The sequence below is a fragment of the Myotis yumanensis genome, unplaced genomic scaffold, assembly GCF_028538775.1.
Source record: "Myotis yumanensis isolate MYYU_CA2020_CCGP unplaced genomic scaffold, mMyoYum1.0.hap1 SCAF_2, whole genome shotgun sequence".
Classification (NCBI taxonomy): Eukaryota; Metazoa; Chordata; class Mammalia; order Chiroptera; family Vespertilionidae; genus Myotis; species Myotis yumanensis.
Window position 1 is genome coordinate 82,365,017 of NW_027223753.1, and position 72,089 is coordinate 82,437,105.

The 72,089-nt window shown below is 42.1% G+C and overlaps 1 protein-coding gene across 2 annotated transcripts; it reads right to left on the minus strand.

Annotated features, from left to right (window-relative positions):
- Positions 1-22,416: 22,416 nt before the first annotated feature.
- CD83 (CD83 molecule) lies at positions 22,417-46,709 on the minus strand. Of its 2 annotated transcripts, none has more exons than XM_070403430.1 (5): positions 46,619-46,709; positions 46,413-46,528; positions 32,981-33,185; positions 30,635-30,741; positions 22,417-23,544 (listed from the first exon to the last, which is right to left on the minus strand). In XM_070403430.1, the coding sequence occupies exons 1-5, from the start codon at positions 46,653-46,655 to the stop codon at positions 23,419-23,421; spliced, it is 591 nt and encodes a 196-aa protein (XP_070259531.1). In that variant the 5' UTR covers positions 46,656-46,709; the 3' UTR covers positions 22,417-23,418. The 2 variants fall into 2 exon arrangements, with proteins under 2 accessions (XP_070259531.1, XP_070259530.1); XM_070403429.1 differs by having other exon boundaries at positions 22,417-23,547; positions 46,619-46,707.
- Between the last annotated feature and the right edge of the window lie 25,380 nt (positions 46,710-72,089).

Consider the following 72,089-nt stretch of genomic DNA (forward strand, 5'->3'; position numbering starts at 1 on the left):
TTTTTCTCAGTGCACTAGCCCTAGGTTCTTTTCCTTTTCTTATAAGGACACCAATCCTATTGGATCAGGCAACCATCCTTATGACCTCATTTAACCTTAATCCTCTTCTTCAAGGCCCTATTTCCAAATATAGCTACATTGGGGGTTAGGGCTTCAACAAATGAATTTTGGGAGGGGCATCGTTCAGGCCATAGCATGAGTGGAGATATTTTCCCCTGCAAGTAGCAGACACTCAACTCGAGCTCAGCTCTCCTGTTGGGTTGTCCAAAGGAAGAAAGTATCCACGGTTCATTTAGGGGCTCAACAGGAACACAGGTTTAATAGCAACCATTGAAATTATGTCCAGTCTTCTGCATAGATACAAAGATAGTTTTCAAGTTTGAAAACTATTTTAAGATATGGTGGGTCTATTCTGTCCAAGTTCATTACTATTTGTGAGAAACACCACCAACACACTGTAAACCAGCTATATTATTGCAGGGTATATTCTCATCCCCACTGGAAATGACACTGACCTCACTTTCCTAGTTCATTTATCAAGAACACAATTAATGATGACTAGACATTTTCAAGGTCTCAAGTTAGAAACTTTCAAAGCCACCAAAATGTCTCTACTTTGCTTTATGAATCTCAGGACACTCACACTCACACTAGAAGACAATTTTGAAAATTCAGATGTTTAAGAAAATATAAGTAAGCAGTAAATAAATGAATGGTGGCATTCCTTAGAATCAGTTTGTACTTACCAACTACACAATTACTTACAGCAAAGATTCACACATCACTGGCCACCAGAAAAGGCTCTTGTTCCTGCTCCTTTTTACTGGTTAGTGTTGGAGTGAGCTTTTCTTTGTTTTTTGTTTTTGTCTCCCCATTTTCTTAAAGTATTACAACTTTCAGCAGTTTTCTCTCCTCTTCTCCTTTCTTTTTACAAGCTTTATGTCCCTTTCCTTTCATTTCGCCCCTCACCCAACAGCCCTTGCTTTTAGTTCTTGTTCCCCTGCATGTGATTCTTCCTCTTCTCCTTCATGTCTCCATCCACCTTTCCCAACTGATGCCTTGAGAGACAGACTCCTTCCAAATATCCTGGGTCAATGTTTTAAACTTGCCTTTAGGGAGTCACTTCTTTCCACATGTCGACACACTTCAGGTGAGAACCAACAGCACTGTGTATAGCCTCGGTCTGGGAGTCTCGATCAGAAAGCTCCTCCTAAACATGGAGCGGGAGCATTGGGTATTCTCTTTGAAGAAGGCAAAATTCTTTCATCTCAGAGCAGAGCCCAATTTTATGAGCACACTGAAGGTTAGATTGCAGCAGGTCAGATCTCAGCCACTAACTTTAATAACTATCTTGCCTCACAAGAGCTGTATGCTTGGGATAAATCATATTTTAAAAAAATAAACAAAGATGCAATCTAGTGTCCTTATTGCTCCATTTCGTGTTTCTGAACAGTGTGATTGCTTGTTATTGGCATTGGATCTCTGTGGCCCCCAGGTACCAGAACACTTTCTCGCTACAGAGGCAGAATTGCTGGAGTTCCACTGTAGAATTGAATTAACTCTGCTATTCATAAAAGCCAACAGCCTGACTCAGTCTCAAACCATTGTGCAGAACATAAGATGTGAACATGTGCAGCAAGGCTCAGGACTAGGTAGAGCTAAATAACTGGAAACATTAAAGTTTCTCCCAACAATGATTATTAAACTATTTTGATGAGAAGATTTTTAATTAATTCTGGAAATTAAAAATATTTACAAGTCCTAAAGCCACATGCCTTTGAGATTGGACAGACACAGTCCTCATAAGAGAAGCTCAATGAACCGAGGGGAATACTTGAGGATAGGGCCATCCACAGAGTGAGGACTTTTTAAAAAAAAGTAAATAATAATGATATGACTTTTTTTCTGCCATGCCTGTTCTTCATTTCACCCTCTGGCTGGCTCTTCTACTTTCACCCACTGAGCAGCTAACTTCCAGCTCCCAACATGGCTTGGTTTCTTGGCTACTATTTTGTGCTCTCCCTTCATCATGGCTACTGAGATAGATCATTTTGTTATGACCATTTTGCCCAACTTAGCCCTGGAACGTCCACACTAAGGCAGAGTCCTTCCAGTTCTTTCACAACATTGGCTCAGTTTCAGTGTCAGGAGAAAAACAGATATGACAGAGAATAAACCAACAGAAGTAAGGTAGGTACCTAGTCTGTCTCAGGAAAGAACAATGGAGAAAGGCTTTAAAACAATGTTTATAGCTACACAGTTCATATGCAAGTTCTCAGGGTATAAGTGATGAAGTTGAAGTCTAAGAATAGAAAATAAATGTGATCTCATGGGCTCAGATGAGAATTGGTGGCTAATGGGTAAAAAAGTTTAAGGGTAGTTGTAATTTTAAATGTGGGTGGATCAAAAAGCTCAAATAATGTCAGTAAAATAGAAATAAAATGTTTCACTCTTTTTTTCTTCTGTGTTCTCATTGAAGGATGATTGATACAGCCATAGAAAAGAGTTTACTTTCTATTAGTAAACCCAACGTAAAGAACTCCCATTCTCCAATTGTTTCAGAAACTGCCCTGGGCTCTCATTCCTTTGGTTTACTATGTTATATATCCCTGAACCAATCACAAAAGGTAGGTGTTAGAAGTGCTCCTGTTAGAAGTGGGAAGAATGGTTCCCCCAAAGGAAAGCCAGAGAGCTGCTGTTGAAGAAGTGGTCAGGAAGTGAGTAGTCAAGAACACAGATGACCACAACATTGGCCAGGAGCTCTTGACTGGATGTGGCAATAGAAGAGAAGTTGTAGTGTGTGTGTGTGTGTGTGTGTGTGTGTGTGTGTCCATCAGGTTTCTATAAAGGATTTTCCACAATCCACAAAGGCAGAGATTTTAAAAAATCTGTCTTATACACTACTGCATTACCATGATCTAGAACAGTGCCTGAAACATAATGAGTTCCCCCAAAATAGCTGATGAATAAATGAGTATGGAAATCCTTGCATATTAAAGGGGAAAATCAGTGGAGAGTGTGTGAATGGAGACTCTGGGCATATGCTCCAGACTGTCCTGCCAGATAGAGGATATTACCGATGTTTTTTTTAAGATCTTCCCCCTACTAGTGATGGATGGAAGTTCTCCAGATATGTGCTAAAGACTGAGTACACTAACTGCATGGTTTCTTTGACTTATCTTGCTAATAATTTTATTTTCAGAAGGTAGTAGAAGTTGTGTCCCTTAGAATTGCCTCTGACCAAAATGTGAGAATCATTTAAAATGACAGTGGAAAAGATAAGAGCCTGGAAAGAAAGTAACTACGGTATATCATCAAAGTTTTAAAGATATTGTAGATATTTTCTTCAGCTATGCACTTATAAAAATGCAAACATGGTAATTCAAAATTTCTTATAGACAAATAAACATATTTATCTGGAAAACTATGAATAAAAGGAGCAATGAATGGGGAATATTTATACCAAATATCAAAACATATCCTAAAACTAAAAAGTGTGATACTGCCTCAGAATAGACAATGAAACAAAACCGAGAGCCTAGAAATATTTTTTTAAAAACATGTATAGGTGACATCTTAAATGAGTGAGGAGAAAGTGGATTATTTGATCAGTAGTGTTGGATCAACACAGAAGCCATCTTTTAAAAATAATGTTGGATCCAACCTTATACCTGGATAAATTTCAAATGTAAACAAACAAAAAAAAAAGTAGTAAAAGAAAGCATAAGGGAATTAGTAACTTTATAATGGAAAATACTTATCCAATGGACATAAGAGTCAGAAGCTATCAAAGAAAAGATTGAATAAATTCTACCACGGGAAATTAAAATAAAAGTTCTTCATGCAAGAAATATTATAACCAAAGTCAAAATGACAAACAACAAATCAGGAAAAAACTTATTCCATCACAAACAAAGGCTTAATTTCCCTAATATGTATGTTTAAATTAATTTTTTAAAAGATCATCAACCATTTAAAAATGGACAAAAAATATAAACAGTTCATAGAAGAGTAAATGTAAAAAGGCTCTTAAAATATGAAATATGTTCACCATCACTCAATGAAAAAAACAAATTAAAACTTCAATGAGACACTATTTTCTTACCACTCAATTGGCAAAGATCCAAAAGTCCAATAATATATTGGGTTGGTGAGGCTTGAAGTAAAGGAAACACATTTATCATTTATCACTTGAAGGGGGATAAATTGAGGGTTATGAAGGTCAATATGGCAATATTTATTAAAATTACAAATATGCTTCCCCTTTGACCCAGCAATTCTATTTCAAGGCCTTTATTCTACAGTCATACCCACATATATGCAAAGTGATGTATGTACAAAATTATTTGTTGCAACATTGTAAAAGCAAAAGATTGAAAACTACATAAATGTCCATTAAAAAGGGACCCAGACAGGCAATATTATTCAACTGTAAAAAAGGAATGAACAATCTCCTACTGGTTGGTAAAAAAGAAAAGTATGAAACAATGTGCAAAAAGGTGGGAAAATATATACATTTATTTTTTAATGCATAAAAATCTCTGGATGGATACCCTCGATATTGACTCACTGAGAGCAGTTAATATTCAAGGGGAGAAGAATTAGACTCTATATTTTGATGGCAGGGGTGGCAAAGAATTTGAAAACATATCACATTAAGTTTTTTAAAATCACACTGTTTTTATTTTCCTAGAATTCTGAACCATATGAATGTATGCCCTACTCAAATATTAAGTAAATCAATCAATTTTAAAGACAATGAATATCTATGGGTTTCCAGGTTGTAGCAGTTTGCTTTTATTAACAGAAAAGAAAAATTCAACTATCTCCAGAATTTTTTGCAAATTAGGCTTGATTTTGGCCTTCCAAGAAGTAGTAGGAAAGATTCTTTCTAGTTTCTGGTGGGGATTCCAGCCAAACCAAAGAGAGAGCGACGAAAGAGAAGTTATGTTGCATCTGTGGTAGTTAGCAATGTGGTGTTGTTATGGCCTTCTTTATATTTCTTTGTAATTTTTAATATTTCCTCAATGAGCAGAGATTACTTTTATAACCAGAAAAAAATGTGTTATTTTAAAACTTATATGTCCTTTAATATTTACATATTAGTTACAATTCACATATTGCCAATTCCCCTGCCTTCTAATGAAGGCCAAGCCTTAGGAAACTGTTGCACCTGCTGATGGAGTGCTAACCTGAAGGCACCAGTTGGAAAATCTAAATGAGAACCGTAGTTGCCTCCATTAAAAAAAGGAAAGAAAGAAAGAAAACAAGAGTGGATGTGTAGAAATACAAGAGGAGGCAATGGCTGATGCAAGCATGACTGGAGAGGTAAATGTCGCTGGGGCAGAAAGGAGCCTTGACAAGATTGTCAAAAGTGGAACAATAAAGACTTTGGGTGGTAACATTAGATATATTCAATGCATTAGATATCTACACTCTTAAAAGAGAAACATGCAAATTAACCATCACTTTGTCACTCCACCACTCCACTACACCCACCAGCCAATCAGAGGGACTATGCAAATTAACCCAACAAACATGGTGGTTAATTTGCATACGCAGGCACAGAGTGAAGACTGAAGACGACTGAAGATGGGGGCAGCCAAAGAACTGGAGCAAGCAGGAGGCTTGGGTTGCTCCTGGCAACGGAGGAAGCCAAGCTTCCCGCCCACCCTGTTCTCCTCTCAAGGAGGGGCTGGGGGCCTGGGTCACTGGGGACAACCCAGGCTTCCAGTCCACCCTGGGCTCTGCTGGAGGAGCTGGAAAAAAAAAAAAAAAAGGAGGGTCTGAGAACAGCTGGAGTGGAGAAGCCAAGCCTCGCTGCTGTGGCCAGACCAAAGTCCTGGGTCCCGGGTGCCGGAGGAAAATCAGTGCCGGCAGCCAGGGGAAGGAAGGCTTATTGCGTGAATCTTTGTGCAACAGGCCACTAGTCTTTAAATAGAATTCTATGATGTTTGACCACATGGTGTGTCTCGATTTCTTTATGAAAACATCAGTAATTTTGTATATATACACAGTATTTTTCAGACCACCCCCCGCCCCAAAATGAATTTAGCTGAAGAGGAACCTGTGAAAACCCTCCAGCTGGAGAAGACAGGGCAGGAAATAGGAGGGTCTAGGCCAGAAGTGCAAGATGGTCAGTTGGCTGGAGCATGGGCAGGGAGGGGCAGGAGACGGGCTAGAAGGCAATAAACAGGATACAACATGGAGGCCCCTCTGCCTTGTAGGACCTGTGGACTTAATCTCATACATTATGTGAAACCACCGAAGATTTTTAACCGAGAATGTCTTAGATTTGTATCTTAGGCTGATTATGTGGCTGTGACTAGAGGGTAGATTGGAGCTGTCAAGACTAGAGACAGGGAGACAGATGAGTTTTATTTTACAACAAACCTCATACAGGTGATGGATGAGGATGGCAGATTAAGGACTGGTGGTCAGGCAAAAGAAACATACAGCTATGCAAACTCTTCAGAGAGCAGAATCAGCAAGACAGGGGTTGCGTCAGTGAGGTCAGGTGAGAGAAGGGTGTTGAGATGCTTCCTAGGCTTCTTAGCATGAATACTGTCGACAAAAAAAAAGACAAAAAATATTTAGAAAAGAGCAATTTTGCATGCTTGTTTTATTTTTGCTTTCTGAGTGTGTGTTTTGTGTGTGTGTGATAAGAAAACTATGAATTCAGTTTGAAGATGCAATATTCATGCATATATAAAACTTATAGGACAACCAGGTAAAGATGTTGAGCAGATGGTTGGATACCTGATCTACAGTATGGAGAACAATCTGGACTAGAGGCATAGAAATCACTAGGTTATAAGCAAATAAGGGAGATAAGAGATGTGTTTGCCTCTGAAATATCAGCCCAGTAAGGACAACGGATCAAGCATGAAGCCCTTAGAAAATGATGTCTGGAACTAAAGATGTGGCTCTATGGTTTATGGCTTCCATGACTGGTGGCTGATGACTATTTCAGTCAGGCTTCTTTAGTTTCAGGAGCAGAGACTCACTCATTTTTTTTCAATAAAAGTGGAGTTTATTAGAAAGGTCAGGTGAACAGGAACCAGACCTAGAGACCTCAGTAAGTGAGGGTCTCTGTCTCTCTCCACCCCTATTTGTCTCTACACACCCTCTTCATTGTCTTAGTACAGCCAAGATTTATCACCTTTTTTCTAGGATTAACTACCCCAAGATGCAGAAGGATTATAAATATTCTGAAACTGCAAACAAAATGTTACATATGTATATGTTCATTTGTACATTTCTCTAGGGAAGTGATGGAGAACCTTTTGAGCTTGGCATGTCAGCATTTTGAAAAACCCTAACTTAACTCTGGTGCCATGTCACATGTAGAAATTTTTTGATATTTGCAACCATAGTAAAACAAAGATTTACATTTTTGATATTTATTTTATATATTTAAATGCCATTTAACAAAGAAAAATCAACCAAAAAGATGAATTCGCGTGTCACCTCTGACACACGTGTCATAGGTTTGCCATCACTGCTCTAGGGAGAGAGTCCATAGTCTTCATAATTTTCTCAGAGTAATCTAAGATCTAAAAAACCTTTCAAGCTTCATCATCAACTCTCTCTCTCTTTAGAGGGAGGCAAATTTTGGCTTGCCTCAGCCCCAACTCAACCTTGTGAAATCCTTTTACATTCAGATCTATTGCAAATTATACAGTGTCTTTCATTTTTGCTAGTTCAGATTTAAAAATTAGAGAATATGATTGGTGCAGTTTTTTTGGGGGGGGGGCTGGAGGGGTTGTTGGTTGGTTGTTTGTTGTTGTTTTGTTGTTTTTTGGGGGGGTGGACCTGGCCAATGGTGATAGATAAGATTGCTGCTCTTGAGTCAGGATGAACTAGCACAAGCAATGATGACAGTATATAAAGCCAGGCTACCTATGTAGGCAGGAGGTTAGGTTAAGGAGTTTCCCTTAGAAAGGATGTAGTATAAACAGGATGTGAGGTAAGGGCATAGACTGGACAGCATGGCCATTAGCCATTAGGAGGAGTAGATTACATTGGGCATATTGGCTTGGATGATCAATAGCTGGGTGATTGAAATTACATAGAGATTGAGTTAATGGATTGATATTAAGCTGGAAAGAAAATGCTAATGGAATTCTGCAGAAATTGTTTCTCACTTTATCTTTTCAACATTTTTTGTCAATAAAAGCACATCGAACATGTTTGCATTTATCATAAAGCTGAGGAAAATATATAATATATTAGAAGACAGACCTCAGTCTCAAGAAGATCTTGGGAAATTGGAATAATAATCCAAATCAAAGATAATTAAACTTGGTGGGGGATGAATATAAAATATTTATTTGGAATTATTAAAATCAAGCACACAACTACAACATCAGGAAGAAGAGGCCTAGCTATATGTTCACATATAGCCTCAAATAATCTCTAACCAGTTTGAGCCACCAGCATAAGACAATTACAAAAAAGAAGAAAACCAACACCCTGTATTGAAAAAGGCTAAATGCCCAGATCCAAGTGTGATGGCCCATTCCTCATTGCTCAGACAGTATCTACATGTAGTACCCTCTTACTGGGGCTGTAAATGTATATTTTTAATTTTCATTAAGGTTTTACTCTTTTAGAGCAGTTTTAGTTTTGCAGCAAAATTGAGGAAAAGTACAGAGATTTCCCATAGACTCCTGCTCAACCCACACAGCCTCCCCTATTACCAAATCCCCCGCCAAAGTGGTACATTTGTTACTATCAATGAACCTACACTCTTATCAGTATCATCGTAGTCCACAGTCTACATTAGGGTTCACTCTAGGAATTGTTTATTCACTGGGTTTCTGGGCTACATTTTGAAAGGTACAGTAAGCACAACATATTCTGCCCCTTAGGGTGGCCTTCCGGGCTTTGATTTGAATTCCTTCCCAAGGTATCGTCTTTGATATTTCTCTCCTGTGCTCTATTCATTCTGGTCCATGAAAAAATGATCCCCTTCATCCCACAACTGGCCAATTCTAGCTCTGACCTCCAGTTACCTTGGTGAGCTTACTACATCCAGGACACAACTCTGATCTTTGTGATCATGCAGTGACGCCTCGGTCCACACTTTGAAATGGACTCCTAAAAATTCCAGTGAGCAAACATGAGGGTCGATTGTTCAGTCTTCATGGTCCTGACAACTGAAGAAACTGAGGCACAAAATCTCAAAGTAAGTGACCATCACATCACAATCAGGGGTCAGACCCTACACCCTTGACCCTAACAGTGTGTCTAGCCCCAATCTACCTTCTTCAGTTCCTCTCTGAGCTAACTAGTACAAAGTCCCTGAAATCAATTTTAGAATAACCTATTTTGTCTCCTTGGAATTCTTCCCTTTTTATTACTCAAGTTGCAGCCCCAGTCTGCTCTATTCACAAGACCTCAACCTCTCACACGCTACCCTTCCTGCTCTCCCTCCCTCTCCTCAACATACAGAGCCAACTCGAGAAGGAAGGTTTCTGTTTTCATTTTGGCACCAACCTCATCTGAGTCACTTCAAGATGCAGATAAGTTTTGGTTACAGTTTGGAAAGGACAGGGCTGGTGGCCCTGATGGTGTGGCTTACCAGACACACTTGTGACATAAATCTGCTCAACTTACACATCATCAGTGACATCAGTTTGCTTCCAAACTCAGCTGTGAATGTCCAAAGATCGGTACATTTCTTTCCACATGGGATGAAATTTAGCCACTTTGGAAATTGTGGCAAATTGCATATACGTGAGCCATGCAACAAATCAAACAAAACCAAGCAAATCCTCCAGTGTCACAGGCTTGTCAAGAAGGGAGAAAGGCTTGTCAGTCACAGGAGAAAGGACAGCAGTGTCCATTTGAACTTCCTTGTATAGACTGTGGAGTAGGAGACAGAAGTGAGGCCAAGTCATGGGGTAAGGGGTGGAGGGCAGTAAGATGGAGCTGGCAAAGCTATGGGAAACAGTGAGATTTGAAAAGACCAAGTGTAATATCCAACAGAGCCAAATGCTCATGCCAGGTAAGATTCTGGGTGGACCAGCCTTTCCCCTATAGCCGGGACACAGGGCAGGAGCACCTGGTCTGCAGCAGAGGTCCTGGCAAATCTCAGGCTCTCAGGGGCCTGTGGGACAAGAGGCTGGCCTCGTTGGGCAGACTGTATAAACTCTGCATAGTTGTTTTCCTCAAACCTACCAGCAAGGCCAAGTGTACATTTTCAGGCTAATGGCCTATTAGAATGCCAAACTAAACTTCATTTAGTATTTGAAAGATTTTTCCATTTTTGGCTCTAGTGAAAGACTTGGCAATTTCACCCAGAGTTCTTACACGAGGTAATAACAATTAACCAAAGGCAACTACATGCCTTAGGGTATCAGAGCCCCATAGAATGTGCAAATGAGTCCCAAGGCAAACCTCAGAGTCAGGCTCTGGGAACATCTACTCATTCCCTTCCCCAAAAATCATAGCTCTAAGGTCCTGTCCGCACTTGCCAGGAAAGTGCTGCCCGGTGACCGGCTGCTGCCAGCAGTGACCGCACATGGCTCCCCAAGTAGCAATTCAGGGTGATCGCCCATACGCCAAACAACAGTTACATACATTGAGTTGTAACGCATTTCAGATTCCTGTGGCTTGTGTGTACTTAAATAAAAATTATGGCCCACTCTTGGAAAGCATAATGAAAACTTGGTCTTTTTTAAGGGCTCTGAACTATTTAATTGCTCCAATAACATCTGTCCCTGAATCTAACACCATCACCCACCAAGTCACAGAGGGGACAAAGGTAATGCCCTTACTCCTTCAGCCAGAGGGTGACATAGCTGGTGCCTCTCTAGGTCCTTCAGCTTTTCCCCAGCATCAACCCCTAGTTGCTTCCCTTCACAAACTCTCTTATCCAACACATGGCCCACACTATCATTATCAGTCATTTAATCAAAAAGTCTACTAAAATGGGGAGTTCTAAAAAAACATGAATACATACTAATCAACCTTTTACTCTAACCTAAAAAGAAATATTAATGTGTGTGTTCATCCTTGAGTCAGCATGCATGCTTGCCTTCTGACCACAGTCAACTACGAAAATAAAAAGGGAAATCTTACACATTTCTCCAGACCTATGTTCCCTCACTAATCATGAGATAGCCTTGGCTTAGCAGTCGCCTGAGGAGTTAGCTCATTCAACTCCTTCAATGGAATTGAAAATGATGTGGCATTTTTATCATTTTACAGATAAGTACAATGAAGTCAGTCCAAGAACATTAGCAAATCTGGGAAAGCTGTATCTTAAGTGCCTCTGAAAAGAGGGGTATCAGTGATAAATAACGATCTGCTCTCTAGAACCCTAGAAAGATTCAGGAATTAGAGACCCCGGTGTCACTGAAGACCGGAGGGAGGCAAGAGACTGAGAACAGGAGAATTGATTGGAAACCATCAAGATCTCCAGGCTGCTCATCGGCTTGTCCAGACTGGCAATTGGTCTCCACCTACCACAAGATGCAGGGGTTTTATTTGGGGAGTGAGACCACCAGGTATGTTGGAGGGCAGGGGAGTGGCATGCCACTGACATCAGATGCTAAACCCTAAGACCCCATTACCACCTGGCCTCACCAGCTGCTCAGCTCTAAAAAGGGTGGCAATGAGGCATTTACCCTAACACATGAACCTGGAGTGTGACAGAGGGAAGGGTGGGTGCAAAGGCCCAGGGGTTGAGACAGTTCTGCAAGTGGTCAGGTGGGGAGGACAGTGAGCCATGAGCACAGTGAGATGGGAAGAATAAAAACTAGGGATCTTCACCCTCAGCTTCTAGACTAGAAGGGCTTGCAGAGGATTTGGAAAGGTATAGTGACACGATCACTTCAGCATTCTAACAAAATCCCTCTGGCGCCCTAACCGGTTTGGCTCAATGGATAGAGCATTGGCCCGAGGACTCAAGGGTCCCAGGTTCGATTCCGGTCAAGGGCATGTACCTTGGTTGCGGGCACATACCCAGTAGGGAGTGTGCAAGAGGCAGCTGATCGATGTTTCTCTCTCATCAATGTTTCTAACTCTCTATCCCTCTCCCTTCCTCTCTGTAAAAAATCAATAAAATATTTTTTTTAAATCCCTCTGGCAGCAGAGGGGGGTCAAATCGTTAAGGAGGTAAAATTGGAAGCATTTGGTTGGATATAGGTGATAATGTCAACTCTTCAAAGAACGCACACAGGAAGAAGAAGAGCAGATTTGAGGTCAGAAAGAATACACTGGAAACGTACAACTAAAAACCAGAGCCAGGCAGCCTCTCACTGACCTCTTATTTTAAATGGCTGGCCTCCAAGCTCACCATGTTGCCCTTTTAACCTTGCTGGTTAATAGACCCATGAAAGACTTGGGATATTGGATGTAAAGGACTATTATAAGTTGAGCAACGTGGTTGCTGTGATATTTTCAACCACTTTCCCATCTCTCGCCAGGAAATGTTGTTTAATTTCAGGTTCGATGGATTTGCCAGGAAACAGTCCAGTGTGTGCGGAGGTCAATTTTATAATTATGAAATAGTTCGCTCTTCCAGAAGCAACAGAAGCCATCAGGCCAAATTCCTAAAGTGCAGCTACTGAAATGGCACCCGCACAGCCCGCTGCTGTGAGCACACCAGGGACAATGACACGTGAGCAAGAAGTGCTTCTGGGCTCATAGCTGAGCCTGTGCAATCAGCCAGGCAGCTTAGGCAAGGAGACTGAGGCTGCTCTACAGACATCGTCAGCAAGGACTGGGCACCTACATTCAACGTGAGCATCTCCCAAGATCCTCACGGGGTCCTCCCATGGACTGTTTGCACCACCTGTAGGACATACAGAATTGACACTAACCAATTCTACTTAACGTCTGCTTGGTACTGAAGACAATGTTAGCTATGACCAAGAAAATGATAAAATCTGAATGCCATTCTGGCTTAAATAGTTGTCATCTAAAGAAATATTCAACAATTCATTTTCAGGCTGAAAAGAAATGCCAGGTAGACTCTTTAACCATTCTCCAAACAGCCCTGCCACTGATTCAGGCCATGCAGACAGGGGTTGAGGCCAGGAGGTGTCCATTTACCTGGTGTGCTAAACTTAAGGGAACACCAGAAAACTCAGGCATCAAAATAAATAATACTTTATGCGATATTTTAAAAGTAAATAATCTACCTTGAACAAATATAGAAAGTTTATTAGGAAGTGCCACATCAAGTCATGTTGGTGTCTGAGGCAAGAGGAAAAAACAGTCATGTCAATGGTGTCTTTAAAATGTTGATATTTTTCTCATTGTGGATTTTTTGCATTAATTTAGATTTTTAAAAATATATGACATTCGACATTTTATCTTGGGTGCTGGCTTTTCAGAAATCTCCCTAAAGCTTGCTATCGGAAGTAAGCGCTTAGCTTGCCTTGCTCTTGACCTGGCCGTTTGGACGTGAACTTGGACAGATATACACAGTCTCTTACAACTTCAGACACACCCATCGCCACCCCACCATGCACACACACACACATACACACCAGCATTGAGTAATGGAAAGCTACTCTTTGGAAATGGAAGCGCACATCCTGTTCATTTGTAGAGGTTATAGAGGGTATTCTTAAAACAACTTTTCTCATTTATCTTCCCAAGAATGCTGCTGCTCACCTTTAAATACACACCTGAGAACAGTGTTTGTAACAGAGCTGTACCCTCGGGTTGTGCTCACACACAGAAAGGAGGAAAATCAATTTCAATCCCCGAAGGATGGAATTACTGGTGCAGAAGGTCACTAAATGCTAGCACTGTTCAGTGGGCTTGGAACAAGATCCTTGTCCTCATTGCTTCGCTGCACATTCGGCGACAGGGGGAGGGAGGCCTGGAGACTCTCACTCGCACCAGAGAAGAGAAAGATGTCGGTTGTACAAGCCACAGGACAAGTACTTTAAATAGCGAAGGGGAAGAGGCAGACAAGTGCATGTGCAATGTGGAGTCGCAGACTTGTGTTTGCACCTAACACTCTAGAGAAATTGGCCAAGACTGGCTCAACGAACTGAAAACATGACTGTAATTCAATCAAGGTCACTTGTCAGACTGGGCCACTGCTCCCCGAGGGCTTGCTGCACAGATGGGCCTTACCAAGGGACATGGCTCACAACTGTCTCAGGGGAATCTCCAAGCCAGGTTGCCATTTTGTTCACGCCCTTCCCTGCCTGGGTATCTGATTTTGACTGTCTGAGGGTTATAGGGGATGTATGGTCTGAGCCTGAAGCCTGCACCAATGCAGCCCTGAGCCCTTCCAGATGTCAGCAGACGGGTGCCATTTCTGTCACCTTGGAGGTTATTATGAATATTTTATTGGAAACCACAGGAATGGTAGCAAGGTCTGAGGCCCAGAGGGGCAGTAAACCAAAGACAGCCAGACTCCTTCTACAGAAGACGTGTGAGGACTGCATAGCTGCTCCCAGGAGCACACACATTCCCCTGGTGGGAGGAATAGTGTTGAGTGGAAAGAGCCAGGACAAAGAAGTCAAATGGATCTGCAGACCTAAGTCTGAATCCTGGCTCCACTCATGAGCTATGGGACCTGGGTCATTATTTAGCCTTTCTGAGGTTTGCTTACCTAGTCTAAAAAGTGAGAAAAACAAATAGATGTAAAGTACCTGCCACAAAACCTGTGCTCCTCATGTGCCTACTCCAGCCCCCGTTCCCAGCAACGAAATGCCCCATGAGTCCTCTTTCTCACCATCTCTAAATTGGTCTGTGTATGTGCCCAAAGTCTCCAGGCCACCTTCGCTTCCTGTTATCATGGTCAAGGGTAGGTCTGGCCCTCTCTTTACCAAGCATTGGCACTGGGGACACTGAGATTGGATTTTCATGAGAGAAAATGCAGTCATATTAACACATTGGGTTCCCCACCAGCATGAGGTTAGGCAGGGAGGCAGTGAGGAGAAAGAACAAAGGAGCTCCTCTTCTGCCCCCTCCTCCTCCTGTGCTCCTTCCTGTCTAGTCCCCAGGACCTGGGAAACCAAGAAAGCAGGCCTAGCTGGCCACCTCCCAGCCAGTCAGCTGTAACTCTGAGAAAAATTATGCAGAGGGTCACAAAGGAGAGCAAACTCTGGATGCTTTGTCTGGGACCTCCCTGGAAAGGCAGGGTGTAGGATCCTGAGGGAAGGTGAACATCACCCAGCGGGTGGGCGGGAGCTCTGGTCTACCTGAGCAGAAAATATGGAGACTTATTTTTAACAAAAATTTCAGGACTAATTTGCTGGCAATGAGAGCGATGATTTGAAATTACAAATCCCCTCCCAAATCTAAAATATATGGCTGCCGACCTCAGTAGAGAGATTATTGAAAGACTTTAAATCTAAAGGGTCTGGGCCTTCCTGGAATTAAGAGTCTCAAAGATGAGAGAGATATAGTCCTAGTGCCTGGGGTGGAAATGGCTGGGGGGGCGGGGGAAGGGAGTCAATCAGGAGAAAAAGGAGACATATGTAAAACTTTAGACAATAAATGAATAAATAAAAATTCCTCCCCCCCCCCACCGCCGCCCAAAAAAAAAGATGAGAGAGAATGTCTGTCCCAACCGGTGGTGCCCAGTGTGGGCAGGGCAGCCACTGTGACAGCTAAAATGGGTTAAAGAAAAAATTATTTATCACACTTGTTAAAGACTAAAGACAATAAGATAGACTTTATTCAATGGGGGCCACTACAGTGGGGTTCTGTAGTAGGAGAGAGACTGAGCTCAACTCAGATTCCAAGAACAGTGGGGATTTATATATTTGACCCTTAAACAATGCAGGGGTCAGGAGGGCCAACTCCCAAGCAGTCGAAAATCCACGTGCAACTCCTGACTCCCCCAAAACTAAACTACTAATATTTTGTATGTTATATATACTGTATATTATATACTGTATTCTTACCATAAAGTAAGCTAAAGAAATCAACATGGTATTAATCATAAGGAAGAGAAAAAATGTATTTATTTTAAAAAAATGTGAGTATAAGTGGATCTGTGCAGTTCAAACCCTTGCTATTCAAGGGTCAACTATAGCCCTAGCCGGTTTGCTCAGTGGATAGAGCATCAACCCGCAGACTGAAGGGTCCCGGGTTTGATTCTGGTCAAAGGCATGTGCAACCAATCGATATAAGAGAAACATCTCACACCGATGTTTCTCTCTCTCTGTCTCTCCCCCTCCCTTCTCCTCTCTCTAAAAATCAATGGAAAAAATATCCTTGGGTGAGGATTAACAACAACAAAAAAGGTCAACTGTAGTGAAGGAGCAAGTGAGGGTCAGTGGATGGAAATTACTAACAGAGAGAGGAGAGGTAAGAGGGATTCTTACTAGATTGACTCAACAGAAGTCTTGCTGGAGACAGGCCAGGATAAGGTAGCAAGGCTGGCCAGGTACTGAGAGTGGGAAATTTTCCCTAAATTGACTCAGAAGAATTCGTTTGCTCAAGTGGATTCTACAGGGACAGAGAGGAAGCCATGGTCGGGCCTAGTCAGCAAAGGGCTCTGAGGAGCCCAATTAAAGCACTATCAAAGAAGTCTTTGTCCAGTGCCTGGGCCCTACTGTGGGTCTTGGCTGATTGTAGAGGAACAGATGTTTCTGAATGCCGCACTGGGGTGGTAGAAAATGCCCCGATTCCAGGAACTGAGAGAAATTTCAAGAAGTTAGCTTTTTATTTAGGAAGCTTTTATTGGTAAGAGACGCCTTTCCAGCTTTTAAGGGCCCAGCAGCTGCTACAGAAATAGCAACAAATTGCAAGTCAGCCTCAGGAGACCTAAGCCACAGGAATGTAGGATGCAGTTGCTAAATCATTTCAGCAGGTGGCAGAGTAACTGTGGTATGGCCCTCCCAAAGGAAAGCATGATGGCAGGCCAAGGGCAGTGGTGAGTCACTGGGGACCCACACGGAATTGGGCCTGTGTTCGGGATACCAGCCCAATTTGGTGGGGGAACTCAACATTAAAGATACTTTTTATTTTTATCAAGGCTTTACATATACCCTGGGTTATGTAGAGCCTGGGGAAATAAAAAGTTATACTAAAAACTTGTTTGCATATATTAAAAAATGAAAAGATGATGAGCCATTTGGCAAAGATTGTTTCTGTTTGGGTAAATTAGAGTTCCCATTTAACTGAGATCAGAATTCACTTTCAAAGAAGGTTAGGTTGCTGATTCTTCGTTGGCCTGGTCTGGCAAGAGCAACTTCTTACCTCCTTTCTTTGCACTGCGTGGGCCCCAGGCTGCGGAAAAGGATTCCATTGACAGCTGAGATGCCTGTGTAGCTCCCCTTCTCCAGCTCCCCGGATGTGCACCCACGTCAGAGCCTGCAGGGAGAGAAGCTGCAGCTCCCCTGCCGGCTGGACCACTCCCAGCAGCCCTCGGGGCCCTAGAAAAGGAGGTGAGGAGAATCTTGGGACAGGGCTGACCTGAGGCAAAGCAGAGGAGGAAGCAGCTTCTCCTCAAACCACAGTCTAATGGCAGACTGAGTTATGTAGGATGGACGTGTCAGCAGGGCCACACTCCCTCCAAAGATTTTTTTCATTGCCCCTTCTCGATTCCTTGGCTTGGAGACACCTCACCCCAATCTCTGCCTCCATCCTCACGTGGCATTCTGTTCTCTGTGTCTGTATCCAAATGTTTCTTTTCTTTTAAGGGCACCAGCCATTGGATATAGGCCCACTCTATTTCACTATGACCTCATCGTAACTTGACCGCATTTACAAAGAATCTATTTGCAAATAAGGTCACAGGTACTGGGTATTAGAACTTCAACGTGTCTTTTTGGAGGACACAGTCTCACCCAAACTACCTTTTTCCACATGCAGGGCAGGCCTCAATAATAGGTTCTGGGGTTTTCTATGATCACGGCCTTGGATCACAGGGAAGAAGGTCCCTCTGCTCTTTCTGAGTGCACACCCATGCATCGTAACATTTCTCCTCCCTCCGCCCCCTGCACACTGGAAATAGTGATACACAGCCGTCCCACAGAGCTGTGGGGCAATTTAATTAATGTTTAGAAAGCGCTCTGAGGTCTACGGAGGAAAACTGCTGTGTAAGTGCAAAATTATTATTAGTTCCCAGCCTCCTGTCCCCTGGCTTCTGACATGGCCTTTGTTGTTGCTGAACGGGAGCCACTTACGGGCTGTCCAGCTGGCTCTTTCTGGACCAAGGCAAGTACATACACATTTGCAGATTTCCTTCCCTTTGAAAAAAGTGTTCCAACCCTGTGGGATGTCTTGAAGCTTTTCAATGTCTGAATTTCTCTCCACTTGTCTCAGTACTGTAATCTACAAGAGTAGATTATAAACAGGCTACTTTGGAAGAGAGTGAGGGGAAAAATGGTCAATTTGAAGAAATCGTCCCTCTTGTAATGAAAAATAAAACAACCTCTCCTTCTCATGCAGAATCTGAATGAACCACTAAGCGAGAGCTGTCTCCCTTGCCCAGAGGGATGCTGTACGTGTTGATGCATTGAAAGGAGGAAAGAATAGAAGGTTTGCTTTCCAGGCCCAACTTGTGCCACCTTCCTTCACCCTAACTTCTCAGGAACCATGGAAACACCCGCCTGGATGATGCTTTCCTAATAGCTCTTCATTACCTCACTGTGCCCTTGCCGGGAATCCCATGGGGAGAGTGAAATACAGAAGTGGAAAAGAAAAGAGAGCTATCTGCAAGTGAAATGGCTTGTCTCTGAAGGAGGGGATGGGGCTCATGTACAATTTCTCAATCTCTGGGGCAACAAGCAGTGTTATATGCCACCATCTTCCTCTCCTCTAAAACGTATTGACGCCACGCACCGCCCGTTAGGCTCCCTGAAGGTGTCTTTTGGTTTATCTTAATGCTTTGTTAGTCTGTTAGTCAGCCAACTGCTGGAAGATTTTATTTTTAAAAATATCTAAGGAGCAATTATGTTAACATGTGATCAGTTGAACAAAAGTATAAAAAGGTACAGAACCAGTGAAAGAAGCAAACGTAAGCTACATGACTGTAGACACAGAACAACAAACCCAAAGAGCTGGGGTGATGCCCTCCATGTTTCCTAAATCAACCTCGCTGATCAAATATAATATCAAATTATAGGGGAAGCCAGGAGTATTCTGCTGGGACAGCAAAGTTGAGGCAGGAGCGGGAGGAAAGATGGATAAAACCAGCTCTCACCACGTGCCGTCTGTGACCGCAGCTCTCACCACATAATATGTGTGACTGCAGCAGCACCAGAGCTGTATGTTATCACAGCAGCCGTGACACATGGGAACTTCTGTCTAAGATGATTAAGTTCCGCCTGTGATGCAGAGGTTAAGATAGAAGAAATAGTTTTTCTTTCCATTCTGTTATCTTTATAAAAGGAAAGGAGACCTAAGCAAAAAATAAAAAATATGTACAGCAGCTAAGAGCATAGGAAAATCCAGCACTAAAAATTGCAAAGATCAACATGTAGGAGCCAGCATGCTTGCATCTCCTCTTCCCTTCCACTGACGCTATGCTTCTTTGGGCTCCCATCTGCTTCCTGCATAGTCTTCCTGCTTCCTATCTCCTACAGCCCTTTCATCTCATCTTTCACTTCGTTTTTCTGGTTATTGTCCTAGAAATGAATCTAATTATATGGCTCTCCAACCCAGACCCCTTCAAAACTGCCCCACTGTGCAAATTCTCTATAACTTGTCTGTCTTCCATTATTGCCTCCGCCCTACTTGGCCTGGACTGTGGGTGCCCTGTGCCTACCAAGCTCTCATATCATTTCCTGTTCATGTGTGTTCTCTAGCTTTTTGCCTTAAAGACTGTGCCCATGCCATTGCCACCACCTTTTCCCATTACTACTATTCAAAATCCTGCTTATCTTTCAAGTTCAAGCTCCTATGGACCCCACATGAATTTTTCTGTACCATTCTTTGTATACTTCCCTAATGTTAAGTAAAACAAGTAGCTGCACATACAACTCTGAGCTCATTTGTCCATCTACTAGATTGTAAGCTCCTTGAAAGGAATGATTGTCTTGTGTTTTCTGAGTTCTACATAAAGTGCCTACAATAGTCTTTTGTCCAGGGTGTATGTTCAGCAAATATGCTTAGGTTTCATTTCACTCACTCAACACACACACACACACACACACACACACACTACAAAAAGATAGGTGGTCGAATTGTCATTTCTTATGCAATTTAAAGGTGAAATTTAGAGAATATCTAATTTCAAGGAGACAATCAACAGCAATAATAGACCCTGACCAAAGAACTGATTTATTGTATCTTACCAACCAATTGGATAAAACCTGGCTATGTAAACAAATGGTTGCAAAATTATGAGGGACAATTATTGAATTAAGCAAACAGCTTCCATCTAAGATTCTTAGGTATTTGGCTACTTTTATATGGGAAAGATAAACAATCAGCTAGATAATACAGCCAAATAAAGTTGCCAGTGAGGAAAGACCTGGGGAATCCGACAGAATTATTCTGAGATTCCCAGTTCTGGCTTTGTCGTGGGGTCAAACACATGAGCCTCATGTGCTTTCTCTGCCCACAGGCCGCTGTCACATCTTTTCCTCTGCCAGCCTAGCGAATAACCGGGCTCTGTGGGTTCCCCAAGTGCAGCCCAGTATTTTCTGTGATGAACCAGGTTAAGAATTATTATGAGAACAAAAACCATAGGCCTTCTTTTGAAAGAATGTGAAATTGATATTCATGTATTTGTCTTGCAACATCACCAGGTTAAATTATTATAACTGTATTTCTAATTCCATAGACAAAAGGAAGCCTTGAGAACAAAGATTTCCCTGGCAGTGGAGACAAAAAATATGGTCCATGATTATCTACCTTCCTATGAACTACCTTGATACGCCTTGAGGCAGTAGAAATCACTCAGTCTCCTTGATAAATTCTGCCTTCCTCATCTCTCTCTCTCTCTCTCTCTCATATATATATATATATATGTATATATATATATTACATATATGTATATATATACATATACAAATACATAAATATATATATATTTCTACCAAATATTAGGTATGAAATGTTGAGTCTACAACATTTCCACCAAGTTTTCAGCATAAGTCAGTCCAGACTGATAAAGGGCTGCCCCACCCTAGTTTTCCAGGTCCTGTAATTCTAATGGCTGTGAAGCATTTAGTTTCATTGTGAATTAATCCTCCGAAGACAACATGACTCATTCAGCAAGTCTCCCCAGCACTTTTGGTAAATAGATTCCACTGAAAAGGAATCTATAGCTTTTACTGCCATTTTATGGGCATTCATCTTTACAACGAGCCAATTTCCAAAGTGGATTCACCTATCATGCTTTTATAACTATTACAGCCACTTGCACTAGTTGTTCTTACCATTTGGGGAGTAATGGACCTATTTGAGAATCTTGAATGAAGCCCCATGAATCCCAGATACAGAGCTCATGACTTTACATACCCTTCTGAAGTAAAACCCTCCTCCTCCATCCCTCCTACCTATGGTCATGCATGTCGTCAAGCTGATCATGCACTACCTGGTGGCAACACAATGCTAGGATGGATTCAGGGGCACCTTTGGGATTCAGGGGTGCCATTTAACAGAGGTCTACCTGTCATAAATGTCCTCTCTGTCAGAGGAAGGACTCAAGCCAGTCTTTCATTTCTAGAATTTCACCTTCGGTTCAGGTTCTCAGACTAATTTACAGACATCCCAAACTCATTCCAAAGTCTTAGAAAACATTTAAATTAAAACAAACAAACAAACAATCACTCCACCCTGGTCAGTGTGGCTCAGTTGGTTGAGTGTCGTCACATGCACCAAAAGGTCACCTGTCTGATTCCAGGTCAGGACATAAGCCTGGGTTGCTGGCTTGATCCTCAGTAGAGGGCGTGCAGGAGGCAGCCAATTGATGTTATGTTCTCACATTGATGTTTCCTTCTCCTTCTCCCTTCCTCTCTCTCTAAAAATCAATTTAAAAATCTTAAAAAAAGAAAAGGAAAAACATTCCCTATTCACATGGATACATTTAATAACATGAAATCTGTGACAAAGAGGCAAAAACCCTAAATCAACTTGGCACCCCTTTTACTCTCTGACATTAGTGTAGGTAATGCACACTCTACTAAAGGGGTAAAGTCTCTTTGGAAAACAAGTAGGGGAAGGGCCAAATTTGATAAGAAAAACACAACACTTGCCCAAACATCTACGTAACATTTGTGAATTTCATCTCCCTGTGTCCCAGCGGCTCGACCCAGCAGCTTGTGGAGGACTTCTGGTTGGTGCTTCAGGAACAGGCGCCTGAACTGACCTCCTCACTCCCCAAAAGCACCTTATACAGAAGACTATGGGAAAGCCTCCCTTGTAGGGTTTTTTGTTTGGGACAAAGCAAAATGTAAAAAGTGGAAGTCATTCTCCCCTGCCCAGAACACCACTGCAATAAGGATAATAATGCAATGAAGCTTCAAATGTGTACAGTGAGTGCTTTATACTTTTTTAGAGCATTTTCACACACATTATTTCAATCAACTCATACAACAGCTTTTGGCTTATAACCGAGACAGTAGAAACTATAGGATCTTGCCCAAGATCATACAGGTAGTGGGGACAACTGGGACTAAACCCAGATTGCATGATTGGTCCGACATTTCCACTGGGTCACTAGCCAGTAAACGGGTCTCTGTCCCATTGTTGTCACCCCAGCTGATGTCTTCTCACTCTCTACAGACAGGCTGCTTGTCAGTTAGAAACGATAGCTGTCGATATAAATTTCAAAGGGAGAAAAAATACAAGTCCTTCTTTGACAAGCATTATAGAGATATAAAAAATAAAGGTGGCATTCTTTTTTATTGCTTCTTTACACATGTCTTTCCAAGATGCAAAGGCCCTGTTGGGGAACAGTTCATCAACCTGATATTTCTATGTACACATAATACCCCTTAGTAATAGCAGAGCCTTCACACCAGGAAACCATTTGCTAAATATTCCCCACTGTCTCACAGCATGGCCTGTCCATTTCTTCCAGACATAAAACATCTGGGCTAGTACAAGAAACATAGCAAATTCAAAGAGATGTTTCCCAGATGTGCAGCTGTCCTCAAGAGTCTGTCCCAGGGCCAGCTCTGGAGATTCACATTTCCCAAGACACTTTTCCACTGCATCTCACCATAGCTTTTATGTGACTGAAAAAAGTTTGAAGAGGTTGACCAGATAGCTGAAGAGTGCTGAGAAGGTAGCTGTGAGGAAGCAGCACAAGAGAGCACCCAGCCGGTGGCCCATGCTATGTGGTCATGTGATGGTTTTCAAAATTCTATTCACAGCAAGTGCGGTGGGATTCCCTTTCAGATGTTTTGGTCAGGTGAAGGAATTCCCAGGAAGGCTGCCACCTTCGGTGTGGGGCGCGTTCTTCTTTGTCCTGGGTGACACACAGGCACACCACGGAGCCTTCGGCTTTAGGAGAAACATCCTGCAGAAAGTTGCTCATACCAGTTCTGTCTTGGGAAGAGTCACTAGCTCCACAGGCTTGTTTAGGGAGGTGACTGGGAGAAATGCTCGTTCCATTACAGGTTTAGAAAAATCTGGAAAAATACTCTGTTGTCGTGCAAACTTCTGAAAAAATAAATTAAAAGAGATAAGTGAGAAGTGAATATTTGGAGAAATGCACCAGTTGTCACCTCGATTCAGACTCCATTCACTAAGGGCTGCCTGGACATTTGGTTTGAAAGCCCTCATTACGCTGGCTACTCACTCACTCTACACTGGGCTTGGTCTACTTCACTGCTACTTCTAAACTCTAACAAGGAGATGCACTGGTTACAGACTGGGGTCATTTCAGGCCCCTACTGTTAGTTATGTGTATGGAAAAATCAGTGCCCATAGAAACAGGCATTTGCAAAAAAAACCCTAAAGTCACTCACTTTTAAAATTTACTGCCCAGTAATTCTAACTATCTTATATGCAAATAACTTTAAAGACAAAATTACAAGCTCTTTGAGAGCAGGAACTATGTCTTACACCCCTACAGTGCCTAGCTTCATGCCTTCTATACAGTAGGTGCTCACCAGAGTCTTTTACTTAACTAATGTTTAGAATAGCAACCAGAGAGAGGAGTACAGGACCAGAGAGGCAAGTAAGTAAATATAGAGATCCAATCAGTGACCAAACAAAGGAGCCCTGGCATAGCTCCTGGGTGAGATCTGTCCCAGTCCCTATGTAGCCAGCCCTTCCTGATGGCATTGAGGCAGATGGGAAAGATCATTTCCTCATGGGTCAGGCCCAGAGTGGACCCTGCTCCCCGACAACCTCAGTCAACCGGGGTGAGCAGCTATGCAGAAGAGGCTCAGAGTCTCTAAGCTGGAGTCTGCTGCCAATAGCTCAAGGGCATGTCAAGGATGCCTAAGAAGTGGCCAGCCATCCTCTACCACAGGACACTCTCTGTGTTCCCTACTGCTCTGGCTTCGCAGGGTTAATTCTAAAGAAGTGAGTGGAAGTAACAAAATATAAGGAGAGAATCCTTAAGAGGAAACAGTTGGAGGGCAGGTGAAGGACACTGATCTTTCCCTGTGTGGCTGTGATGCTCACTGGCCTACAAGAACGTGCCTCTGTCCGGCTGGGGGGCAGAAGGTGTTGCCCTTTCCACCACTGTAACCATGAGGCATTTCTCAGATTTCCTTCAATATCTTACTTCATGTCTCATCCCAGTGCTCTGTGCAGAGCCACAGGACAAAAACAAGCTGGGAGACAGTTCAGGTTTTCTTTCTGTGGTACTGGTTCCTGCCATGGTTTCTGCTCGTGCATTTCTGCTCAGATGTCATGTTGGCCTTTCACATTGAAATGAAAGGGAAATTATGATATGAGGAACCACAGATTCATCCTTCAGGATTATCTTCGCTGATAATATGGACACAAAACAATTTTTCTACAGGAATTTACATATTTAAAGATGGCGGCGATATAGGCAGACGCGTCCCAGGTCTTGTCCCGGAGCAAACGGAGTAAGCAGCTGAAACTAATAACACCCACCCTGAATTGGCAAATTTACTCAGCTGAGAACTGAGACTACAGGGGGCATCCTGAAGAACTGACCGGACCATGCAGTGCCCATAAGAGAGGAGCGTTTCCCAGATCATGCAGTGCTGTTAAGAGAGGAGCGTTTCCCAGACCGCAGATCCAAGCAAAAGCAGCCCCCTGACCACCGCAGCCTCCTGATCACCACAGCCTCCTGATCACCACACCCTCTGTCTGTGGAACAGCAGCTGTATGTGAAGCCTCCCCCCACCAGCCAGAAGAGCCAACACAGCTGTGAACAACACCCACCAGAGGAGCTGCTGCCAACTGGAAAGCAGCTGCTACCGCAACCGTCTGAGCAGCAACCACAACCCAAGGAGCCCCTGCCACCCAGGGAGCAGCCACTGAACATCTCAACATCTACATATGTCAGCGAGATCAAACATGGGTAGGCAAAGAAACCCCCAAAGGAAAGAAAAGGAGGACTCGCCAGAAAAGAAGCTAAGTGAGACAGAGATATGCAACATGACGGAAAAAGAATTCAGAATAAGGTTCCTAGAGTACATGCACCAGATGTTCAAGAAGCAAGAAGAAACAGATGAAAAACTCAACTACTTATGCAAGAAGCTAGAAGAAACAGATGAAAAAATCAACAACTTAAGTAAGTCCCAAGAAGAAATGAAGAGCGACATAGCTTCAATAAAAAACTCCATTGAAAGTATCAACAGTAGACTGGGAGAAGCGGAGGACCGAATTAGTGAATTAGAAGACAAGGAAGCAAAACACACTCAAACTGTACGGCAAATGGAGAAAAAAATTAAAAGACAGGAGGAGAGCCTAAGGGAGCTTTGGGACAACATGAAACGAAACAACATACGAATAATAGGGGTGCCAAAACAACAGAAAGATGAACATGGATTAGAAAACCTATTCGAAGAAATAATATCAGAAAACTTCCCTGAGGTGGGGAAGAAAAAAGTCACACAAGCCCAGAGAGTCCCAAACAAGGTGAACCCGAAAAGACCCACACCAAGACACATCATAATTACCATGGCAAATGTTCAGGATAAAGAGAGAATCTTACAGGCTGCAAGAGAGAGACGGAAAGTAACATACAAGGGATCTCCCATTAGATTATCAAATGATTTCTCAACAGAAACACATCAGGCCAGAAAAGAATGGACGGAAATCTACAAAGTGATGCAAAGCAAAGGACTGAATCCAAGAATACTCTATCCAGCAAGGCTATCATTCAAAATTGAAGGGGAAATAAGAAGCTTCACAGACAAAAAAGGGCTAAGGGAGTTTATCACCACCAAGCCAGCCATGCAAGAAATGCTAAAGGGACTGGTGTAAAAAGAAGAAATATCAAGCTCAGAAAGAAAACAGCCACACACACACACACACAAAGAAATGGCTACAAACAAGTACCTTTCAATAATAACTTTAAATGTAAATGGACTAAATGCTCCAACCAAAAGACATCGAGTGGCTGAATGGATAAAAAAACATGACCCTTACATCTGCTGTCTACAAGAGACCCACCTCATTAGAAGGGACTCACACAGACTGAAAGTGAAGGGATGGAAAAATATCTTTCACGCAAATGGAAAGAAAAAGAAAGCTGGGGTAGCAATACTTATATCTGACAAAATACATCTCAAAGTGAAGGCCATAACCAGAGATAAGGAAGGCCACTTCATAATACTAAAGGGATCAATACAACAAGAAGATATAACCCTGGTAAACATATATGCACCCAATGCAGGAGCACCCACATACATAAGAAAACTTCTGGAAGATATCAGGGGAGAGATCGACAACAATACAATCATAGTAGGGGACTTTAATACACCACTGACATCACTGGATAAATCCGCTAGACAAAAACTCAGCAAAGAAACAGCAATCCTAAATGACTCACTAGATCAGATGGACTTAATTGACATCTTCAGAACACTTCACCCCACAGCTGCGGAATATACATTCCTCTCAGGTGCTCATGGGACATATTCAAAAATAGACCACATATTGGGTCACAAGCAAAGTCTCCACAAATTCAAGAAGATTGAAATCATAAAAAGCTTCTTCGCAGACCACGATGGCATAATGTTAGAAATAAACTACAATAAAAACAACCCAAAATACTCAAACACTTGGAAGCTGAATAGCATGTTATTAAATATTGATTGGGTTACCGATGACATCAAAGAAGAAATTAAAAACATCCTGGACACTAATGACAATGAAAACACAACAATCCAAAACCTCTGGGACACAATGAAAGCAGTCCTGAGAGGAAAGTTTATAGCTCTACAGGCCTATCTCAAAAAACAAGAAAAAATGGTAGTCAATCATCTAACTCTACAACTCAAAGAATTAGAAAGAGAGCAACAAGAAAACCCCAGAGTGAGCAGAAGGAAGGAGATAATAAAGATTAGAGCAGAAATCAATGAAATAGAGACCAAAAAAACAATACAGAAAATCAATGAAACCAAGAGCTGGTTCTTTGAAAGGATAAACAAGATTGACAAACCCCTAGCCAGGCTCACCAAGAAGCAAAGAGAGAGGTCCCAAATAAACCAAATCAGAAATGATAGAGGCGAAATAACAACAGACCCCACAGAAATACAAATGATTGTTAAACAATACTACGGGCAACTCTACTCCAACAAACTAGACAACCTGGAGGAAATGGACAAATTCCTAGAAAAATACAACATTCCAAAACTCAATCAGGAAGAATCTAAAAACCTCAATAGGCCAATAACTATGGAAGAAATTGAAGCAGTCATCAGAAAGCTTCCAGCAAACAAAAGCCCAGGGCCAGACGGCTTCACAGGGGAGTTCTACCAAACATTCAAGGAAGAACTAAAACCTACCCTCCTCAGACTACTACAAAAAATTCAAGAGGAAGGAACGCTTCCAAGCTCATTCTATGAAGCCAGCATCACCCTAATACCAAAACCAGGTAAAGACATCACAATGAAAGAGAATTACAGGCCAATATCCCTCATGAACATAGATGCCAAAATCCTCAACAAAATCTTAGCAAATCGGATCCAGCAGTACATCAGAAGGATCATACACCATGACCAAGTAGGATTTATCCCAGAGATGCAAGGATGGTACAACATCCGTAAATCAATAAATGTGATACATCACATAAACAAATTGAAAGAAAAAAACCACATGGTCATATCAATTGATGCAGAAAAAGCATTCGACAAAATCCAACACCCATTTTTGATAAAAACTCTCAGAAAGGTGGGAATAGAAGGATCATACCTCAACATAATAAAAGCCATATATGACAGGCCCACAGCCAACATCATACTCAATGGACAAAAACTAACACCATTTCCCCTAAGAACAGGAACAAGACAGGGATGCCCACTCTCACCACTCCTGTTCAACATAGTACTGGAAGTATTAGCCATTGCAATTAGGCAAGAAGAAGAAATAAAAGGCATCCAAATTGGAAAAGAGGAAGTAAAACTGTCCTTATTTGCAGATGACATGATATTATACATACAAAACCCTAGAGACTCCATCAAAAAGCTACTAGACTTAATACATGAATTTGGCAATGTAGCAGGATACAAAATTAACCCCAAGAAATCTGAGGCATTTCTATACACCAATAGTGAACTTTCAGAAAGGGAGATCAGAAAAACAATCCCATTTACCATCGCACCAAAAAAATTAAGATACCTAGGAATAAACTTAACTAAAGAGGTTAAAGACCTCTACTCAGAAAACTACAGGACGTTGAAAAAAGAGATAGAGGAAGACATAAACAGATGGAAGAACATACCATGTTCTTGGATTGGTAGAATCAACATCATTAAAATGTCCATACTACCCAAAGCAACCTATACATTCAACGCACTTCCCATTAAAATACCAATGGCCTTCTTCAAAGATCTAGAACGAACTCTCCAAAAATTCATCTGGAATAAAAAAAGACCCCGAATAGCTGCAACGATCCTGAGAAAGAACAAAGTAGGTGGGATCTCAATGCCAGATATCAAGCTGTATTACAAAGCCACTGTTCTCAAAACTGCCTGGTACTGGCACAAGAACAGACATATAGATCAGTGGAATAGAATAGAGAGTCCAGAAATTAGCCCGAACCAATATGCTCAATTAATTTTTGACAAAGGAGGCATGAACATACAATGGAGCCAAGATAGTCTCTTCAATAAATGGTGTTGGGAAAATTGGACAGACATATGCAAGAAAATGAAACTAGACCACCAACTTACACCACACACAAGAATAAACTCAAAATGGATAAAGGACTTAAATGTACGACAGGAAACCATAAAAATTCTAGAAGAATACAAAGGCAACAAAATCTCAGACATATGCCAAAACAATTTCTTCACTGATACAGCTCCTAGGGCAGTTGAAACTAAAGAGAAAATGAACAAATGGGACTACATCAAAATAAAAAGCTTCTGCACAGCAAAAGAAACCATCAACAAAACAACAAGAAAACCCACCTCGTGGGAAAACATATTTGCCAACGTCATATCTGATAAGGGCTTAATCTCCAAAATTTATAGGGAACTCATACAACTTAACAAAAAGAAGACAAACAATCCAATCAAAAAATGGGCAAAGGATCTAAATAGACACCTTTCAAAAGAGGACATTCAGAAAGCCAAGAGACATATGAAAACATGCTCAAAGTCACTAATCATCCGAGAGATGCAAATCAAAACAACAATGAGGTACCATCTCACACCTGTCAGAATGGCCATCATCAACAAATCAACAAACGACAAGTGCTGGAGAGGATGTGGAGAAAAAGGAACACTTGTGCACTGCTGGTGGGAATGCAGACTGGTGCAGCCACTATGGAAGGCAGTATGGAGGTTCCTCAAAAAATTGGAAATGGAACTCCCATTTGACCCTGTGATCCCACTTCTAGGAATATATCCCAAGAAACCAGAAACACCAATCAGAAAGGATATATGCACCCAGATGTTCATAGCAGCACAATTCACCATAGCTAAGATCTGGAAACAGCCTAAGTGCCCATCAGTAGATGAATGGATTAGAAAACTGTGGTACATCTACACGATGGAATACTATGCTGCTGTTAAAAAGAAGGAACTCTTACCATTTGCAACAGCATGGATGGAACTGGAGAGCATTATGCTAAGTGAAACAAGCCAGTCAATGAAGGAAAAATACCACATGATCTCACTCATTCATGGATAATTAAGACCATTACAAACTTTTGAACAATAATAAATACAGTGGCAGAGCTGCCTCAAACCAATTGTCGGACTTCAGTGGTAAGGCCAGGGAGGGTTGGGGGACAGGAGGGAGGGGAGTAAGAGATCAACCGAAGGACTTGTATGCATCCATATAACCATAACTAATGGACATAAGACACTGGGGGGTAAGGGAGGGAAGGGGCTTGTCAAGGGTGGGGGGGAAAAAAGGACACATATGTAATACCCTTTGTAATGCTTTAAGCAATAAAAAAAAAAAAAAAAAAAAAAAAACAAGCTGGGAGCTTGTTGTAATGATTCTCACAGTCCGGGGGCTCAATCAGTCCAGGGCACAGAGACTAGCTCTCTGTTATTAAATGACTTACACTGTCTACAAAACATTCAGATTGGTGCCCCGGGTGATCTTTTAGTAATAACAGATGTCTTAAGAAGATACTTACACAAGTGAAAATGATGAGTGTTAAGTAGAAAACCACCAAAGCCAACAGCAGTACAATCTCAGCTCTGTATTTCTTAAAAGTTGCTTCTCTGCACTCCTTATGGCATCCTTTAAAAAAACAGGTGAAATATGAAGCCATTTAACAGGACTTTTCTATCATAATAAAAAGCTAAGATGCTTTGTTCCTGCTCGTTAAGTCCCTGTCTCCCATTACTGTCCTCACATCTGTGCCATCGGAAGAACAACAGTAATGACAGCAGTGGCAGTGATGGCGGCAGCCAGCGCTCACTCTCACTCTATCAAGCTGTGTGCAATGGGATTGACACATAGCATCTCACTGAATCTTCTGGGACAGGTCTGAGCATCCCATTTTACAAATGAAGGAATCAAGGCTCAGAGAGGCTGAGGGACTAAGGCAGATGGCAGAGTCAGGAGTCAGGTCCAGACTTATCCTGCTGCCCATCAGTCTCCATTTCAAACGTCCGGGGTTTCCTGGCTTTTAATTTGCATTTATATCAGATGAACCACCAGTTGTTGATCTATCTATCTTCATTGTGTTGTGTAGAATGCTGGGTGTCCTGACAGCAGGAGGACTGCAGGACTACAAAATGAGGCAGCGAGCTGCCTAGCTATCGCTGGGTAAGTAGACACACTTTTGTAAAATTTTTAAAGCTCCTCCACCAAGACTGATGGTAAGGGTGGCCTATAGAACAAGCTCCCCAGAGGGGTTAAAGGCTGTGGTTGCAACCATCTGGGCAGCGGAATGAGGCATTCAGCCCAGGAGGGGACATGGCGTAGACAGCCTCTCCCCACTCAGACATGACATCCTATGTGCTGCTTGGGGAAGCAAGGTTGCTAACTGAGTCTCCCTGAAGGCCAGGCAGGAGTAGGTGAAGTGCAGATGATTGAGGGGTTCTTCCCAAGGGATAACCTCAAGAAAACTGTCAACCCCTAAAACTGGATTTAAAAGTTAGTGCAATAGTCTAGGGATGAATTCTCACAGGAACCTGTGACTCAAGGTTGAGAATCACTGGCCTAATGCTTCCTACCATGTATTGGGCACACAGTCTACCCCAGGCACTGTACTAGCATTTTAATGCAATATCTCATTTAACCGTCATAGCAAGCTGGTCGTATAAATTATTATTCCATTTTAGAGATGAAATAACTGAGGCTTAGCATTGATCGGAGATTTGTCCAAGATCACATGCTAAGGAACAGCATAGCTAATATCTGAACCAGATCTAAGTGACTCTAGAGTCTAACCACCTAGCAACTTGCAGGCCTTCGAAGAGGAAAGGACAGAAAATCAGCTTTGCTTTCACTTCATCTCTGCTCTTCCCTGCCGGGTTTCTCCCGTTTCTATCATAATATTCATTGAGTGTCTACTTGTGCCAGAGACAGCAGAGACCAAAGCAGAGAATGGAGCATGTCAGGTGTAGGAAATTCTACAAAGACAAACAAAGCAGTGTAAAGGGCTAGAGACGGACAAGGGTTATGCTGTGATGGGTGTGTGTGTGTGTGTGTGTGTGTGTGTGTGTGTGTGTGTGTAATAGTGAACCAAATCAAACACTGACCAATAAACACAGATTGTGTTCTTGGGAGAATCAGAATATTATCTTGAGTCAGATTCCTTTGAAATACTGGATGGGAAAAAGTAGCTATTGTAAAAAAAATCAGGGATTATGTGACAACAACATGTTTGTCATTTCAAGTCTCAGCCACTAACAAGAATTGGGCAGAAGTCAAATGCAAGGCATATTTTAATCTACATAAAGATGTTATTAAAAAAAAATCCAAGAAGGAGATGATCCTTGTCTTGACACTTGATTCACGGAGCAAAAATGTGTGTCAGTCACTGGAACATGATTTTCTTGCTGTACTCTTTTCCTTTGGCCTGAGTTGAGATATTGGGAAAGTTAACCTCTATAAAGGGAAAGAGAAGTGATGTTCTCGTGTTAAAAAGGTAGAAACATGAAGCAACTATGTTTCAAGGCCCCAGATGAGCAGAATAATACAGTTATCTGGTGTTTGGGGACCATACAATTTCTCCGTCTTCCAAGAATCAGACTTAGATATTTCCTATTTGCTCCACAGCATTCTTCCATGACTAAACAATAATCAAGTTAATTACATGAGGCATCTTCCCCAGTCAGTCTGGGTGGATCTGTCCTCATTTATAGAAAAAAGGACAAGTGATGGCATTCTTGCAGTAGAATTTAGCTTTCAGCCACAGATGTGCTCCAAAGCTTCTGACTTAGGCTTCGGCGGAGAGGGTCAATTTTAACACCTACAGAAAGTGCACAGGCATTTGCAAGAAGAAAACAAGTGCAGCAGACCACCTCACCTGTCACTTTCAAGGTCACTGTGCCACTTTGGTTTCTCTGCCCTTCCGGCCCCTCCAGAGTGCATCTGTATGTGCCCGAGCTGCAGCTGGTAGTGTTTCGGATCTTCAGGGAATACAGCCCTTCACTGGGGACCTCGAAAGGGCCCTCCTGCTCCATCTGGTGATGGTTCTGCACCTCTATCCTCTCTTCACCGCTCTCTGTAAGCTGTTTAAAAAAAAGAATCATTGAATCATGCTCTACTGACAGATCCGCAAGCACTGAGCCTCCACACCAATGTGCTGCCTCTTGTTTTCATAAAACCCACCCTCCACAGATGTCTGGAAACAGTTTATTGTATGGATGTGTGACCTTTGGGGGGCAGGGGGAGAGAATCGATGACAATTCTTTAAGGCTCTGTTTGTTTTTGGAATTACATCAGGACTGTATTTTATGATCCTTCATATCCCATCCTCTACCCTACATGAAAGAGAGTGTTGCTATTGATGCTGATGATGTGTAGACGATGATGATCTGATGAAATGGGTAAATCACTTTGAATCAAATTTTGTTGCTGGCTGTTCTATATTAAATGTCCTCTTGTGTTCTTCAGCTACCAACTCACCCACCGACTGACTCTTATTTTTGTATTCCAGCCTTCGATTTGGAAACATTCCTAAATCTGTTAAGACCATTGCCAGACAATGATCTGACTTAAGCTGTTCTCCAAAGACAGCATATCTGTGTGGTCATCCAAGACATCACAGGAGGTACCACACTTACTCTACTAAAGTAGGAAGACAGGTGACAGTAGTGCCATGCGGAGATTCTGTGTCAGATCATTTGGTCATATCGAGATACACATGAAAGGATAATTACAGCTTAAATTACTGTACCCAGGACAGATCAGCCTGTAGATGCCAAATTTAGCCAAACTAATTGGGTGGGTTTTCTTTCCCTGAACTATCTTTATGATTAATTGCTGGGGTCTCTTCGTCATCTCCTACTTCAAAGATTAGGCACCCGCTGCACTCACCATCAATTCTCTTTTCCCCAGGTATATACTTAATTTGCCTAATTAACTTGCCTGTCCACCTTCCAATGAAATATTTCAAAGCTTCTAAAACAGACTTAAACAAGCAGAGAGGTGAATCACTGTGTTCGGTGCTCAGCCCCTAGCCCTATGCTGAGTGGCTGGAGACCAGCAGGAGCTTGGGTTCAGTGGCATTCCTTTCCTGTCCCCAGCATTGCAACAGCACCACAGAGCCACCCCAAGGTAAGACACAGCATTAGCAGGCTTCACTGTCACTGTCTTTGCCTGCACCTGCCAGTGCTTCCTCCCTCACTCTGGGGCACCTACAACTCCTCTCCTCCTTCTCAGAAGGGAATCGTGCAGGGAAATATATAACCAAGGGATCAGGGGACACCCAGTGATGCCAAGGCACCTAAGGAAAGAAAACACACACACCCCCTCAATGGTTGGTTCCTGCTTAATTTATTAAGTTAGGGGAGCATGCTACGAAGTCACCAGAAAGCTCCGGTTCCAGCTTCCACAGCCTCGGGTGTAGTTAGCATTCCTGTGGAGTGGGCTGCAGAGACATCTGGTGGCAGATTTATCGCTCCTGCACGGAGCCCTGCTCCACTCACTGGCATGGGGCTGCTAAGACTAATGGCTTTTCTCAGGCCCAGTCTATGAATGTAAATCCTATTTCTTGACGGTTCTTCTTGTGTTGAAAGGTTCCTTCCTGAATAATCAAGGATCTACAGACTGGGGCCTTTAGGTGTTCAAAAATAAAGGGAAAAAAGGAGGTGTGGCCAGGGAACCTTAGAAAAAGTTAAGGCGTCCAACGGATTCTAAAACACATATAACATAGCTCAATGTTTCCCTTTTCAGGACTAATTAAACCACACACTAAGGCAGCGATGGCAAACCTTTTGAGCTCGGCGTGTCAGCATTTTGAAAAACCCTAACTTAACTCTGGAGCCGTGTCACATATAGACATTTTTTGATATTTGCAACCATAGTAAAACAAAGACTTATATTTTTGATATTTATTTTATATATTTAAATGCCATTTAACAAAGAAAAATCAACCAAAAAGATGAGTTCTCGTGTCACCTCTGACACACGTGTCATAGGTTCGCCATCACTGCACTAAGGCCTCATCATGTGCTCACACCTGTCCCCCCCACCCCCCACCTGAAGAGGTGCCCCTTCCCACCAGAGCTTTAGATGGGCCAGGTGTCCAAGACCATCAGGGGCCACCTGTTCCGAGACTCCCCATCTCTAGTTTGAACTAATCAAGTCAGCTAGGTCTCTGCAATTTGCACGGTGATGTCTTTTCAAACTTAACCTCCAAATGCGTTCGACTTACTAACAGATTTCACTGGAACTGTTTTGCTAGAAATCTCTGCATCTGAAGAGACAGACACTGGCTGCAACAATCATTTCGAGGTGATCTGCCTCTGGTTTTCTCCTCTCCTGGAGCTTCCTCTCCCATCCAGTGACCCCATCCCTCAGCTCAGAAAGGCCCTAAAAGTCAAGATCAAAACTTCCAACCCCCTGGAGCAGGTGGAAAATAAACTATTGTGCTTATTTACTTAAATAGGACCCCACTGCCATGCTGGCTGCTTGGAGCCTCCCAGGCAAGTACTGTATGCCCAGCTGATCAGAACTGCTGGCAGTGGCCTTCTGCCCATATGCAGAGGAGAATTCATTTCAAACATCGCCAGTAACAACAGCAAAAAGTAATTTACTTGATGGCCAGATTTTCATGGGCTTCTAGCAAAAACCTCCAGCGGGCCTCTAGTTATTTTCAATAGCAAAGCCAAGGCAGGGTGAGAAGAACAAACAGGAGAAGTAGGGAAAGGCAGAACAAAGAACCCCAAAGCGACCTGCAGAACTGATGTCCTGAGCCACACAGCCAGCCATGGGATCATGGCAAAGTATCTCAACTCCCACGGGGTCATCTTCCAATGGCCCCTTCCTGGGTCTTCCTGAAAGACCCAGAGAACAAGGAACGCTATTGGCTTCACCTGAGAACTCTTGCCACAGTAACAAACAGCTCTCTTTGCCTGGTAACTCGCTCCAGCAAAAGGAACCTGTACCTTCACACGATGTGCCTGGAAATAGTTCATAACCCTCCTCTGGCATCAAGCTGTGGGTGTAGATAATGCCTATTCCCCTTCTTTTAGTTATTGTAAGATATGCCTTTGTGGGTGAATAAGGGGCCACATACCAAACCTTGCAAGCTCAGGGGAGGCCTGCATGGCGGGCCTTACAAACTCAGAGAATGAAAGTAACCATATAGGGTGGTCTGAACGTAAAAATTCCTAACTAAGAGCAGGTCCCAGCAGGTAGTCATGTCCTAGGCTGATAGCTTCCTTGACCAAGGCCAATCTTTACCTTAACTGAGCCTGTCTGTTGTGATTTTGCATCTAAGAGAGCATACCTTTGAAATGTCAGACTAATCTCCTTTTCCAGATCCCTCAGGGCACAACCTCCCACCAGAACAGGAGACCACAGCCCCCTCATTATTATCTTGTTCCCCACACATCATCTCTATGTGCTGTAAATGTTAGTTACTAACTAACTGGTACCCACCAATGTAAAAGAAATATGTGTTTCTCCATTTTGCCTTTTTAGCCAGTCCCAGAGATTTCCATGCTTTGCTTTCTCCCGCCCCCCATGACCGATCACCAGTGGATTGCATGTAACTCTCCTTACAACTCCTCCTTCGATTCTAATATATAAAATAAGCTGCAAAACTGCATTTCTCTGGAGCATTTTCTCAATCTGGTAGATTTTGCTTCCTGGCAACTGTTGTCAGTTTGGCTCAAATAAACTCAAAAATTCTCTACAGGTTTGGATGTGTCTTGTGTCAACACCTTCTCATGTGACTCCATCTGGGGAACCTGGGCCTTGTCTACAGCCACAGACACAGTTGTAGTGTTGTTGTTAATGCTGCATGCTGAAAGTGGGAGTGCCCACTAGCAGTACCAAGACACTCCATATGTAAAAGTTCAAATCATTGCCTGCAGCCCTGTGCCCGAGCAGCTAGCACACTGTGGGGTCAGCAGATTTCACTGTGGTGGCAGCATCGGTGTTTAAGAACCGGATGAGGATAGAGTAACAGCAAACGGGCCATCCTCAACTTTGCTTTGTTTTATGAGTTCTTATAAACATTCGAGCTGGCTCAAACTCAACCACTGGCAAGAACGGCTCTTTAAACATTCCAAATCTAAACGTGTTTCACTGCCTCTCTGCAGACACATTATTGGAAACAGTAATTTATTACAAAAGGAGCCCTCCGATGCAGTCACAGCCAAGCGTAATTGACATGATTTAACGCACCCTTTACTAGTACAATGCTGATATTGTAGTGCACTAGACCACAACACGATCTGGGCAAATTAACACCTCCAAACACTCAACACAATTATATTTTTAAAATCTTCATTCTCTACATTAACTCTTTTGCTGGCCAGTCTACCTTTTTGACTGAATTAGAAAAGGGAAAAATACAGGATCTCATAGTCAGAAAGCCTCCGGACTTTTGACTTGTCTCAAGGCTTCCAAATTGACTAAATTATTTACATACCATATTCATTCTCTAAAATTGCAATTTGACCTTAAGAAAACCACGAGCCCTAAATTAAATCAACTCTCTTTAATTTGCTGAATACTAAATCAATCAAATACAAGTACTAATTTTAAGGGCATATGAATCAAGTTCTTTTAGAAATGATGGACAAATTTGAACTAGAATAAAATAAATCAAATAAATAGTTGAATATGGCTGAAAATGAAACAATATTTTAGTCAAAAACTCTATTGTATAAAGTGCTTATTTAAATTTACATCATTTTATCCAAATATATGCTACCCTCCTGGATTACTATATTTGAATATAAGAGGGCAACACTTCTATTCTTATCACAAAGAAAGAATTTTGACCACAAACCTAAAATCCAAATTTATCATTCATGAGATCTATTAAGAACGTGGTAGGAAACTAACTACAAGAAAGAGGTTATTTGAGGGGCAATGTGTATACAGTATATATATATATATATATATATATGTAATTCAATAATTTGATTAAACATATTTAAAGGTATAACTTGTATTTAAAGATAGTATTAAATTAATCTAATATATTCTGATCACACTGAACAGCTTTTTTAAAAATCACATTTCTCGTGCACTAACATTCATGTACCTTGGTTTCTGACTCAATTAAAGTGCCAATATAATCACCATTCATCATAAAAACAGCTCTTTATAACGTGCAAAATAGTTTGGCTTGGAGGTTGATGTCATAATGAGGGTAGAATGTATGCACATTAACATCGTTTTTTTCTAAGTGTAGTTTTATTGGAAAAATGATTTTCCACTTTGAAATTTAGTGGATCTAACAGACAGAGCTGAATTTATGGTGGTTAAAAGAGTCATGACTATGGCAGAGGCAACATAATGAACAACACAGACTTTGGACCTGGAACCAAACCCTAGCTCTACCACAAGTCCTGCTCTGGGCCAACTGACTGGACAACTCTTGGGCTTCTTTTGCTCACAGAGATGGGGGGTTAGGTGGTAATTAATCTCACAACATTGGCGTAAAGATACCTGTGATGATGGAGGTGTACATACAGCATAGTGTCAATCATACAGAAAGCCCTAAAAATGTTATTACTCTCTTTTCTTTTCATAGCCAAGGTTTCATTCAGCATTCTAAATACGTCCCTGCACATGGGAAATATTCAAAAAGTATTTGCTGAATGAATGAGTGAATTTTAGATACAATGAGAATGTTACAAGTGCACAGGCCTTGGAATCAAAAGGCCTGAAGTTAAGTCCCAGCTTCTCCATCAGTTAGCTGGGTCATCTTTGGTAAATCACTTCACCTCTGAGAGATTTCCTCATTTGGAACTATTTTACTTACCTCATATCTCATGGGGTTATTTTAAAAATCAAGTCAGCAAACACATAAAGTGCTTTATAATTGACTAGAGGCCCGGTGCACAAAAATTTGTGCACTCGGGGGGGGGGGGGGGGGGGGTCCCTCAGCCCAGTCTGGGACTCCTCAGGGGATGACCACCTGCTGGCTTAGGCCCGCTCTCTGGGGGATTGGGCCTAAGCTGGCAGTCCAACATCCCTCTGGCAGCCCGGGAGCCCTCAGGGGATGTCCACTTGCCAGCGGGGAGCAGACCTAAGCTGCAGTCAGACATCCTTAGCGCTGCTGAGGAGGCGGGAGAGGCTCCCACCACCACCTCTGTACTGGCAGCCGTCAGCCTGGCTTGTGGTAGAGCTGAGCTGACCACCAGGGGACAGCTCCTGCATTGAGCGTCTGTCCCCTGGTGGTCAGTGTGTGTCATAGTGACCAGTCATTCCCAGTTGTTCTGCTGTTAGGATCAATTTGCATATTACCCTTTTATTATATAGGATAGAGGCCTGGTGCATGGGTGGGGGCCAGCTGGTTTGCCCTGAAGGGTGTCCCAGGTCTGGGTGGGGGTTCCCGCTGGGGTGCCTGGCCAGCCTGGGTGAGGGGCTGATGGCTGTTTGCAGGCTGGCCATGGTCCCCAGCCACCCAAGCTCCCAGTGGAGGCTGGCTGGAAGCAGGTATCTGGGATTTATTTATCTTCTATAATTGAAACTTTGTTGCCTTGAGCAGAGGCCACAGCCGGCCAGGGCAGGCAGGAAACTTGGCTTTCCATCACGGGGGCAACCAAGCCTCCTGCTTGCTCCAGCTCCATGGCTGCCGGCCGCCATCTTGGTTGGGTTAATTTGCATATAGTCGCTCTGATTGGCTGGTGGGCATGTCTTAGGGCATAGCGGAGGTGCGGTCAATTTGCATGTTTCTCTTTTATTAGATTAGATAACATTGGTAATAGAAATGACCTCGGATAGCTTTCCACTCCGTCCTCTTCATTCAGTCATGCCTTACTGTTGATACTTCCAGTCTCCCCTCTGGCAACATTTCCTAAAAGTCCCAATCTCTGCTTTAGGAAGAAATTATTTTTCTACTCAAATGATCTCTAAAATATCCACAATGCTGAATTTTCTAAGTTTTAGGGAAGTACTTTAGCCTAGGTCAGGTCTGAGCTAAAGATTGTGGGTAGAAAATTTGGGGTCATCACAGGAGTAACCAGGACGAGATCATGGAAACAGTTTTAGATGGAGGAGCACTTTTCTTAGGTAAGCGAATCTCTTTTTAGTCCTGCTCTTCATAAACCTTCCCTTACATCATTGAGACCTTCTTTTAACTTCCTCTTTTTTGTGTAGTGACATAACCACGTACAGAACTAAGACAATACAGTCCTCATGTGATTCAGCTTCCCCCTTTTAAACAACACTCGTCTAATGGAAAACAAGTGTTTGGTATTATTTTTCCTATTTAACTCTCAGCTGTCTTCTTCCTCTCTACCCTCTTCCAAGCTGAAAGATTTTAGCAACTTTGCTCTGTCTTGTCATTATTCAAAAATCTCAGGGAATCTGCCCTGACTGTTTTGTCTCGGTGGATGGAGCATCGGCCTGCGGACTGAGGGGTCCTGGGTTCGATTCCGGCCAGGGGCATGTGCCTTGGTTGCGGGCACATCCCCAGTGTGGGGTGTGCAGGGGGCAGCTGACCGATGTTTCTCTCTCATTGATGTTTCTAACTTTCTGTGCCTCTCTCTTCCTCTCTGTAGAAGGTCAATGGAGTGTATTTAAAAAAAAAAAAATCTCAGTGATCCACTATTCTGCTCTGGCTGAGACTTCTATTGCTCTGTCTCAGACAGTCACATTCTGCCTTGCCCACTCTTCCATAGAACCACGTGGACAGGACTGGGGGCCAAGAGGAAAGGGGAGGAATATTCTATGCATGTGTTCAAGTCTTATTGAGTTAACCTGATGGAAGTTTCACTGTAATTAAAGAATAAAGCCTCACTCTGAGATTCATCTTTTAGGATGAATCATATTCTGCCCTTCACAACAAGAAATATGACATTTTTCATTATGTCATCCTCTTTGCTTAAAAACTTTAAATGGACCCCTGCTAACTAAAGGATAAAGTTCAAAGCATTAGTTTGGCATTCGAGGTTCTTCACAATCTGTTCCCAGCCTACTTCTAACATCACCTCTCAGCTTTTTGCTTTACAACTGTCCTCTCTAAATCACTAGCTTTCCCCCAAATACTTGTGGATCCCTATGCCCATGCCTGTGCTCAAGATGGTCCTCTCACTCAGCTGGCATGGCTCAGTGGTTGAGCGTCGACCTATGAACCAGGAGGTCACAGTTCAATTCCCAGTCAGGGCACATGCCCTGGTTGCAGGCTCGATCCCCAGTGTGGGGTGTGCAGCAGGCAGCCAATCAATGATACTCTCTCATCATTGGTATATCTATATCTCTCTCCCTCTCCCTTCCTCTCTGAAAATTAATAAAAATATATTTCATAAAATAAAAATAGTCCTCTGGCAAAACGTCTGTATTGATCTTGGAATGGCCAATGCCAAGCCCAGAACTTAGCACATATTTGGGACTTAGAAATATTTACTAAATAATGAAGGTGTAAATATGACAGACATCTGAAAACCAACTTTAGGTCGTTCATAGTTTGACCTAAAGTGGAGCCCATAAAAATGATTCAACCAGGTCAAGTAGTATAGGTGCCAATGGGGACAGTATGATTTTTCTATGATGCTAAACCACACATTGTTTTCACTTTTCAGTGTTTTAGTGCTTCTATATTTAATGTACAAATGTTTCCTTTTTCTCTTAAAAACATGTTCTTAAATCTCTCTTACAATGGATGGCATTCTAAAATCAAGGAAGTACAGTGAGTGGCATGCATTGGCTCCTTCATGGGTCCTTCAGGTTCTATGGCTGTACAGAGTACATCTACCTAGACCATTCATCAACACTAGCCCCTCTGAAGGCACTCTGCTCTGCTTAGGGCCCCCTTGCTATGTAGCTCATTATTACATAAGATGGTAGAGACAGAAAATATAATTCCACTGAATAGGAGTTTAACAATGTACATGGGAGGCAGCTTCATAATGAATGAAGAACAAGAAATAGCTGAGTGGTGAAGTAGCCTCATTCAAGCCGTTAACCTGCTCTCCCACAGACCCCTTAGTCTCCAGGATATCCCATGATCTCCCACAGCTAGGACCCTTCTAAATATAATAAATGTCAAGTCTGATCTATTCTCTGAAACCATAGTCTTACTTCCCCTTTCTCCCTTCCTTTGGAAATCATCTAAAAAAGATACTTGTCTTGTGACGCATCTGTCCTCACCCCCGCAGTGTCACCCAGAGATGAACTATATATCCTCTTTCGTTATGCATCAACATAGGTTGTCAGGGCTCCTAGCATGATAAAAGATGGTAGTACATCTTCTTGATTAATAGCCATTCATTAGTAGTAGTAGCAAATATCAGCCATCCCCAAACACTCCACCCAGTGTCACCCTCTCCCTCCAAACCTAGTGCAGCCTCATTAAAGAGAGTGCAAACCCATGGTGCTCAGTCTGAAGCACAGATGTGGCCCTTTAATGGGTGGTCTTACTCCTGGCAGACATGGGCTTGTGCTATGCTCTCTTATGCTAGAATCCAACTCAAGGTCACAGCCTGTGGAAGAAGAGTGCTGCAGAAAAGTCTATTTGCAAAATTTCTCTAAATACCTCCTCAAACAACCACAATCTATTCACAGCTTTAAAAGCTAAATTTAATGGATGTACTGTATTCACTTTTCTTTTTCTTCTCAATCACTCATTCTGCCTTAAAAGGTACAATATAGGAAAGGATGAGAGGAGGGTCCATTGCTGGATTCCAGAGAGGAGGAAAGTAAAGTTGGGTTAACAAGAATTGGGCTATCTCTACCGACTCTTGGCTCCGCTTTTGATTCCTCCCTGTGCATGTCTATACTAAGCCCCTTCTGGGTCCCTCTCATTATGTCTTCTTAATAAAGACAATAAAATGGACACTGTTCTTCCCCATTCGCCCTAACATTATAAACACTGATTGGATACCATCTGCTTTGAGTCTTTTGATAAAAGGCACATGATAAGAAACACATGGTTTACACAGGTCCTTTTTTTTTTTTTTTTTTTTTTTTTTTATTTATTTATTTTTTTTTTTTTTTTCGCTTAAAGTATTACAAAGGGTATTACATAAGTATCCTTTCCCCCCCCCCCCCCTTGACAAACCCCTACCCTCCCTTACCCCCCAGTGTCTTATGTCCATTAGTTATGCTTATATGCATGCATACAAGTCCTTCGGTTGATCTCTTACTCCCCTCCCTCCTACACAGGTCCTTTTGTTAATCACAAGTGATCAGTGCCAACTGGACAGTGGCAGGATGCTCTGTGCCTGAGAACTGAGTGGTAAATGGAATTTTGGATTGTGAGTCATTGTAACTAATTGTGACATGTAGAAGGCCTGCAAGAATGTGATTCAATCGGCAGACAGTGAAAACCCACCCTGTAAGGGACTTTCTGCTTTACTTCTCCAGCAGGCAACCCACGACTATGCAAGAGGTTTTACAAACTACACTAGTGATGCTGAGAAGGTGATGTGACACCAGATTTAAATTCCTCACTTTATAGCTACCTCTCTGCTTGACTAAAATGTTTTGTAAGAAACTTGGGGCGGGGGGGGGGGGCGGGGGGGTGATGACAAGTCACTTAATCCTCTGTAAGATGAAGTATTTCAATATTTCACCTTATTTCCAGAACACTCTATCCATTTTTCTTGCACAAGAACAATTGATGCAAAAGTATCATTACTGGGCTGGAAAATAACAAATATCTACAGAATAGGCTGAGATCTATTAAAAAGTTCTTGAAGGAACGATGTATAACATTTTTGAGATATCTGATTAGTGCATTGGCATAGCATGGCTCTCCTATCCACACTACTCAATCACAGTTCACTTTCTTAAAAAATAAATAAATAACTATGGTATGAATTTTCAAAGACTCTATTCCATGGAATGACAGGAAAAAAAGAGAATGCCAAGAGACTGTTGTCTTTTTTTTTATCACAGTTTTGAGAGACCTGCTGGGTAAATCATGCAAAAGTCATGTTCAATAAACAAGCACATACATTATAGAGTTACATCATCAGCTGACAACCAAGAAGCCAAAGGGTAATTGCTATGGTTTACTATATCATTCCAAGTGACCTCGTGCAAGAAGATTTAACTTGACAACTGTTTGAACTTTACAGAATGAAATTTCATCTGCTTGTTTCAGGAGTACTTTTTCATTACTCCCCTGGGGATATTAATATTGTTTTCTTTTTTTAATTACTCTCTGAAAAGAACAGTGGTTTCACGGTTTCCCTCTTCTTTAAAACGAAGTCCCTATCTGGCTAGCCTGGCGACACTTTCATTTTCTTTACCTTAAATCAGTGGTTTTCAACCTTTTTCATCTCGTGGCACACATAAACTACTAAAATTCGGCTGCATACCAAAAAATATATATATTTTTGCCAATCTGACAAAAATATGGGTATAATTTTGATTCATTCACACTGGACGATTATTGTTCTGTTGTTGTTGTCATTTTTTTATTTGATATTTAAAGAAAAAGAGGTTTGTGCCCCTGACTAAATAGTCAGATATTGCATGTTTTAAAAATTCTTGTGGCACACTGGTTGAAAATCGTTGCCTTAAGTACTTAAGGGAGGAAACAACAAGATAGACTTTTAAGAACTCAGGCTGTGGAGTCAGACTACTTGATTGAGATCCCAACTCCACCATTTAGCCAGTTATGTAACAGTGAGCAGGTTATTTCACTCCCTAAGGCTCAGTTTCCTCAACTCTATGGCAGAGGTAATGGTATTCATCTCTTAGAAGATCTATTGGAAGGACTGAAACAGCTAATACAGGTAAATAGTTACCTCAGAGCCTAGCAGATGGTGAGCACTCAAATAATATGGGTTTTACACTATTTTTGTTTAAATAGTATTCTTTTTTTTTAATCCTCACCCGCGGATACGTTTTTATTGATTTTAGAGAGAGAGTAAGGGGGAGAGAGAAAGGGAAACATTGAAGTGAGAGTGAAACATCAATTGGTTACTTCCCATATGAGCCTCTGACGGGGATTGAACCCGAAATCTAGGTATTAAGCCAGAAACGGTCTGGTGCACGGGAGAACACTCCAACCATCTGAGCCACCTGGCCAGAGCTAAACAGTATTGTTTTTACAATGAGAACAATTTAGAAATTGGAAATGTGTTCTTCCATCCCACGGTGAATACGGTGGAAATGAAGTAGGAGTAACAACAAACCTACTTTCATACACAACACTGTGCTCCAAGGCTGCAGTGCCATTTCCGCTACACATAACTCACCAAGTGCCAGCCTGGACTCACGGAGCACCTACCTTCGCAATTAGCAGGGCAAACAGTGGGTGCATTCAGAACACACAAAAGCAGTTGTGTAGCACTGTCTCCAGGGAACAGTCAACCTGGGTAGGCTGAGAGAAATAACTGTCCTCTGCTCCTTGTTAAATGGTCAAATGTGTGTTCAGGTTCTGCAGCATCTTTTATGCTGGGCAGAAGAGAACCCTGCTTCTGTGGAAAGGGGCAATACATGGAGATTTGCTCCCAGGTAAGAGGTCAATGAGTGACAGCTGCAGAATAAGGCTGGGAGAGCATACTCATTCTGCTTAACCTAGAGGCAGTAATCTCATTAGAGAAGGTGAACAAAGGACCAGTGACGGCCAACAGCAGCGGCTTGGCTTTGCAACGCCACCAGAACCGCAATCTTAGAATGTGAAAATGTTCCAGTTCAGAGGAAACTTTAAAAAAAGCCTCAACGCGACTCAATCCTCTCACAGCAGAGGCAACGACGCCTGTTCTTACACGCGTGGACACCGCTCATACACCCTCGCTGACACCCTCCTTGCTGGACCTCTCAGGACGGCCAGAGGGCGGAGAAGCTAGGGTAAGGGAGGAGGCCAAGGGAAGGGGATGACTGACAGGTAACCACCACCTATGAAACAACCTAGGCCACGCCCATCTCTCAGTCCTTCCTTTCCAAACGCCTCCCGCCACCCCACCTCCAAACCGATGGGCATCACAGTCACAAAACACCAAAAATCAGAAATCCTCTTTCCCAGTGTCTCAATAGGCCCTGGCTGCTTTCTCCCCGGCCCAACCACAGGTGGCCTCCAAATCAACCCGTACGCGCTCAACTGTACATCTAATGTGAGTCATTCATTAGGGCCACTTCTAGGGGCAGGAAAGAACTGAGGTCCTCGGGAACAAAATCTAAGTCAGCCGAGTACCTGAGTGCGCACAGAGTTGGGGCGAGGGCCGGGAGGTGTATGGGAAGACAGGGTGCTTGGAGTTCAGCTGCCGGAGACTCCCGGATCCCCAGCCGCGTAAGGTCTCCAGCCTCAGGGAGGTGGGTCGGCAGCCTCCAATTGAGCCGACCAAACCCCTGCCTGCGGGCATCTGGGAGCTTACCTTGGTCCAGGAGACCCTATAGGGCACCTGCAGGTCCCGGGGGGCGGTGCAGGGCAAGTTCACATCCTCGGAACAAGCCGCCTTCACTTCCCGCGCTGCTGGCGCTAGGCTGCAGGCTGCAAGAGGGAGAGAGACGGAGGCGTGAGCAAGCGAGGAAAGGGGGTGTCGTGGGGAAACGGGGGGCGATAGGAGGTCTCGGGCCCTACCGCAGCTCAGGAGCAGGAGCTGGAGGCTGCGCGACATGGCTGGGGAATGCCGGCCTGTGGCGCGCTGGCGCCGCGCTCTTGTACCCGCGCGCTTAGGAACTTCCCCAGGCGCCGGCCCAGGGGAATCCCCAGCGGGGGGCGGAAGCAGCAGGCGCGCCCTCCCCGCCCCGCGGCCACCGGGGCGTCCCCTTGCCCGCCCCCGGCGCCCGCGGCCCGCGCGCGTCCCCGCCCCCCGCGCGCCCCCAAGCTCGCGTCGCCGCAGCGACTGCTGCTGCTGCCTGGCCGCAGTGACAACTATCCCCGCGGAACGCCCCGGGCTTTGGCCTTGAAAGCCGCGCTCGCAGGCGTGACACCAGCCGCTGACCAGCACAGCAAATCCTGGAGCGGGGCCAGTCCAGCCGGTTGTGTTCTTTTTACCAAGGTGAAACCAGATTGAGAGAGGTCCAGCCGCTCCCCAGGCGCCCTGCCTGTCCGCGGCGACGTCACTGGTGAACCAGGTCCTCAGTCCAGATTCTGTGAGATTCAAAAACTCAGACTTCCAAGGAACGCAGCAAGACTGTAGCCCTGGCCATGCCTTCTGGTGAGGGTTATCCGTCGGTATCATTCAGCCTGTTTAAATTGTTCCAATAAAGGAGACTCCTATAAAAATAAAAGTTATGCAGATAATTTTGGGGAAACCCCTCCCAAAAAAAATCTAGACGAAGTTAGAAATCACCTATAATTTATCCAGAAGTAACTATTGGTAACATTTGGTGTCTTTGCTTCAATGAATAAAATATATTTTTAATGGTCTACTCTACCTACTATTTTACTTGATTTTAGCTTAATATTTGTCAAGTGTTTCTACATCATTAAAGTTCCATTAAACAGTATCATTTTGGTGGCTCCATAATATTCCATCCTACAGTTGTACCATAAATTAGAACTGATTGGTGTTAGACATTATTAATCTAGTGTTACTAGTCTAGATAGTGTTAGGTTGCTTCTTTAATTATCAACATTACCAACAATGCTGTGGTTACTAACATTAACTTTTGTGTAAATAAACCTTGGCTGTAATAGTGGCTATTTTCTCAATAAGTACCTACCAGCGGTGGGAACCGTCTTTCTGCCAAGGGCCATGTGGATACTTACAACATCATTTGAGGGCCATACAAAAGTATCAAGTTAAAAATTAGCCTGCTATATTTGGTCAAACATTTAACTCACCCCTAATGCCTTGGCAGGGTCAGACCAAAAGATTTCATGAGCCAGGGCTGGAAGTTCTCCACCCCTGAGTCTTAGAGGAAATTAAGTCAAAGGAACTTTACAATTTTGTTAAACAATGCCAGAATTACCTCCACTGAGGTGTGGTCCAACTACAGAGTGCCCCCCCAAAAATGTATAAACACTTTAACTGCTGACAGCTCAATTTTGAAAATGAAATGTATTTTAACAAATACTTATAATGATTCAAAGTGTGTGTATATATTTTTTGTGACACCCTATAATTCCCAACTGCTGTGTATGAGAGTGTCTGTTTCCTAACACTCTTGCCAACACAAATTGTTACTAAACTTCCACCTTTGTCCATTCAAGTGGTTAAAAAGAGTGACACCACAGTAAAGTTTTAACTTACCCTTGAAAATAGTTATACCTATTGACAGTCACACCAGCTATGTGTTAAGTCTTTTCTCCATAATCCTTACAAGGCTAGTTTTAAATTAGGATACTTTAGGCATACAAAAATAAGTATAGAAAATAAAAGAATCAAATGCATCTGAATGCAATCTATATATATAAAAGCCCAGCGACCAAATGGTGGAATGACCAGAACGACCAGTCGACCAGTTGTAATGATGCACACTGACCACCAGGGGGAAGATGCTCAGCGCAGGAGCTGCCCCCTGGTGGTCAGTGCGCTCCCACAGTGGGAGCAGCCGCTCAGAGGGCGGGTCCACAGCTGCTCAGCTGACCGGGTTGAGTGGTGCTCCCACAGCAGGCCAATCCCCACAGGCCACACGCCCCACCAGTGCACAAGTCCCGTGCACCAGGCCTCTAGTATATTTAATAAAACCACCGTTCCTTGCTAGATCCCATACCTGGGCATTTAAGCTTTCTTCTAATTTTTTATTGTTTATGAAGCTGGGGATGTTCAAACTCTGCTGGCCCAGCAATCTGGGTGCATTATTAGATACTACCATCCTGTCTTCCAAACTCATGTCTATTGACACTCCCCTCAGCAGGGTTTGGCATCGTCAGATTTTTTCCCAATATGATGAGTGTGGAATTTCAGTTCTGCTTTGTTTAATTTATATGACGTTGACTACCAGGAGAGAGGAACATGTTATTTCTTATGTTTTGAGGCCATTGGTGTCCTTTTGAGGATTGCCCATTCATACCATTTGGCCTTTTCCTTTGGAGCTGTTTATAAATTCTGGGCTAAATCCTCTCTTGATTGTGTGCATGGCAAATATCTTCTCCATGTCTAAGGTTTGTATTTTTCACTTTGTTTATGATATCTTTAATGTACAAAGGGATTTTTAAATATTGTGATGTAGCCAAATTTATTGATCGTTTTTATTTATGGTTTGTGCTCCTGGTGTTGTGTTTAAGAAACATTTCCTACCCTGAGAACATAAAAACATCCTGCTTAATTTTTGTCCACAACTTCAAAGTCCTGCTTTGTCGTATGTTAAGTCTAATCCATTTAAATATGGTTTGATGTAGGGACTTGAACTTATTTCTTCCATATGAATAACCAATTGTCCCAATGCTGTTTGTTTAAAGTTCTTACTTCCCCATTGATCTGAAATAGCATCTCTGCTATATACAAATTTCCATGTGTATGTGGCCTATTTCTAGACTATATTTTGTCTCTCCCTGAGCTAATATCACACTTTATTATTACTTAATTGAACTATAATTAAGTCTTGCATCAGTGGAGTGAGTGAGCCCTCATAGGTTGACCTTCTTCAAAATTGTCCTGGCATTCTTGGTTCTTTTCTCTACCTTATATATATTTGAACCTCATACATTTTTGTGAATCTCAAAAAACCTCATTTAAATTTTACTAGGAACACTTTCAATGTGTAAATTGCATAAATTTAACATTTTGGAAATTGATTCCACAAATCCATCAATATTGGGTACCTTTCCATTTACTTAGACCTTCAAGAAATTTTAAAATTTTACACACAAAAAAACATTTTCGACATCTTTTGGTAGGTTTATTCCTAGTACCTTTATATTTTTATTGCTATTTTCACATATACTGTATATTTTCCAAACTATATTTTTCTAGTTGCTCATTGCTGGTAAATAAAAATTTACTTTTGTATAGCCAGCAATCTAATCTCACTGACCTTTCTTATTAATTTATTCTTCTAATTTATTCTTAGGTCTTCCATTAAGACACTTTTACAGTCATAAATTATCTAGAGGGCTTTTCCCTTAAAAAATCCACATATATGGTTTAGTTTTCATTATTACTTCTGTTGTCTAGCAATTGACTGTTCTCAAAAATGTGGTCTGTATAATTCGTTGCTATTGAAGAAATGCTCTGTGGCCTAATATGTGATCTTTTGGTAAATGTGTCATGTTCTTGGAAAGAATGTGCATTCTCCACATGGGTCTCTTTGATCAAGCTTGCACATCGTGCCATTCAGGTCTATAGCTTTACTAACTTTGGATCATTTCAAACTACCAATTACTGAAAGAGATGTGTTAAAATCCCCCTATGACTATGTAATTGTCTATTTACCTTTGAAATATTATCAACTTTTTGCCTTGTATAACTTGATGCTATGTTTTTGGTGCCTTCAAGTTATAATTATCTTCACTGATCCCAGTGAATTGCTACTTTTGGTCTTTATTTAGTGACCTTTTTTCCCTTAATATTCCCTACTCTTTTTTTTCTTCAAAAACAACCTTATCCACTCTGATTATAACCACACCTTTTTATTGGGGCTAGTTATTTTCTATACTTTTACATTCAACTTTGTTTTTGTCCTTAAATTCTAACTACATCTTTTTTAAAGCTGTAGTTGGACTTTTCTAATCCAATACAACTGACAGTGTCTTTCTAATTAAAAGTTTAAATTTACCCCTTTTCTGACTCCTACTATATTTGAATTTCTTTGGGTCATCTTGTTTCCTGCTTTATACTTAACCTGATTTTTTTCTGATTCTTTTTGTTCTTTCTTGCATTTAGTTAATATTGACCAAAATTTTTATACTCAATGGTGTTCTCTCTACTGGTTTGAAAATTATGCATACAATTTTTCATCTTAAGTGATTACCTTTACAAAACTTTTAGTAAGCATAGTTGATTTAATAGTCTAAAGTTAACCAATATTGCCGCCTTTCTCCCCACAATGCCTGAATGCCTGATCTCTGCTCATCTCCTGCCCTTCTTACATACTTGTTGTGACCAGTGCCTTCATTCCACCTTGTTTTTCTACTCCCAATTAGTTTCTTTTATATACAGGATGTCCCCCCAAAAGGTATATACACTTTAACAGCTGATAGCTCAATTTTGAAAATGAAATGCATTTTAATAAATACTGCCTTTATAATTATTCAAAGTGTGTGTATGCATTTTGGGGGGACATCCCAAAATTAAATATTTGTTCAAGTCTACCTAATATAATACATTTCACTGCTTCTTTTTAGGGTCAGTTTCTCCCAAAGCATATTCTTGATTAATTCTTTCAACAGAGATCTGTAAGTGGTAAACGCTCCTCGTTTTCATTTGTCTGGAAATGTCTGGGGATTTTTTTTGCCCATATTCTTAAATGAAAGTTCAGTTATAATGTAAGTTGATGGTTATTTTTTCTTAGGACTTTGAATATATTATTCCACTACCTTCTGGCTTCTATCATTGCTGTGGCCAAGTCTGGACAATATGATACTCCTTTGAAGGCAACAGTCCTTTTACGGACCTTTACTTTCTACTTGGTGTTGCTTGAGCTACACTATGTGTGTCTAGTAGAGAATTTTATATTACTGACTTGCTAAGGTTTGTCTCTTTTTTAATTCTGAAAAATTCTCATTTATTCCCTTGAAATAGCCTATTCATACAATTTGACCTCCATTTTTCTTTGTTATTTCCTTCTGGAACACCTGATAGCTGTGTTGGACCTTCCCATTCCACACTCCATGTCAGTAAGTCCTCCTCCACGTGTCGTCTCTCTTCATTTCTCTGTGTAGGCCTCTGAATAGTCTTCAGATCTTTCTTTCCATCCACTAGTTATTTATTCAATGATACGTATAATTTTCAGTTTAACACATTAAGTTTTCAACTGTAATTTTTATTAATTTCTGTACTTATATTTGATTTCTTATTTAACTCAGTCCAGTCTTTTATGATAGTATCTTATTCTTTTATTGTGTCTTTTATTACTTCTTTTATGACTTTTATAACTTTAAAAGTGTTCATTTTAGCCCTAGGGAGTTTGGCTCAGTGGATAGAGCATCAGCCTGCGGACTGAAGGATCCCGAGTTCAATTTTGGTCAAGGGCATGTACCTCGGTTGCAGGCTCCAGAGCAAGTGCAGGAGGCAACCAATCAATGTTTCTCTCACATGGATATTTCTCTCTGTGTTTCCCTCTCTCTTCCTCTCCCTCTAAAAATCAGTGGAAAAAATACCCTTGGGTGAGGATTAAAAAAAAAAAGATGTTGAAAAACAAACAGATAAATAATAAAATTTTTTTTTTAAAGTGTTCATTTTAGCCCTAGCTGGTTTGGCTCAATGGATGGAGCATCGGCCTGCAGACTGAAGAGTCCCAGGTATGATTCCAGTCAAGGGCACTTGCCTGAGTTGCAAGCTTGATCCCCAGTGGGGGTCATGTAAGAGGCATCCAATCAATGATTCTCTCTCATCATTGATGTTTCTATTTCTCTCCTTTCTTCCTCTCTGAAATCAATAAAAAATATATTTTTTAAAGTGTTTATTTTATAATCTACCTGATAATTACATTATCTGAGTTCTTGGGGTTTTAATATTGACTTTTATTTTGTTTGCTAACTCTTGCTTTTTATGGATTGTTTTCTGGGTTTTGTAAATTTTTATTATGAATTAGTCTTTAGTTGGGACTTCACATAGGGGAATCCTGGGGTGTCTAGCTTCCCAGAGAGTTTTTATGTTTGTTTCAACAAGGTGCCCAGAGGTATTACCAGTCTGTGACAGCATTTTGTATTAATCTCTTGGTAGGATGTGTACTAGACCACTCTAGTAATATAAATTTAATCAGATCCCTGTGAAGGCACTCTGTGACTAGGAGTTTTAAGGAAAGGCTTTTGATGTTTTGTTTTGTTTCAAAAAAATAGGCTTCCCAGGGTAAAAAAAAAAAAAAAAAAGGCTTCTTGTCATCTCAGTGTGTGAGTAACATGTGAAGTATGTTTTCACACTTAGCATACTCTTCCTCATGTTCTATATGGTCCTTCAGACTGAAGTATGAGCATGCTTCTGAGAAGACCATTCCGTATGAAACATTCTTAAGTTAACAACAGGCCACATTATAATTAAAAACAAAACTTCACAGCGTGTATCTGAAGTGGAAATGCTACAGTCCTGAGTGCTAACTTGGGGGTTTACAGTTAGGTCGATCTCACTTTCCTCAAAAGGAAAAAAATGAACACAAACGAAGTGCTTAATGTCTATCTGAAACTAGCTGTCACCTTCATGTCTTTCTGCTGTTACTTTAAAAAGAGGAAACCCCTAAATCATTAGAAAACACTGTGGTTACACGTTCTCACTGCCATTGGCAGGCATTCATTCACCTTGGGCATAAAGCAGAGCCAGCCAATGCCGTCACCACCTCTGCTGACTCTCCAACCCTCCCTTCTTACTATTACTTACACCAGGAATGTGGCTCTGTTATTTATTTTGCTCAGGGAGCATGCCAGCAGAGCATGTCATAACATTCGGAACTCAGACATTTGAGGACCCGGTCAGAGTTTGGAGGCCAGGGAAGGAGGAAACTCTTCTAATAAAGGTGAGGAGAACTATGACATTAGTTCTCCTCACCTACCCTCCCAGGGCAGAGGCACGTATAGGATGAGCATGGAGGCCAAGGCGTTTTAGTTCACTAGCAAACCTTCGTTAAACAGCATATAGGTTGTGCGTAGCAAGATTGTTCTCAAGAAGTTTATATGTGTTTCTCTAAGTGGACCTTGATTTGTCTCTCAATTCTACATGATTTCTCTCCTGAAGGTCTGAGGCTGGGGTGAGGCTATGGCATATCCGGGTGGAGGGCAATTCAGCCAGGAGGAAAGGAGTTAGTGAGGAGAGCATTCAGAGAAGGCAGAGATTGGATAAGGAGAAAAAGGAAATGAGAGTAAGGCATGCCCTTTAAGCAAAAGTCCCGCAGGAGGGGGCGGTACACCTGTCAAATGCTGAGCATGTCACAAACAGGCAAATATGCTGTGACTGACCTGGAATAATTCCACTAGTGACTGCTGCTGGTTGATGGGGGCACGACCTCTGGCTACTGCCCTGAGTACCCACCCATGTCTCTACCTTGCTTCTTGCCTCTTGGGTTGAGGAAGTCCTACAAAAGGGGAAGGCGAGGTCGCCCTTTGCCCTGAGGGTGTCTTCTGGACCTCTTCTCCAGAGGAGGCTTTTGAGAGAAAAGACTGCACTTGACAACATCCTGACAACAAATCTACCACAGCAGCTACCAATTGTTGGGCCCTGTCAAGAGTCAAGCTTTGTGGTAAACACCTTCTGATTCTCAGCACCCAAAACAGCCCTTTGTGGGAGCTCTTATCCCACAGCCCTTCCCTCAAACCCAGAGGATCTTCGCATGCACCCTCCACCAGTCACCGTCTCCCAGCATCAACGCCCACACACCCAGGGGCCTTGAGAACCACAGATGGGCTCAGAGGGAAGCCCAAGCAAAGACATGTAAATTATGTTATTTAATAAAATTTCCCCACTAGGATTTTCCCTTTGGGCTATTTCTTAGTCGCCCTGTACTTTCCAGTTATGTGCTCATTTGTTCACTTAATGAACAAAATAAATAGAACTAACTCATCGTCCTGTACTTTTTTGCCCCCCCCTCCCCCCCCTCCCACACACACACTTTAGAAATTAGAAGCATGAGAGGCACAGATCATCCTCTGTGAGGGAGGAAAAAGTCAGGGAAATGACTCCCACGTTGACTGTAAAGAAGAAACCACACAACCTAAGCAAGTTGCACAAAAACAAAACACAGAGAACTTGGCCTCAGGCTTCATCTGAAGCACTTTGGAGAAGCCTTCACCTGGCACGCCACAGTTCTCCCAGGACCACACGTGGGAAGCCTTCCTGGGATGGAGCCCTGGTGTTTCACTAACATCATGCTAGAATGCCCTGTTCACTGGCTCCTCCCATATCTCAGTCTTGCTCATCCATCACTCTAGAACCTTCTCTTGCTTGTAGAACCTAAATTGTAGGTTTTTTTCGCCTTCATTTTATTCAAGTCTATTCGAACATCAAATTTCCAGAAGAGTCTTTCTTAATTGCCCCATATAAAAGAGCTAACCTCTACCACTAACTTGACTTGCTTTATTTTTCTCCACAGTATGTCTCACAATCTGACACTATCTCACATATTTGTTTGTTTTCTCTATTTTGTTTCCTCCACTAGATGTTAAGGCTGTGTCTTATTTGCTTCTGTTAGTCTCAGGTCCTAGAATAGCATTGGGCATAGGGTAGGTGCTCAGTGAATATTTGCTGGATAGATGAGTAAGTGAATACAGATGTACTTGAGAGGGCTATTTTGGCAGTTTGCATTATTAGCTTCCACTTTCATCCCTCCCTGTTTCCATCTGTGAGAATGTAGGCCAAATGCAAAGACAGCTGCACTCACCTCTGACACAAATTCAAGTCCAAGGGGGTTCCCAAAACCACCCTCAATTCTGATAATTCATGAGAAGGACTCACAGAACCCACTAGTAACTATTATACTCTGGTTACGCTTTATTACAGGAAAAGGATACAGATTAAAAATAGCTAAGGAAGAGACACATAGGGCAGAGCCCGGCAGGGGTCCAAATGTGGGCCTCCAGGTGTCCTTTCACCGTGAATCCTGGACAATGTTACCTCCTCTCAGCCATGCTGTGTGACAACACACAGAGAATATTGCCATCCAGGGAAACTCACTCAAGCCCCAGTGTCCAGAGATTCATTTAGGGCTTGATCACATACTACTCACATGGCTGACCACTAGTCTTCAGTCGCTTCTGAGGGAGAACTGATATCACTCTCTCCACCAAAAGCCTCCATCATAAATCATGTTGTTAGACAGTCCAGTGACCAACCCCCAGGCAAACAAAGACACTCCTACCGGGCATGACATTCCAGGAGTTTAGTAATCACCTCCCAGTGGCCTGGGTCAGCATGAGGTGACCCCTTGCCTCTCATGGGGCGAGGTGATTGACTTCAGTTGAGGGAGGAAAATCATGCTGAGGAGAGGACATGACAAGTGGATTCCAAAGGCAAATTCTCCATCACCATTTGGCCCACATCCATTCCCATCACAGCTTAATTGGAGTCACTTAAGTATTATGGAATGATTCATTAACATTTTTCTTCTTTAGGGGTATAACACCCATAATAATCAGGCAAGGCATAAAGCATTTCTGTTAGTCACTTACATACATAACTCTATCATGCCTGAAAGCATCTCAAGAACTCCCAAGCCCCCCAGCAGCAGCAGCACAGCAGGGGTAGTCTTGGCCAGGAGCAAGGTAACAAGGTAGGAGACACGCCCGGCCTGCACAGGCTCACCCTCCACCAGACACTGCCCCAAACACTGGCCCACTGTTGTGCTTCTCTGTTTACAGAATTCTGCTCTGTAAAACAGAGAACAAGAGGTGGGCTTTCCGTCTGGTGTGACTAAAAGCTATGAACATCAGCACCTGCTCTTTTCTCCAAAATGGAATTTAGCTGTAGACACAGTGGAGCTGTCAGTAAGTCTTATGACTGCCTTTCAGGTGTTTATTCTCTAGGATCGGTCCCGGTGTTGACTTCCCTCTGCTCTACATATGCAAGTATCATTATCCCAGAGACAAGTCATTTGTAAGATGATGGTATTTGTTTAGCACCAGATGTTGCTTGCTTTCCCTCATTTGCTTGCTGTTCCTAGCCCTGGGGATGCTGCACAAATGATGGTTCTGAGGAAGGCCAGGAAAGGTCTCCCCCACCCAAACAGACCTCGGAGCAGCTGCTGGAGGAAGAGCCAAGCTAGCTGAGTGTTCATCTCTAATTGTAATGGCGGTGAGGATACTTCATGCACAAAAGCATCTAAGGTTCCTTAAGGTGTTTATTTTCCAGGATATATATCAACAGTGCCATGCAAAGCACATCCCATTAGGATCAGAAAGAGAAAAGAAAGTAACTTCTATGAGGGGTACTCACCACACACACACATCATACTGTTTAATCCTTATGATTATTCCAGTGTGTGATATTATAGTGTGTACTTTTATAACTGAGGAAATTGATGGCCTGACCCAAGAAAGCACTGTTAAATATGGTAATTATATGTCTAGAACAGTCCAAAGTTTTAACACTGTTCCGCTTCTTCCCTGGCAGGGACTTCAGAATCTGCACTCACTCTGTTGGTTGACTGGTCAGGAGCCCACTAGCCCCACTCTTCTTTAGTGCCCTATAAAATTTATTCCATCTGTGCCCTCTAGCTAACACACATGAGGATCAAGCGCAAAGAAAAGAGAGAATTTAAATGTGTCTGTGGTCACTTACATAATAGAAAAGCAAACAAGCTAAAGAGAACTCCTCAAGAATACATATGCAGTAGCTTACATTAGACCAAAATGCTGTGATGTCACTAAATTAGAGGCTGTCTTTATTATGTTTCATGGATATTAGAATAAACTTTATCCTAAAGATCTACTAGTAAACATGATAGTGCCATCAACTTTCTACTGTTCCAAAGATAGGCCTGTGTGGAGACAGGAGTCCAGAACATATATCTGTAAAAGGAGGTCAGCCAACCAGGATCCTCAGACTTCACATGGAATAGAGATGGGTTTTCTTCCCTATACTCTCCAGTCTATGTAGGTATGAGTGAGTGGGCCCCAAATCCAATATTCACTTTTCTTTTCTTTTTTCTGTGTTGGCTGTTGTCTTTTTTTGTTTGTTTGTTTCTTTAAAGTATTACATACGTCTCCTTTTTCCCCCATTGACCACTCCCACCCCCCAGGACAAGCCCCCACCGCCCCAGTGTCAGTGTCCATTGGGTATGCTAATATGCATGCATACAAGTCCTTTGGTTGATCTCTTACCCTCCCCTCACCGCCCCACCTTCCCTCTGAGGTTTGACAGTCAGTTTGGTGTTTCTCTGTCTCTGAATCTATTTGTGTTGATCAGTTTATGTTGTTCATTATATTCCACAAATGAGTGAGATCTCAATGAGTGATATTTATCTTTCTCCAACTGGCTTATTTCACTTAGCATAATGCCCTCCAGGTCCATCCATGCTGTTGCAAATGGTAAAAGTTCCTTCTTTTGTATAGCAGCATAGTATTCCATGGTGCAGATGTACCACCATTTTTTAATCCATTCATTTGCTGATGGGCACTTAGGCTGTCTCCAAATCTTAGCTATTGTAAATTGTGCTGCTATGAACATAGGGGTGCATATGTCCTTTCTAATTGGTGTTTCTTATCTCTTGGGATATATTCCTAGAAGTGAGATTACTGGGTCAAATAGAAGTTCTATTTTTAATTTTTTGAGGAAATGCCATACTGTTTTCCATAGTGGCTGCACCAGTCTGCATTCCCAACAGCAGTGCACTAGGGTTCCTTTTTCTCCACATCCTCTCCAACACTTGTCCTTTGTTAATTTGTTGATCAGATAGCCATTCTGACAGGTGTAAGATGGTACCTCATTGTTGTCTTGACCTGCATCTCTCAGATGATTAGTGACTTTGAGCATGTTTTCATATGTCTCTTGGCTTTCTGTATGTCCTCTTTCGAAAAGTGTCTATTTAGGTCCTTTGCCCATTTTTTTTATTGGATTGTTTATCTTCCTTTTGTTAAGTTGTATGAGTTCCCTGCAAATTTTGAGAAAGGATCCATTGAGGTGCCCTCCCATTGCAGTGATCCATCACCTCCCAGCCACTGCCTCTAATTCATTAGGATCTGACTCACTGTCTCGCTATCACTACCATCACAACACAAAAACAACCTGCCCTACATCTTGGCTCTTCAGTCTTTCTATATTCTCATTGACATCTTTTCTTCTATCCCACCTTATACACTCACTCCCAAGATCATATCCTAAATCACTACTCAAGATCATAACCTCCCCTTCCAAAGACCCCAACATTCCTTAGATCCCTCCATGATCTCCAGTCATTTACACTACCATCTTCCTTACATTCACCCCTCACATCCACTGCCCTCATTTCCCTCCTTACCCAACTTGGATCCCTGGCCCATCATTCTGCTCACTTGTGTCCATGCTTCCTCTACTACTAAACCCCTCTTTCCATTTGTGAGATTTGTTTGGCTCACTATCAATTCTCTTTAACCTCAACTTCTTGCCCACTCAGCTCCTAAACCCAAGCCATTGTATGAGGTTAAAGAAAAAACACATAACTGTGCTGATGGGTATTGCTTTATATTTATGACCTCACACTCAAGTGGGCCCTCAGCATTGCCTGAGTAATTCCCTATTCTCTCTGCAGTCCCCCTCCTTCTCTTCTTCTCCACTTTCCTCACTCTCAGCTAATGATCTTGGTTCTTATTTCACTGGAAAATGAAATCAGAAGAGAATTCTTCCTTATACCAACAAATATACCAACTTCCTGAATCTGTATCTCTGGCTCCTTGCAGACTTCTCTCCTTGTGCCAATTCAAGGCATCACAATTTTCCCCTTTCTCTGCTGACTCATCTCTCTACTTGGTCATTCCCATCAGCCCGCAGATATTTTGTAATAACTCCTCTTTTAATAAAATATTCTATGAAAGAGGAATGATCCTACAAGATATGAATATACATTGTCAAGCCTCTATAATCAAAACAGTGTAATGCCAAAGACCTAAAAAGACAGACTGCCTAATGGAATAAAATAGAAAGTCAAGAAATAGGCCCAGATGTGTTTAGAAATCTAGATTATGATAGATATCCCAAAATCACTGGGCTAACTGATATTGGACTAGCTGGATAGTCATTTAAAAAAAATAGAACTATTTCTTACACTAAACATAAGAATAATTATCAAATGAATCAGAGATCTGGATGCAAAAAAATTGCACAAGAGCTAGAAGAAAGCATGAATACATTTCAATATAACCTAAATAGGAAACGATTTTTTAATATGACTGAAAATCCAGATGTTACAAAGGAGATTGGTATATTTGACACACACAAAAAGTTGTGAAAAAAGCTTTAGTATAATCAAAACACAAAAGAAAACTGACAGAAAAGCATTTGCAGCATAGATTATAAAGAACCAATGTCTAAAATTTTTTTAATTTCTAAAAATAAAAATAGGCCAACATCCAATTGAAAAATAGACAAAAACATAAACAGACCAATTCATTAAACATATGAAAGCACAATTTTACTCATAATAAAAATGCAAATTAAGCCCTAGCTGGTTTTGCTCAGTGGGTAGAGTGTCAACCTGCGGACTGAAGTGTCCCAGGTTTCATTCTGGCCAAGGGCACATGCCTGGGTTGTGGGCTCAATCCCTAGGGGGGCAGGGTGTGCAAGAGGCAGCTGATCAATGATTCTCTCTCATCATTGATGTTTCTATCTCTCTATCCCTCTCCCTTCCTCTCTAAAATCAATAAAAATATATTTTTAATGCAAATTAAATTCACCTTGAATGGCATTTTTTTTTACCCATCAAATTGGCAGAAAAAAATTCAAAAGCTTAACAATACTCTCTGTTGGTGAGGCTAAAGAAATAGGCCCTGGTACATTGTTGGCAGGATATAACATGGCACCATCCCTGTGGAAGGGAACTCAGCAATATCTAGCAAAACTGTGTGTGCATTTACACTTCCACCCACTAATTCTACTCCTAGGAATTTACCCCAAATATATACCTCTAACAATATAAAAATACAAATACCCAAAGTTATTCACTGCAGCAATACTTATAAATTACAAAATATGAGAAATACCTAAATGCCCCAGCACAGGAGATCGGTTACAAAAATTGTGATACATGCACAGAATGAGGTACTGAGATATAAAAAACTAAGAGGAAGAGCTCTATGACTTGATATGGAATGACTTCCTGGAAATATGGTTAATGTGAAAAGACAACGTGCAAAAGAGCACTTTTAGCTTGCAGTCTCTCGTGTAAGAAAGAAGGGAAATGACAAGAGATGCCTATAGTTATTCATTTTATAAAAAGGAGTATCGGACGTTCAAACAAAACAATAATGTAGTTGGTTTCCTACAAGGCGTGTAGAGGAATGGGGTGAAAAAAACATGGCATGGAGTGATGCTTCTCTGAGCATACCTTCCTGTCTAGTTTGGACTTTCAGTAACATTTCAATGTTCTCTGTGTCAAAAAATAATATTATATCAGTAATGAAGGTTAACACCAACACCACTTTGCCCTTCTTTGGTTGGCCTTAGAAGCACTCCTCTCATATGCTCAGCCCATGGGTGTTTCAGGGCAGCGCAAGGGGTGGATATGGGACATAGTTCTACATATTACATTTCTCTGGCCTTAGAGGACGGACCCAGGGTTGGGCAGCTGACTGACTGACCCAGTTATACACCACAAGCCTTTACCTGCTATTGTTCAGAGAGACCACCAAACCTTTTTCTTAAATTGGGTTTGAACACAAAAAGTTGTGCACCTGGAGTAACTGGCAGTCTTCTTGCCACCTTGAAATAAAGCCAAAATAGAGGAGCAGAGATGAGAGATCTAAGAGACCAATTTATGCAAATATGGCTCAAGGCTCTGCTATTTTTAATTATGTGAGCCAATCTTTTCAGCTCTTTGCCTTTGCCTGCTTGAGTTGGGTTATCTCTCACAGGCACTCAGAGTCTCAACTGGTATACCAGTTCAAGCCTCTCAATTTACAGACATGACATCTAAGGCCCAATGAAGTGAAGAGAGAAGTCCAAAATCACACTGGAAGATTGTAGCAAAGGTGAGGTTAACACTCAGACCCCCTGAGTCTAATTCAAGGCTATAGACTCAGTGTGATAGATGGACTTCAACTTAGGCTTACCTGAGAGAGACACTGGGAAAGAGGTTACAGCTAAGGTAGAAGGCGTTCGGTTCCTTCTCCCCTGGCCTAATGTGCTCTGGACCTCCTTCAACAGTGCAGGTTAACCTTCCCACTGCTCACAGATAGTGGATTTGATCAGGGACCACCACACACCTTCAAGTGGAGACAGGAGATGGTCTGCAGCCATCATGGGTAGCCACCAAGGTTCCAGCTGTGGTCAATGAGCCTTATTGAAGAGCAGTAAGACTTAGCCCTGACAAAAGTTTGGGGACCTAAAAGTGCAGTGTTCAAGAGAGTAAAATGAAGTGTCTGTTATCCCACATGTGAGCATAGTAGGACTGACTTACTCAGATTCATTCCCTCTGAGCTAGGTAGTGAAAAAACCTAGCAAGCCTGGCTGGCCGGCATGGCTCAGTGGTTGAGCATCAACCCATGAACCAGACGGTCACGGTTCAATTCCCGGTCAGGGCACATGCCTGGATGTGGGCTCAATCCCCAGTGTGAGGCGTGCAGGAGGCAGCTGATCAATGATTCTCTCTCATCATTGATGTTTCTATCTCTCTCTCCCTCTCCCTTCCTCTCTGAAATCAATAAAAATATATATATTTTTAAATCCAAAAACCTAGCAATGGGGAAATCAGACACTGTGGCAGCAAGACCATGGACTTGGAACAGGAAAGTGTGGGTTCAGATCCCGGCTCTTCCACTCATTCATGTGGTTGTGTGAGCTTCTGCAAATGAAATGAAGATAATACTAATACTCTAAGGATTCAAATAACTTACATTATGGAGAGGCCAGGATAAGCCAAAGTCTACCCACCAGTACCCACAAGCCTGAACACAGCCCACAGGCTGTTAAATTAGGCCTCATAGAGTTTTTTTTAAATAAGACAGCCAGTGTTGAAAAATTAGGATATGTCATATAAAAATACCAACTTTTGACTTATTTTAAAAACAAACAAGCAAGATGGGAGGACAATGGCCAAAACTACAACATTTTGCCTCTTTTTGTCCAGGCTAATGTGCCTTCCATTTTCCAACCACCCACATCCACCTACTATAGCTGAACCTGGGGGTGAGTTTATGTTACCACTTAGTATCTCACACTGTTATTTTCTTATAGTAGAGGACTATGGGGAAGTAAAGGTTAGCTGGGAAGCCATGTTGTTCTGCCCCTACTTCCCATGTTACCCACCAGCATCATTCATGACATAATCTACTTGCTGCTGGAAGGCACCTGAGTTTATTGCACACTGTAATGTGAATTGCTAGGTAAAGGTAATTGATTAAAGAGAGAGAAAAAGAATTAGGACTCAAGTTCAATACTGTTGGTTGAGATACCAAACTTAGGATATCTACCAAGATAAGGGGAAAGCAAATGATTGGCAAGTGGACTAGTAGTAAGCTTGTGGGGGTCAGTGCAGGAGCAGGATCAAGGACAGAGGGAAGCAAGTTCAGAGACAAGAAACTTAGCCTCTTGGTACCTGGCAGAAGAACCAGTAATGCTGGTGGCCTAAATCTAGGTCAGGGCCTTGTTTCCTGGTACTGTGAACAGGTACAGCTGTATGGGGGGACAGAAAAGCTGGCAGAACTTTTAAAAGACTGGTTGAGACTACTTTCAGTAAGATGGTGGCATAGGTAAATGCGGTACTCAAATCCTCCTATAATCACATCAAAATTATAACTACAGAACAACCATCATTCAGAAACACCTGAAATCTAGCTAAACAGAAGTCCTACAACCAGGGATTTAAAGAAAAAGGCACATCAAGACTGGTAGGAGGGATGAAGATGTGGAATGGGCTGGTCCCACGTCCACATGTGGCAGATAAACTTTGGGAGGGATATCTCAGCTGTGGAGGTCCCCCCTGAGGAGTGAGGGGTCCTAACTGCATACCAGCCCCCACAGGCCAGAGTTCCAGTGCAAGGAAGAGAAGTCCACATAAGTTTTAGCTGTAAAAACCAGAGGAGATTGTGGCCGAGTAAGATGGAGGGCCACTGGTGTCCCAGGCAGCTCCTCTTAAAGGGCTTGCACAATGACTTATTCAGACTCATGCCTTCTGAGCTCCAGTGCTTGGGCAGCAGCTTGAAAGGAACCAGGGACATACAGGGAGAAACTGAATTGTCTGGAATCAGGGTGAGAGCAGGGGAGTCAGATTTCTATCAGACAAAAGGGCTAGCAGAAGCCATTATTCCTTTCCTGAGACACAACCTGACCACCACCACCGCCAAAACTCATGCACACAGAGCCAGCAGGCAGGCACCATATCTGGGTTTCTATTAACCTGGCTCCCATTGTTCACCCCACCCTGATGATTCCCTGAGACCCCACCTGTGCTGTACCAGCACAGCCAAGGGTTTGGTGAGCCTGAGGGGGGATGGCAAAGGATGTAGAAAAGACAGACAGAGAGAATAAGCTGGGTCTAGGTCAGCCGTGGGCAAACTACGCCCCACGGGCCAGATCCGGCCCGTTTGAAATGAATAAAACTAAAAAAAAAAAAAAAAAGACCGTACCCTTTTACGTAATGATGTTTACTTTAAATTTATATTAGTTCACACAAACACTCCATCCATGCTTTTGTTCCGGCCCTCCGGTCCAGTTTAAGAACCCATTGTGGCCCTTGAGTCAAAAAGTTTGCCCACCCCTGGTCTAGGTGGATCTTCCTGTGCCTGGCTGAGGCCACAGAGAGAGACCCAGACAGCAAGCTGAGCCTTTATTTTATAGCCAGAGGTAAACAAGGTAGTGGTCACCATAGTTACAATGTTCTTGTGAGTTTCACTTGTTTTGGCAGCACTTCCTGCATCTCCCTCAGCCCATTAGCTACCCAGATAAGATCTAGGGAGCCTCATAAGGTCAAGCCTAATTATGCTAAGAGGGCTGTGCCCTCTAAGCTGGGACTTGTTTGTGGCTTTGCCAACAGGTCAGTCTGAGGCTTGACCCTATAGCTGCTCCCTACACCCACCCAACTATCACTTACTCCTAAGCTGATTCCAGTGGCTTTTCCATTTGAATGGCCTGTCTTGACTTATGCTTCAGACTTCCCTACAATCTCTCAAACAAGCAGCATCTGGCCTCAGCATGCCTTATATCTCTCACTAAGTGGCTCCAAACCTGGCACTGGCAGTAGCTGGCCTTGGTTTGCAAGTTGGCCTCACCTGTGCACCTCCAAGCCTAGCATAAGAAGCATCCACCTGCAGATAGCTTTGCAGATCAAGTTGGGTGAGCCCAGGAAGAACACAGGTGGAAGCTGACCTTGGCCTGCACCTCATGCACCTCATGGGAGGTCCCAGAGCCAGCACACCCAGTGGACAGCTTTAGACTATGTCGAAGTACCACCCAAACACCTTCCAAGCGACACATACAATGGGTGGCCTCGGTGGGCACCAGAGCCCTGCTGAAGTAAGTCCTGTTTCATGGGGTGGGGTGGGCCCCTGCACAGCTGACCCTCCACAGTGGTTACAGCCAGTCCTTGCAACTGATTGGCCTGGGAGATAAATCCCTCGCATTGATGTGCAAAAAGCAATCAAGGCTCAACCACAATAGGAGGTATACACAGCCCACAAGGAGGGGGGGTGAGTACACCTGGAGTGCCCAGCTTGGGTGTTCCAGGAGGCTATGTGACTGGACCCTACAATACACCTGCTATAGGGCTAGCAGAAGCTCTAGCAGAAGCCATTATTCCTTTTCTGAGACACCCCCTGCCACCACCACCAAAACTCATGCATACAGAGCCATCAAGCAGGCACCATATGTGGGTTTCTATCAACCTGGTTCCCACTATTCACCCCACCCTGATGATTCCACAGTTCCAAGCCCGGGAGACATAGCAGCTTCACCTAATACATAGAAACAAACACAGGGAGGCTGCAACAATGAGGAGACAAAGAAACATGTTCCAAATGAAAAAAACAACAAAACTCCAGAAAAAGAACTAAAAAAAATGGAGACAAGCAATCTACTAGATGCAGAGTTTAAAACACTGGTTATAAAAATGGTCAATGAACTTAGTGAGAACTTCAACAGTATGAAAACCATAAAAAAGAACCAGTCAGCAATGAACAATACACTAATTGAAATGAAGGATAATTTACAGGGAATCAACAGTAGAGTAAAAGAAGCTGAAAATAAAATCAGTGATCTGGAATAATAAGAAGCAAAGGCATCCCAATCAGGACAGCAAAAAAGAAAAAAGAATTTAAAAAATGAAGATAGTGTAAGGAGCTTCTGGGACAACTTCAAGCGTACCAACATTCACATCATGGGAGATCCAAAAGGAGAAGAGAGAGAGCAAGAAATTGAAAACCCATTTGAAAAAAATAATGACAGAAAACTTCCCTAACCTGGTGACGGGAATAGATATACAAGTCCAGGAAATGCAGAGTTCCAAACAAGAGGAACTGAAGAGGCTCACACAAAGATGCATCATAATTAAAATGCAAAAGGATAATGACAAAGAGAGAATCTTAAAAGCATCAAGAGAAATGCAGTTAAATACTACAAGAGAGCTCCCATAAGACTGTCAGCTAATTTCTCAACAGCAACTTTGCAGTCCAAAAGGGATTGGTAAGAAATATTCAGCGTAATGAAAAGCCAGTACCTATACCCAAGGAGTGAAAGGAGTTCATTACTATCAAACCAGTATTAGATGAAATGCTAAAGGAAGAAGAAGAAGAAGAAGAAGAAGAAGAAGAAGAAGAAGAAGAAGAAGAAGAAGGAGGAGGAGGAGGAGGAGGAGGAGGAGGAGGAGGAGGAGGAGGAGAAGAAGAAGAAGAAGAAGAAGAAGAAGAAGAAGAAGAAGAAGAAGAAGAAGAAGAAGAAAGAGGAGGAGGGGGAGGAGGAGGAGAAAGAGGAGGAGGAAAGATCAAGCATATGAACAATAAAATGACAATAAATATATATCTATCAACAATCTATATCAGTAATGGCAAACCTTTTGAGCTCGGCGTGTCAGCATTTTGAAAAACCCTAACTTAACTCTGGTGCCATGTCACATATAAAAATTTTTTGATATTTGCAACCATAGTAAAACAAAGGCATATTTTTGATATTTATTTTATATATTTAAATGCCATTTAACAAAGTAAAATCAACCAAAAAAAATGAGTTCGCGTGTCACCTCTGACACGCATGTCATAGGTTCGCCATCACTGATTTATATATATAAAAGTCTAAGCGACCGATATGACCGAACGACCAGTCGACCAGTCTCTATGATGCACACTGACCACCAGGGGGCAGCTGCTCAATGCAGGAGCTGTCCCCTGGTGGTCAGTGTGCTCCCACAGGGCTTATGGCTGGCAAATGCAGCTGTGGCGGCGGAAGCCTCTCCTGACTCTGCAGCAGCACTACCAAGTGGCAGCAGCAGGCACAGTGGGCCAGGATGAGCAAGAGCCGTGTGGTGCCAGGTGCAGTGGGCCGGGATGGGGCTCCTTCCTGGCTGCCTGCCACTTGGCGCACTGCTGAGGGGTCCCGGATTGCGAGAGGGTACAGGCCAGGCTAAGGGACCCTCCCACCCACCCCTGTGCACGAATCCGTGCACTGGGCCTCTAGTTGAATATTAAAAAAAAAAAAAAACTAGCAGAATAAACACTCATAGATACAGGGAACATTTTGATGGTTGCCAGATGGATAGGAGTTGTGGAATGGGGGGAACAGATGAAGAGATTAAAAAGTACAAATTCATTGTTAAAAAATAGTCATGGGGATATAAAATACAACACAGGGAATATAGTCAATAATATTCTAACAGCTATGTATGGTGTCAGATGGATAGGAGATTTATTGGGATGATCACTTAGTAAGTTATATTATGTCCAATCACTGGGGTGTACACCTGAAACTAATATAATATTGTATGCCAATTGTAATTGAAAAATAAAAAATTATTTTAAAAACCTGAAAAAAATAAAAATAAAAAAGCTGGGTGACATTCTGGTGGGTTCTCATGTGGAACTCTCAAAAGAACCAGGTTTGGTCTTGACACACTTATGAGGAAGTTCCCCTGAATTTAGTTTTATGCTTGACAGACTTATGCTTTAACAAACTTATGGGGAAGTTCCCCTGAATCTAGGTTTATGCTTTGGTGGTGGAATATGATTTGGCCTTGGGTGGCAGGCACATGATGCAATATACAGATCATGTCATGGAAATGTAAACTTGAAACCCCTATGATCCTATTAACTAATATCACCCCCAATAAATTTAATTTAAAAAATTAAATTAAACCAATTTTACCATCACCTTAAAAAAAAAAGTTCTCGATAAATTTGGTGAAAGATCTGTCAAAGCTTAATTCCACTTTAACCAGAGTCCCCTGTCAATGAGCCAGACAAGTGTTGTTGGTTACACAGCTCATTCAACACCAAGTCCTGGTTCTCAAACTCTGCTGATATGAAGTTCTGATAAGATAGAATACTCCTGTACTTTAAGGTGTACTCATATACCTTATACCCATGATTTGAAAATCGGTGAAGCACCTGAGCTGATGTGGATGGTAGATATGCACTGAAGATATAGGTTGATTATGGATGTATTTATTCATTCAGCAAACTTTCATGAACTGAGTACATAGAGTTTGCAATCCATTGTGCTTAACACTATGGAACCCATAACAGTGGATAAGACACTGCCTTTGCCCTGGAGCAAGTCACAGGCCATTGGGGTCAAATATGTGTCTGGGAAGCTGGAAACCAATGGGGATAGGAAAAGCCTGCGAAAAATAACTACTACACTTCTGCAGTGGGGCCCATGGCCAGATAATGTTCCCTATCAATAAACATTTCCTTGTAAGGGTTTTTAAACCGGTCTTCCCTAGCTGGGAAAATCTGAGGAATTTTTTACAAGGTCTTCAACCTGCAAATGGCAGCACTGCCTGAGGCTAGTGAATATAAAACAAACTGAATTTTTAAAAGGAAAAAAAACACAGACATTTGATTGTTTCCAAATAATAGGATGCTTTTGGCATTGTCATCTGTTTTTTTAAGCTACCATTTATTAAATACTTGCTATATGCTGGACATTGGGCTGGGACATTAACATATATGTTCTTGTTTAATCTGCATGACAATCCTATAAAGTAGTTGGTACCATCCCCATTGCCCATTGAGGATTCTGAGGCAGAGAGAGGTTCAATAACTCTTTAGTGCCGATTACTTCTGAGGGTCCTATGATCTGTATGAAGACTTTGAAAGTAGAATGTGGCCACACACATCAGGTGCCTGTTGTTCCCCACACACAACACTCTTCAGCACAGGGATTCTTCTAAGGCAGCCATGGGCAAACTACGGCCTGCAGGCCGGATCCGGCCCATTTGAAATGAATAAAACTAAAAAAAAAAAAAAAAGACCGTACCCTTTTATGTAATGATGTTTACTTTGAATTTATATTAGTTCACACAAACACTCCATCCATGCTTTTGTTCCGGCCCTCCGGTCCAGTTTAAGAACCCATTGTGGCCCTCGAGTCAAAAAGTTTGCCCACCCCTGTAGGGGTGGAGACCATGCTTCCGGGGTGCTATCTTGGTATCAATTAGCTCTCCCCAAACCACAAACAAAAAGCAGGCCCCTAGTCTTTCGCTCCTCCTCCATCAGCCTCCAGTCAAAGAAACCAAAAGAAGAACTCACGAAGGCCTTCATGGGTCTTGTCATGTGACATTCTGACACTAAGCCACTGCTGGGGGTTTTGAGAGGGGAAGTAACACTGACATGACAGAAACACAGAACCGAAATAGATTTGATGGGTTCATCTTGTCCAGTTACCTCTAAGAGACAAGGCACTGCTCTTTCTCCCTGAAGAGCCAAAAATGGATACATCCCCTCTTTCAGTCATTTCTGCCAGAGTTTTGGTTCCAAATAGAAAAGATGTCCTTTCAACTCAAGTGCTTATTCAACTTTGGTCTATTATTTTTTCATCCAGGAAGATGAACTAGTAGTCAGCATCAGTCTTATCACAAACTTCCCAAATCTTAATGATAGTGTGACTATTAGTCTTTTCATTTCAGGCCCACCAAGCACAATGATCTGAGTACATAGAGTTCTTCACTTGGGTCCAATACTGTGCAGGGTTCTTATCTGTATTGTTTGCAATTTTTCTACTATTTTTTCAAATATGTGATTGTGGTAGATTGAATTATTGTTTTCCATCATCCACTCGTTGCCTGGTGTAGAATTATATATCCATGACCTTTGTCATGTAACTATGCAATAGCCCTCAATAGAATTAGTGCAGTGTATTTACCCACCCCATTGATACTTAGCTTGGCCATATGACTTGCTTTGGACAATAGAAAGTTAGTGAAAATAATGTAACAGAGGCTTCAAGTGTGCTTGCTTGATTTGAGTTGGCCTCTTGTGCTTTTACCATCACCATGAATAGACCATGCCCCAAGTAGTGCCCAACCCCGAATGAGATATAGGAAGCAGGCCCAAAGTAGGCTTGTAACTTGGAGCCCTGACCAGCAGAGTCCAGCCAAGATCAGCTGAATCTCAGACAGCCCACAGACTTGTGAGCAAGAAAAACAAGTGTCTTTGATGTAAGCCACTGAGATTTGAAGGGTCATTTGTTATACAACATTATCACTGAAGTAAGGTCTAATCCAAGCTATAGCCAGATCACTACCTGATCCTTGCATGGTGTATCCTTCAAGTCCACCTCTTTCATAAAAACTTTCCTGGTTATTTCAGCCCCTTACTTCTTGACCACTCCAACCCCTTCTTCTTGTGTCTGATACTTTGGCACCTGTTTATATTCAATATAATGCTCTCTAAAAGCCAGCCTGATATATTATTTAATAATTACATATTTTAAATGTTACCAATAAGATGATGAAGTTGTTGAGAACAGGAACTATATGAGTATAGTATAGACAATAAAAACCTTCTTAATTACAGATATTCTGCATCACTATCCCCCATCCTTGTCAGATTAAGGCCTCTAATTTTTAGTTGGAAACACATTGCCATTCTATTCGCAGGGTCTAGCATATGACTATGCACACAGTGGTTATAGGAGGCATTCAAATATTTATGAAATATCTACTGGAAAGGCAAATTTAATTGGGTTTTTGACAATCAGATAAATATTTCTGACCCATTATCATTCAATTTCATATGCTTGTCTTCTTTTGATACTATTTGACTATCAATTCCACAAGATATTGAATATAAAAAATTCCCTTTCCCATACAAAATGTATCAATAAAAGTAAAAGTGAGCTAGAGAAGTCAATATTTACTTATGAAGTAAAATCTTGTCAAAAGTAAATATCCACTCACAATTTGACTGTTTTATATGTTTCATTTTTATTAATAAAATCTACTTTTGCATATGGGAGCCAAAAATCTTTGATTTCCATATTCTATATTTGAAAGCAGAGACAATTCTTCGGAATCAGGTATTTTTTTCACAATTTAGTTTCAAAGGCAGTACAGTTCCTCTTTTTATTTATGTAAGCAGAAAGGTTTGTTTTATATTAAAGCATTCAATGAACTGTTATTTCTTTTTAAGTACATATTTACTTTTCATATACGGGAACTTTACAGATGACTGGTTGAATTACTGCATTCACATAGTACATTGATCTGGAGTTTTAAAATAATTGAACAATGGAATAAGCTAGTATTCCCTCCCATCTATGGACATAACTATCAAAGCACCATGACTGATTCTGTGATATGCCAGGAATCATACAACAAAATGAATACTGCTCCTTCAAATCAGTCACCTTACCCACTTATTCCAAGGAACTGCCAGTTCAAAGTTGTGCTAAAATTCTTTTTTTCGTGATTTCTTTCAAAGCCTGCTGTACATTTTAACAATATTATTAAAGCATAAAACCAGTCCTTTGAGAATGAATGTGATTTTGTCAACAGAAAAAGTCATTTGGAAGCAAGTTTTATGAAAAAGAGGAGAGCTCGTGCTAAGTGACATAAAGAAGAAATTTAAATTTTCCCATAACCTCACAACCCAGAGATAACCACCCTCAACATATTGGCATGTTTTCATCCAACAAGTTTTAATGCATATATTTTAACACAAATGCCATATATGCAGCTTGGATCCCCACTTTTGATCCCCAGTCAATATTCCTATTCCTTCCATTCATGAGGTTCAAAGAAGCAAAGTAACAGGCCAACAATTCTGCTTCATGGAGTCTCCTAACTTCCAGCTTCTTTCAAAATGTGTAGAGGCTGGACAAGGTAAATAGTTACACACACAAAATGCTTATCTGATTTTCCATTCCCTCTTTCTTGGTGGTAATATCTTACAAGAATACTTGGGC

Coding starts and splice junctions, on each gene's coding strand:
- CD83 (XM_070403429.1), bottom strand. CDS start 46,655: ATGTCGCGCAGCCTCCAGCTCCTGCTCCTGAGCTGCG. Junction 46,529..46,618: donor GCTCCTGCTCCTGAGCTGCG/GTAGGGCCCGAG, acceptor TCCCTCTTGCAG/CCTGCAGCCTAGCGCCAGCA. Junction 30,742..32,980: donor AGTGACCTTGAAAGTGACAG/GTGAGGTGGTCT, acceptor GTTTTTTTAAAG/GATGCCATAAGGAGTGCAGA.